This window comes from Hypanus sabinus, unplaced genomic scaffold (genome assembly GCF_030144855.1).
Source record: "Hypanus sabinus isolate sHypSab1 unplaced genomic scaffold, sHypSab1.hap1 scaffold_724, whole genome shotgun sequence".
NCBI lineage: Eukaryota > Metazoa > Chordata > Chondrichthyes > Myliobatiformes > Dasyatidae > Hypanus > Hypanus sabinus.
The window spans coordinates 93,175-163,665 of record NW_026781575.1 but is presented as its reverse complement, the minus strand read 5'-3'; the positions used below and the strand labels follow the sequence as shown (position 1 = coordinate 163,665).

Here is a 70,491-nt window from a genome sequence, read left to right as displayed (position 1 = left end):
GGACCCTGTCAGGGGTGTGTGGGGTCTCACAGTGTGTCAGGACCCTGTCAGGGGTGTGTGGGGTCTCACAGTGTGTCAGGATCCTGTCCGGGGTGTGTGGGGTCTCACAGTGTGTCAGGTTCCTGTCAGGGGTGTGTGGGGTCTCACAGTGTTGTCAGGACCCTGTCAGGGGTGTGTGGGGTCTCACAGTGTGTCAGGATCCTGTCAGGGGTGTGTGGGGTCTCACAGTTTGTCAGGACACTGTCAGGATTGTGTGGGGTCTTACAGTGTGTCAGGATCCTGTCAGGGGTGTGTGGGGTCTCAGAGAGTGTCAGGAACCTGCTAGGGGTGTGTGGAGTCTCACAGTGTGTCAGGACCCTGTCAGGGATGAGTGGGATCTCACAGTGCGTCAGGACAATGTCAGGGATATGTGGTGTCTCACAGTGTGTCAGGAACATGTCACAGGTGTGTGGGGTCTCACAGTGTGTCAGGATCCTGTCAGGGGTGTGTGGGGTTTCACAGTGTGTCAGGATCCTGTCAGGGGTGTGTGGGGTCTCACAGTGTGTCAGGATCCTGTCAGGGGTGTGTGGGGTCTCACAGTGTGTCAGGACCCTATCAGGGGTGTGTGGGGTCTCACAGTGTGTCAGGACCCTGTCAGGGGTGTGTGGGGTCTCACAGTGTGTCAGGATCCTGTCCGGGGTGTGTGGGGTCTCACAGTGTGTCAGGTTCCTGTCAGGGGTGTGTGGGGTCTCACAGTGTTGTCAGGACCCTGTCAGGGGTGTGTGGGGTCTCACAGTGTGTCAGGATCCTGTCAGGGGTGTGTGGGGTCTCACAGTGTGTCAGGACCTTGTCAGGGGTGTGTGGAGTCTCACAGTGTGTCAGGATCCTGTCAGGTTTGTGTGGGGTCTCACAGTGTGTCAGGACCCTGTCAGGGGTGTGTGGGGTCTCACAGTGTGTCAGGATCCTGTCAGGTGTGTGTGGGGTCTCACAGTGTGTCAGGACCCTGTCAGGGGTGTGTGGGGTCTCACAGTGTGTCTGGACCTTGTGAGGGACGTGTGGGATCTCACAGTGTGTCAGGACCCTGTCAGGGGTATGTGGGGTCTCAGAGAGTGTCAGGAACCTGCTGGGGGTGTGTGGGGCCTCCCAGCGTGTCAGGACCCTGTCAGGGGTGTGTGGGGTCTCACAGTGTGTCCGGACCCTGTCAGGGGTATGTGGCATCTCAGAGAGTGTCAGGACCCTGCTAGGGGTGTGTGTGGTCTCACAGTGTGTCCGGACCCTTGCAGATGTGTGTGGCGTCTCACAGTGTGTCAGGAACCTAAAATGAGTTTGTGGGGCATCACAGTGTGTCAGGACCCTGTTAGGGGTGTGTGGGGTCTCACAGTCGGTCGGGACACTGTCAGGGGTGGGTGGGGTCTCACAGTCGGTCTGGACCCTGTCAGGAATGTGTGGGGTCTCACAGTGTGTAAGGACCATGGCAGGGGTGTGTGGGGTCTCACAGTGTGTCAGGACCCTGTCAGGGGTGTGTGGGAACTCACAGTGTGTCAGGACCCTGTCAGGGGTGTGTGGTGTCTCACAGTGTGTCAGGACCCTGTCAGGGGTGTGTGGGGTCTCACAGTGTGTCAGGACCCTGTCAGGGGTGTGTGGGGTCTCACAGTGTGTCAGGACCCTGTCAGGTGTGTGTGGTGTCTCACAGTGTGTCAGGACCCTGTCAGGTGTGTGTGGGGTCTCACAGTGTGTCAGGACCCTGTCAGGGGTGTGTGGGGTCTCACAGTGTGTCAGGACCCTGTCAGGAGTGTGTGGGGTCTCACAGTGTGTCAGGATCCTGTCAGGGGTGTGTGGGGTCTCACAGTGTGTCAGGACACTGTCAGGGGTGTGTGGGGTCTCACAGTGTGTCACAACCCTGGCTGATGTGTGTGGCTTCTCACTGTGTGTCAGGAACATAAAATGAGTTTGTGGGGCATCACAGTGTGTCAGGACCCTGTTAGGGGTGTGTGAGGGCTCACAGTGTGTCAGGACCCTGCTAGGGGTGTGTGGGGTCTCACAGTGTGTCCGGACCCTGGCAAATGTGTGTGGCGTCTCACATTGTGTCAGGAATGTAAAATGAGTTTGTGGGGCATCACAGTGTGTCAGAAACCTGTTAGGGGTGTGCGGGGTCTCACAGTCGGTCGGGACCCTGTCAGGGGTGGGTGGGGTCTCACAGTCGGTCGGGACCCTGTCAGGAATGTGTGGGGTCTCACAGTGTGTCAGGACCATGGCAGGCGTGTGTGGGGTTTCACAGTGGGTCCTGACACGTTCAGGGGTGTGTGAGGTCTCACAGTGTGTCAGGACCCTGTCCGAGGAGTGTGGGGTCTCACAGTTGGTCGGGACCCTGTCAGCAATGTGTGGGGTCTCACAGTGTGTCAGGACCCTGTCAGAGATGTGTGGGATCTCACAGTGTGTCAGGACCATGGCAGGCGTGTGTGGCTTCTCACTGTGTGTCAGGACCCTGTCAGAGACGTGTGGGGCCTCACAGTGTGTCAGGATCCTGTCAGGGGTGTGTGGGGTCTCACAGTGTGTCAGGATCCTGTCAGTGGTGTGTGGGAACTCACAGTGTGTCAGGATCCTGTCAGGGTGTGTGTGGGGTCTCACAGTGTGTCACAACCCTGGCAGATGTGTGTGGCTTCTCACAGTGTGTCAGGATACTGTCAGTGGTGTGTGGGAACTCACAGTCGGTCGGGACCCTGTCAGCAATGTGTGGTGTCTTACAGTGTGTCAGGACCCTGTCAGAGACGTGTGGGATCTCACAGAGTGTCAGGACCCTGTCAGGGGTGTGTGGTGTCTCACAGTGTGACAGAGCCCTGTCAGTGGTGTGTGGTGTCTCACAGTGTGTCAGGACCATGCCAGGGAATGCGGGGGTCTCACAGTGGGTCACGTCCCTGTCAGGGGTGTGTGGGATTTCACAGTGTGTCCAGACCCTGGCAGATGTGTGTGGCGTCTCACAGTGTGTCAGGAACCTAAAATGAGTTTGTGGGGCATCACAGTGTGTCAGCACCCTGACAGAGATGTGTGGGATCTGACTGTGTCAGGACCCTGTCAGGGGTGTGTGGTGTCTCACAGTGTGTCAGGACCCTGTCAGGTGTGTGTGGTGTCTCACAGTGAGTCAGGACCCTGTCAGGTGTGTGTGGGGTCTCACAGTGTGTCAGGACCCTGTCAGGGGTGTGTGGGGTCTCACAGTGTGTCAGGACCCTGTCAGGGGTGTGTGGGGTCTCACAGTGTGTCAGGACACTGTCAGGTGTGTGTGGGGTCTCACAGTGTGTCAGGACCCTGTCAGGGGTGTGTGGGGTCTCACAGTGTGTCTGGACCTTGTGAGGGACGTGTGGGATCTCACAGTGTGTCAGGACCCTGTCAGGGGTATGTGGGGTCTCAGAGAGTGTCAGGAACCTGCTGGGGGTGTGTGGGGCCTCCCAGCGTGTCAGGACCCTGTCAGGGGTGTGTGGGGTCTCACAGTGTGTCCGGACCCTGTCAGGGGTATGTGGCGTCTCAGAGAGTGTCAGGACCCTGCTAGGGGTGTGTGTGGTCTCACAGTGTGTCCGGACCCTTGCAGATGTGTGTGGCGTCTCACAGTGTGTCAGGAACCTAAAATGAGTTTGTGGGGCATCACAGTGTGTCAGGACCCTGTTAGGGGTGTGTGGGGTCTCACAGTCGGTCGGGACTCTGTCAGGGGTGGGTGGGGTCTCACAGTCGGTCTGGACCCTGTCAGGAATGTGTGGGGTCTCACAGTGTGTAAGGACCATGGCAGGCGTGTGTGGCTTCTCACTGTGTGTCAGGACCCTGTCAGAGACGTGTGGGATCTCACCGTGTGTCAGGCTCCTGACAAGGGTGTGTGGAGTCTCAGAGTGTGTCAGGAGTGTGTGGAGTCTCACATTCCGTCAGGACAATGTTAGGGGTATGTGGGGTCTCACAGTGTGTCAGGAACATGTCAGGGGTGTGTGGGGTCTCACAGTCGGTCGGGACCCTGTCAGCAATGTGTGGGGTCTCACAGTGTGTCAGGACCCTGTCAGAGACGTGTGGGATCTCACAGTGTGTCAGGCCCCTGTGAGGGGTGTTTGGGGTCTCGCACTAAGTCAGGACGTTGTCAGGTGTGTGGGGTCTCAGAATGTGACTGTATCCTGTCAGGTGTGTCTGGGGTCTCACAGTGTATCAGGACCCTTCAGAGTTATCTGCTGTCTCACAGTTTGTCAGGACACTGTCAGGATTGTGTGGGGTCTTACAGTTTGTCAGGATCCTGTCAGGGGTGTGTGGGGTCTCAGAGAGTGTCAGGAACCTGCTAGGGGTGTGTGGAGTCTCACAGTGTGTCAGGACCCTGTCAGGGATGAGTGGGGTCTCACAGTGCGTCAGGACAATGTCAGGGATATGTGGTGTCTCACAGTGTGTCAGGAACATGTCACAGGTGTGTGGGGTCTCACAGTGTGTCAGGATCCTGTCAGGGGTGTGTGGGGTTTCACAGTGTGTCAGGATCCTGTCAGGGGTGTGTGGGGTCTCACAGTGTGTCAGGGTCCTGTCAGGGGTGTGTGGGGTCTCACAGTGTGTCAGGACCCTGTCAGGGGTGTGTGGGGTCTCACAGTGTGTCAGGACCCTGTCAGGGGTGTGTGGGGTCTCACAGTGTGTCAGGATCCTGTCCGGGGTGTGTGGGGTCTCACAGTGTGTCAGGTTCCTGTCAGGGGTGTGTGGGGTCTCACAGTGTTGTCAGGACCCTGTCAGGGGTGTGTGGGGTCTCACAGTGTGTCAGGATCCTGTCAGGGGTGTGTGGGGTCTCACAGTGTGTCAGGACCTTGTCAGGGGTGTGTGGAGTCTCACAGTGTGTCAGGATCCTGTCAGGTTTGTGTGGGGTCTCACAGTGTGTCAGGACCCTGTCAGGGGTGTGTGGGGTCTCACAGTGTGTCAGGATCCTGTCAGGGGTGTGTGGAGTCTCACAGCGTGTCAGGATCCTGTCAGGGGTGTGTGGGGTCTCACAGTGTGTCAGGACCCTGTCAGGGGTGTTTGGAGCCTCACAGTGTGTCAGGACCCTGTCAGGGGTGGGTGGGGTCTCACAGTGTGTCAGGATCCTGTCAGGGGTGTGTGGGGTCTCACAGTGTGTCAGGATCCTGTCAGGGGTGTGTGGGGTCTCACAGTGTGTCAGGACCCAGTCAGGGGTGTGTGGGGTCTCATAGTGTGTCAGGACCCAGTCAGGGGTGTGTGCGGACTCACAGTGTGTCAAGACACTGTCAGCGGTGTGTGGTGTCTCACAGTGTGTCAGGATCCTGTCAGGTTTGTGTGGGGTCTCACAGTGTGTCAGGACCCTGTCAGGGGTGTTTGGAGCCTCACAGTGTGTCAGGACCCTGTCAGGGGTGTGTGGGGTCTCACAGTGTGTCAGGATCCTGTCCGGGGTGTGTGGAGTCTCACAGTGTGTCAGGATCCTGTCAGGGGTGTGTGGGGTCTCACAGTGTGTCAGGACCCTGTCAGGGGTGTGTGGAGTCTCACAGTGTGTCAGGACCCTGTCAGGGGTGTGTGGGGTCTCACAGTCGGTCGGGACCCTGTCAGGAATGTGTGGGGTCTCGCACAAAGTCAGGACGTTGTCAGGTGTGTGGGGTCTCAGAATGTGACTGTATCCTGTCAGGTGTGTCTGGGGTCTCACAGTGTATCAGGACACTTCAGAATTACCTGCTGTCTCACAGTGTGTCAGGACACTGTCAGGATTGTGTGGGGTCTTACAGTGTGTCCAGACCCTGTCAGGGGTGTGTGGGGTCTCACAGTATGCCCGGACCCTGTCAGGGGTGTGTGAGGGCTCACAGTGTGTCAGGACCCTGCTAGGGGTGTGTGGGGTCTCAGAGAGTGTCATGAACCTGCTAGGGGTGTGTGGGGTCTCACAGTGTGTCCAGACCCTGGCAAATGTGTGTGGCATCTCACATTGTGTCAGGAATGTAAAATGAGTTTGTGGGGCATCACAGTGTGTCAGAAACCTGTTAGGGGTGTGCGGGGTCTCACAGTCGGTCGGGAACCTGTCAGGGGTGGGTGGGGTCTCACAGTCGGTCGGGACCCTGTCAGGAATGTGTGGGGTCTCACAGTGTGTCAGGACCATGGCAGGCGTGTGTGGGGTTTCACAGTGGGTCCTGACACTTTCAGGGGTGTGTGAGGTCTCACAGTGTGTCAGGTCCCTGTCCGAGGAGTGTGGGGTCTCACAGTTGGTCGGGACCCTGTCAGCAATGTGTGGGGTCTCACAGTGTGTCAGGACCCTGTCAGAGACGTGTGGGATCTCACAGAGTGTCAGGACCCTGTCAGGGGTGTGTGGTGTCTCACAGTGTGACAGAGCCCTGTCAGTGGTGTGTGGTGTCTCACAGTGTGTCAGGACCATGCCAGGGAATGCGGGGGTCTCACAGTGGGTCACGTCCCTGTCAGGGGTGTGTGGGATTTCACAGTGTGTCCAGACCCTGGCAGATGTGTGTGGCGTCTCACAGTGTGTCAGGAACCTAAAATGAGTTTGTGGGGCATCACAGTGTGTCAGCACCCTGACAGAGATGTGTGGGATCTGACTGTGTCAGGACCCTGTCAGGGGTGTGTGGTGTCTCACAGTGTGTCAGGACCCTGTCAGGTGTGTGTGGTGTCTCACAGTGAGTCAGGACCCTGTCAGGTGTGTGTGGGGTCTCACAGTGTGTCAGGACCCTGTCAGGGGTGTGTGGGGTCTCACAGTGTGTCAGGACCCTGTCAGGGGTGTGTGGGGTCTCACAGTGTGTCAGGACACTGTCAGGTGTGTGTGGGGTCTCACAGTGTGTCAGGACCCTGTCAGGGGTGTGTGGGGTCTCACAGTGTGTCTGGACCTTGTGAGGGACGTGTGGGATCTCACAGTGTGTCAGGACCCTGTCAGGGGTATGTGGGGTCTCAGAGAGTGTCAGGAACCTGCTGGGGGTGTGTGGGGCCTCCCAGCGTGTCAGGACCCTGTCAGGGGTGTGTGGGGTCTCACAGTGTGTCCGGGCCCTGTCAGGGGTATGTGGCGTCTCAGAGAGTGTCAGGACCCTGCTAGGGGTGTGTGTGGTCTCACAGTGTGTCCGGACCCTTGCAGATGTGTGTGGCGTCTCACAGTGTGTCAGGAACCTAAAATGAGTTTGTGGGGCATCACAGTGTGTCAGGACCCTGTTAGGGGTGTGTGGGGTCTCACAGTCGGTCGGGACTCTGTCAGGGGTGGGTGGGGTCTCACAGTCGGTCTGGACCCTGTCAGGAATGTGTGGGGTCTCACAGTGTGTAAGGACCATGGCAGGCGTGTGTGGCTTCTCACTGTGTGTCAGGACCCTGTCAGAGACGTGTGGGATCTCACCGTGTGTCAGGCTCCTGACAAGGGTGTGTGGAGTCTCAGAGTGTGTCAGGAGTGTGTGGAGTCTCACATTCCGTCAGGACAATGTTAGGGGTATGTGGGGTCTCACAGTGTGTCAGGAACATGTCAGGGGTGTGTGGGGTCTCACAGTCGGTCGGGACCCTGTCAGCAATGTGTGGGGTCTCACAGTGTGTCAGGACCCTGTCAGAGACGTGTGGGATCTCACAGTGTGTCAGGCCCCTGTGAGGGGTGTTTGGGGTCTCGCACTAAGTCAGGACGTTGTCAGGTGTGTGGGGTCTCAGAATGTGACTGTATCCTGTCAGGTGTGTCTGGGGTCTCACAGTGTATCAGGACCCTTCAGAGTTATCTGCTGTCTCACAGTTTGTCAGGACACTGTCAGGATTGTGTGGGGTCTTACAGTTTGTCAGGATCCTGTCAGGGGTGTGTGGGGTCTCAGAGAGTGTCAGGAACCTGCTAGGGGTGTGTGGAGTCTCACAGTGTGTCAGGACCCTGTCAGGGATGAGTGGGGTCTCACAGTGCGTCAGGACAATGTCAGGGATATGTGGTGTCTCACAGTGTGTCAGGAACATGTCACAGGTGTGTGGGGTCTCACAGTGTGTCAGGATCCTGTCAGGGGTGTGTGGGGTTTCACAGTGTGTCAGGATCCTGTCAGGGGTGTGTGGGGTCTCACAGTGTGTCAGGGTCCTGTCAGGGGTGTGTGGGGTCTCACAGTGTGTCAGGACCCTGTCAGGGGTGTGTGGGGTCTCACAGTGTGTCAGGACCCTGTCAGGGGTGTGTGGGGTCTCACAGTGTGTCAGGATCCTGTCCGGGGTGTGTGGGGTCTCACAGTGTGTCAGGTTCCTGTCAGGGGTGTGTGGGGTCTCACAGTGTTGTCAGGACCCTGTCAGGGGTGTGTGGGGTCTCACAGTGTGTCAGGATCCTGTCAGGGGTGTGTGGGGTCTCACAGTGTGTCAGGACCTTGTCAGGGGTGTGTGGAGTCTCACAGTGTGTCAGGATCCTGTCAGGTTTGTGTGGGGTCTCACAGTGTGTCAGGACCCTGTCAGGGGTGTGTGGGGTCTCACAGTGTGTCAGGATCCTGTCAGGGGTGTGTGGAGTCTCACAGCGTGTCAGGATCCTGTCAGGGGTGTGTGGGGTCTCACAGTGTGTCAGGACCCTGTCAGGGGTGTTTGGAGCCTCACAGTGTGTCAGGACCCTGTCAGGGGTGGGTGGGGTCTCACAGTGTGTCAGGATCCTGTCAGGGGTGTGTGGGGTCTCACAGTGTGTCAGGATCCTGTCAGGGGTGTGTGGGGTCTCACAGTGTGTCAGGACCCAGTCAGGGGTGTGTGGGGTCTCATAGTGTGTCAGGACCCAGTCAGGGGTGTGTGCGGACTCACAGTGTGTCAAGACACTGTCAGCGGTGTGTGGTGTCTCACAGTGTGTCAGGATCCTGTCAGGTTTGTGTGGGGTCTCACAGTGTGTCAGGACCCTGTCAGGGGTGTTTGGAGCCTCACAGTGTGTCAGGACCCTGTCAGGGGTGTGTGGGGTCTCACAGTGTGTCAGGATCCTGTCCGGGGTGTGTGGAGTCTCACAGTGTGTCAGGATCCTGTCAGGGGTGTGTGGGGTCTCACAGTGTGTCAGGACCCTGTCAGGGGTGTGTGGAGTCTCACAGTGTGTCAGGACCCTGTCAGGGGTGTGTGGGGTCTCACAGTCGGTCGGGACCCTGTCAGGAATGTGTGGGGTCTCGCACAAAGTCAGGACGTTGTCAGGTGTGTGGGGTCTCAGAATGTGACTGTATCCTGTCAGGTGTGTCTGGGGTCTCACAGTGTATCAGGACACTTCAGAATTACCTGCTGTCTCACAGTGTGTCAGGACACTGTCAGGATTGTGTGGGGTCTTACAGTGTGTCCAGACCCTGTCAGGGGTGTGTGGGGTCTCACAGTATGCCCGGACCCTGTCAGGGGTGTGTGAGGGCTCACAGTGTGTCAGGACCCTGCTAGGGGTGTGTGGGGTCTCAGAGAGTGTCATGAACCTGCTAGGGGTGTGTGGGGTCTCACAGTGTGTCCAGACCCTGGCAAATGTGTGTGGCATCTCACATTGTGTCAGGAATGTAAAATGAGTTTGTGGGGCATCACAGTGTGTCAGAAACCTGTTAGGGGTGTGCGGGGTCTCACAGTCGGTCGGGAACCTGTCAGGGGTGGGTGGGGTCTCACAGTCGGTCGGGACCCTGTCAGGAATGTGTGGGGTCTCACAGTGTGTCAGGACCATGGCAGGCGTGTGTGGGGTTTCACAGTGGGTCCTGACACTTTCAGGGGTGTGTGAGGTCTCACAGTGTGTCAGGTCCCTGACAGAGATGTGTGGGATCTGACTGTGTCAGGACCCTGTCAGGGGTGTGTGGTGTCTCACAGTGTGTCAGGACCCTGTCAGGTGTGTGTGGTGTCTCACAGTGAGTCAGGACCCTGTCAGGTGTGTGTGGGGTCTCACAGTGTGTCAGGACCCTGTCAGGGGTGTGTGGGGTCTCACAGTGTGTCAGGACCCTGTCAGGGGTGTGTGGGGTCTCACAGTGTGTCAGGACACTGTCAGGTGTGTGTGGGGTCTCACAGTGTGTCAGGACCCTGTCAGGGGTGTGTGGGGTCTCACAGTGTGTCTGGACCTTGTGAGGGACGTGTGGGATCTCACAGTGTGTCAGGACCCTGTCAGGGGTATGTGGGGTCTCAGAGAGTGTCAGGAACCTGCTGGGGGTGTGTGGGGCCTCCCAGCGTGTCAGGACCCTGTCAGGGGTGTGTGGGGTCTCACAGTGTGTCCGGGCCCTGTCAGGGGTATGTGGCGTCTCAGAGAGTGTCAGGACCCTGCTAGGGGTGTGTGTGGTCTCACAGTGTGTCCGGACCCTTGCAGATGTGTGTGGCGTCTCACAGTGTGTCAGGAACCTAAAATGAGTTTGTGGGGCATCACAGTGTGTCAGGACCCTGTTAGGGGTGTGTGGGGTCTCACAGTCGGTCGGGACTCTGTCAGGGGTGGGTGGGGTCTCACAGTCGGTCTGGACCCTGTCAGGAATGTGTGGGGTCTCACAGTGTGTAAGGACCATGGCAGGCGTGTGTGGCTTCTCACTGTGTGTCAGGACCCTGTCAGAGACGTGTGGGATCTCACCGTGTGTCAGGCTCCTGACAAGGGTGTGTGGAGTCTCAGAGTGTGTCAGGAGTGTGTGGAGTCTCACATTCCGTCAGGACAATGTTAGGGGTATGTGGGGTCTCACAGTGTGTCAGGAACATGTCAGGGGTGTGTGGGGTCTCACAGTCGGTCGGGACCCTGTCAGCAATGTGTGGGGTCTCACAGTGTGTCAGGACCCTGTCAGAGACGTGTGGGATCTCACAGTGTGTCAGGCCCCTGTGAGGGGTGTTTGGGGTCTCGCACTAAGTCAGGACGTTGTCAGGTGTGTGGGGTCTCAGAATGTGACTGTATCCTGTCAGGTGTGTCTGGGGTCTCACAGTGTATCAGGACCCTTCAGAGTTATCTGCTGTCTCACAGTTTGTCAGGACACTGTCAGGATTGTGTGGGGTCTTACAGTTTGTCAGGATCCTGTCAGGGGTGTGTGGGGTCTCAGAGAGTGTCAGGAACCTGCTAGGGGTGTGTGGAGTCTCACAGTGTGTCAGGACCCTGTCAGGGATGAGTGGGGTCTCACAGTGCGTCAGGACAATGTCAGGGATATGTGGTGTCTCACAGTGTGTCAGGAACATGTCACAGGTGTGTGGGGTCTCACAGTGTGTCAGGATCCTGTCAGGGGTGTGTGGGGTTTCACAGTGTGTCAGGATCCTGTCAGGGGTGTGTGGGGTCTCACAGTGTGTCAGGGTCCTGTCAGGGGTGTGTGGGGTCTCACAGTGTGTCAGGACCCTGTCAGGGGTGTGTGGGGTCTCACAGTGTGTCAGGACCCTGTCAGGGGTGTGTGGGGTCTCACAGTGTGTCAGGATCCTGTCCGGGGTGTGTGGGGTCTCACAGTGTGTCAGGTTCCTGTCAGGGGTGTGTGGGGTCTCACAGTGTTGTCAGGACCCTGTCAGGGGTGTGTGGGGTCTCACAGTGTGTCAGGATCCTGTCAGGGGTGTGTGGGGTCTCACAGTGTGTCAGGACCTTGTCAGGGGTGTGTGGAGTCTCACAGTGTGTCAGGATCCTGTCAGGTTTGTGTGGGGTCTCACAGTGTGTCAGGACCCTGTCAGGGGTGTGTGGGGTCTCACAGTGTGTCAGGATCCTGTCAGGGGTGTGTGGAGTCTCACAGCGTGTCAGGATCCTGTCAGGGGTGTGTGGGGTCTCACAGTGTGTCAGGACCCTGTCAGGGGTGTTTGGAGCCTCACAGTGTGTCAGGACCCTGTCAGGGGTGGGTGGGGTCTCACAGTGTGTCAGGATCCTGTCAGGGGTGTGTGGGGTCTCACAGTGTGTCAGGATCCTGTCAGGGGTGTGTGGGGTCTCACAGTGTGTCAGGACCCAGTCAGGGGTGTGTGGGGTCTCATAGTGTGTCAGGACCCAGTCAGGGGTGTGTGCGGACTCACAGTGTGTCAAGACACTGTCAGCGGTGTGTGGTGTCTCACAGTGTGTCAGGATCCTGTCAGGTTTGTGTGGGGTCTCACAGTGTGTCAGGACCCTGTCAGGGGTGTTTGGAGCCTCACAGTGTGTCAGGACCCTGTCAGGGGTGTGTGGGGTCTCACAGTGTGTCAGGATCCTGTCCGGGGTGTGTGGAGTCTCACAGTGTGTCAGGATCCTGTCAGGGGTGTGTGGGGTCTCACAGTGTGTCAGGACCCTGTCAGGGGTGTGTGGAGTCTCACAGTGTGTCAGGACCCTGTCAGGGGTGTGTGGGGTCTCACAGTCGGTCGGGACCCTGTCAGGAATGTGTGGGGTCTCGCACAAAGTCAGGACGTTGTCAGGTGTGTGGGGTCTCAGAATGTGACTGTATCCTGTCAGGTGTGTCTGGGGTCTCACAGTGTATCAGGACACTTCAGAATTACCTGCTGTCTCACAGTGTGTCAGGACACTGTCAGGATTGTGTGGGGTCTTACAGTGTGTCCAGACCCTGTCAGGGGTGTGTGGGGTCTCACAGTATGCCCGGACCCTGTCAGGGGTGTGTGAGGGCTCACAGTGTGTCAGGACCCTGCTAGGGGTGTGTGGGGTCTCAGAGAGTGTCATGAACCTGCTAGGGGTGTGTGGGGTCTCACAGTGTGTCCAGACCCTGGCAAATGTGTGTGGCATCTCACATTGTGTCAGGAATGTAAAATGAGTTTGTGGGGCATCACAGTGTGTCAGAAACCTGTTAGGGGTGTGCGGGGTCTCACAGTCGGTCGGGAACCTGTCAGGGGTGGGTGGGGTCTCACAGTCGGTCGGGACCCTGTCAGGAATGTGTGGGGTCTCACAGTGTGTCAGGACCATGGCAGGCGTGTGTGGGGTTTCACAGTGGGTCCTGACACTTTCAGGGGTGTGTGAGGTCTCACAGTGTGTCAGGTCCCTGTCCGAGGAGTGTGGGGTCTCACAGTTGGTCGGGACCCTGTCAGCAATGTGTGGGGTCTCACAGTGTGTCAGGACCCTGTCAGAGATGTGTGGGATCTCACAGTGTGTCAGGTCCCTGTGAGGGGTGTGTGGGGTCTCGCACTAAGTCCGGACGTTGTCAGGTGTGTGGGGTCTCAGAATGTGACTGTAACCTGTCAGGTGTGTCTGGTGTCTCACAGTGTATCAGGACACTTCAGAATTACCTGCTGTCTCACAGTGTATCAGGACCCTTCAGAGTTATCTGCTGTCTCACAGTTTGTCAGGACACTGTCAGGATTGTGTGGGGTCTTACAGTGTGTCAGGACCCTGTCAGGGGTGTGTGGGGTCTTACAGTGTGTCAGCACCCTGTCAGGGGTGTGTGGTGTCTCACAGTGTGTCAGGACACTGTCAGGATTGTGTGGCTTCTCACTGTGTGTCAGGACCCTGTCAGGGGTGTGTGGGATCTCACAGAGTGTCAGGACCCTGTGTGGGGTGTGTGGCTTCTCACAGTGTGTCAGGATACTGTCAGTGGTGTGTGGGAACTCACAGTCGGTCGGGACCCTGTCAGCAATGTGTGGGGTCTCACAGTGTGTCAGGACCCTGTCAGAGACGTATGGGATCTCACAGTGTGTCAGGCTCCTGACATGGGTGTGTGGAGTCTCACAGAGCGTCCGGACCCTGGTAGGCGTATGTGGCTTCTCACTGTGTGTCAGGAACCTAAAATGAGTTTGTGAAGCATCACAATGTGTCAGGTCCCTGTCAGAGACGTGTGGGATCTCACAGAGTGTCAGGACACTGTCAGGGGTGTGTGGTGTCTCACAGTGTGACAGAGCCCTGTCAGTGGTGTGTGGAGTCTCACAATGTGTCAGGACCATGCCAGGGAATGCGGGGGTCTCACAGTGGGTCACGTCCCTGTCAGGGGTGTGTGGGATTTCACAGTGTGTCCAGACCCTGGCAGATGTGTGCGGCGTCTCACAGTGTGTCAGGAACCTAAAATGAGTTTGTGGGGCATCACAGTGTGTCAGGACCCTGTCAGAGATGTGTGGGATCTCACAGTGTGTCAGGACACTGTCAGGGGTGTGTGGGGTCTCACAGTGTGTCAGGACCCTGTCAGGGGTGTGTGGGGTCTCACAGTGTGTCAGGACCCTGTCAGGTGTGTGTGGGGTCTCACAGTGTGTCAGGACCCTGTCAGGGTTGTGTGGGGTCTCACAGTGTGTCTGGACCTTGTGAGGGACGTGTGTGATCTCACCGTGTGTCAGGACCCTGTCAGGGGTATGTGGGGTCTCAGAGAGTGTCAGGACCCTGCTGGGGGTGTTTGGGGCCTCCCAGCATGTCAGGACCCTGTCAGGGGTGTGTGGGGTCTCACAGTGTGACAGAGCCCTGTCAGTGGTGTGTGGTGTCTCACAGTGTGTCAGGACCATGCCAGGGAATGCGGGGGTCTCACAGTGGGTCACGTCCCTGTCAGGGGTGTGTGGGATTTCACAGTGTGTCCAGACCCTGGCAGATGTGTGCGGCGTCTCACAGTGTGTCAGGAAACTAAAATGAGTTTGTGGGGCATCACAGTGTGTCAGGACCCTGTCAGAGATGTGTGGGATCTCACAGTGTGTCAGGACCCTGTCAGGGGTGTGTGGTGTCTCACAGTGTGTCAGGACCCTGTCAGGTGTGTGTGGGGTCTCACAGTGTGTCAGGACCCTGTCAGGGGTGTGTGGTGTCTCACAGTGTGTCAGGACCCTGTCAGGTGTGTGTGGGGTCTCACAGTGTGTCAGGACCCTGTCAGGTGTGTGTGGGGTCTCACAGTGTGTCAGGACACTGTCAGGTGTGTGTGGTGTCTCACAGTGTGTCAGGACCCTGTCAGGTGTGTGTGGGGTCTCACAGTGTGTCAGGACCCTGTCAGGGGTGTGTGGGGTCTCACAGTGTGTCTGGACCTTGTGAGGGACGTGTGTGATCTCACCGTGTGTCAGGACCCTGTCAGGGGTATGTGGGGTCTCAGAGAGTGTCAGGACCCTGCTAGGGGTGTTTGGGGCCTCCCAGCGTGTCAGGACCCTGTCAGGGGTGTGTGGGGTCTCAGAGTGTGTCCGGACCCTTGCAGATGTGTGTGGCGTCTCACAGTGTGTCAGGAACCTAAAATGAGTTTGTGGGGCATCACAGTGTGTCAGGACCCTGTTAGGGGTGTGTGGGGTCTCACAGTCGGTCGGGACTCTGTCAGGGGTGGGTGGGGTCTCACAGTCGGTCTGGACCCTGTCAGGAATGTGTGGGGTCTCACAGTGTGTCAGGACCATGGCAGGCGTGTGTGGCTTCTCACTGTGTGTCAGGACCCTGTCAGAGACGTGTGGGATCTCACCGTGTGTCAGGCTCCTGACAAGGGTGTGTGGAGTCTCAGAGTGTGTCAGGAGTGTGTGGAGTCTCACATTGCGTCAGGACAATGTCAGGGGTATGTGGGGTCTCACAGTGTGTCAGGAACATGTCAGGGGTGTGTGGGGTCTCACAGTCGGTCGGGACCCTGTCAGCAATGTGTGGGGTCTCACAGTGTGTCAGGACCCTGTCAGAGACGTGTGGGATCTCACAGTGTGTCAGGCTCCTGACCTGGGTGTGTGGAGTCTCGCACTAAGTCAGGACGTTGTCAGGTGTGTGGGGTCTCAGAATGTGACTGTATCCTGTCAGGGGTGTGTGCGGTCTCACAGTGTGTCAGGACCCAGTCAGTGGTGTGTGGGGTCTCATAGTGTGTCAGGACCCAGTCAGGGGTGTGTGCGGTCTCACAGTGTGTCAAGACACTGTCAGGGGTGTGTGGTGTCTCACAGTGTGTCAGGATCCTGTCAGGTTTGTGTGGGGTCTCACAGTGTGTCAGGACCCTGTCAGGGGTGTGTGGGGTCTCACAGTGTGTCAGGATCCTGTCCGGGGTGTGTGGAGTCTCACAGTGTGTCAGGATCCTGTCAGGGGTGTGTGGGGTCTCACAGTGTGTCAGGACCCTGTCAGGGGTGTGTGGAGTCTCACAGTGTGTCAGGACCCTGTCAGGGGTGTGTGGGGTCTCACAGTCGGTCGGGACCCTGTCAGGAATGTGTGGGGTCTCGCACTAAGTCAGGACGTTGTCAGGTGTGTGGGGTCTCAGAATGTGACTGTCTCCTGTCAGGTGTGTCTCGGGTCTCACAGTGTATCAGGACACTTCAGAATTACCTGCTGTCTCACAGTGTGTCAGGACACTGTCAGGATTGTGTGGGGTCTTACAGTGTGTCCGGACCCTGTCAGGGGTGTGTGGGGTCTCACAGTGTGTCAGGACCCTGTCAGGGGTGTGTGGGGTCTCACAGTATGTCCGGACCCTGCTAGGGGTGTGTGGGGTCTCAGAGAGTGTCAGGACCCTGTCAGGGGTGTGTGAGGGCTCACAGTGTGTCAGGACCCTGCTAGGGGTGTGTGGGGTCTCAGAGAGTGTAATGAACCTGCTAGGGGTGTGTGGGGTCTCACAGTGTGTCCGGACCCTGGCAAATGTGTGTGGCGTCTCACATTGTGTCAGGAATGTAAAATGAGTTTGTGGGGCATCACAGTGTGTCAGAAACCTGTCAGGGGTGGGTGGGGTCTCACAGTCGGTCGGGACCCTGTCAGGAATGTGTGGGGTCTCACAGTGTGTCAGGACCATGGCAGGCGTGTGTGGGGTTTCACAGTGGGTCCTGACCCTTTCAGGGGTGTGTGAGGTCTCACAGTGTGTCAGGACCCTGTCCGAGGAGTGTGGGGTCTCACAGTTGGTCGGGACCCTGTCAGCAATGTGTGGGGTCTCACAGTGTGTCAGGACCCTGTCAGAGATGTGTGGGATCTCACAGTGTGTCAGGCCCCTGTGAGGGGTGTGTGGGGTCTCGCACTAAGTCCGGACGTTGTCAGGTGTGTGGGGTCTCAGAATGTGACTGTATCCTGTCAGGTGTGTCTGGGGTCTCACAGTGTATCAGGACACTTCAGAATTACCTGCTGTCTCACAGTGTATCAGGACCCTTCAGAGTTATCTGCTGTCTCACAGTTTGTCAGGACACTGTCAGGATTGTGTGGGGTCTCACAGTGTGTCAGGACCATGGCAGGCGTGTGTGGGTTCTCACTGTGTGTCAGGACCCTGTCAGAGACGTGTGGAGTCTCACAGAGTGTCAGGACCCTGTCAGTGGTGTGTGGCTTCTCACAGTGTGTCAGGATACTGTCAGTGGTGTGTGGGAACTCACAGTCGGTCGGGACCCTGTCAGCAATGTGTGGGGTCTCACAGTGTGTCAGGACCCTGTCAGAGACGTATGGGATCTCACAGTGTGTCAGGCTCCTGACATGGGTGTGTGGGATCTCACAGTGCGTCCGGACCCTGGTAGGCGTATGTGGCTTCTCACTGTGTGTCAGGAACCTAAAATGAGTTTGTGAAGCATCACAATGTGTCAGGACCCTGTCAGAGACGTGTGGGATCTCACAGAGTGTCAGGACCCTGTCAGGGGTGTGTGGGGTCTCACAGTGTGACAGAGCCCTGTCAGTGGTGTGTGGTGTCTCACAGTGTGTCAGGACCATGCCAGGGAATGCGGGGGTCTCACAGTGGGTCACGTCCCTGTCAGGGGTGTGTGGGATTTCACAGTGTGTCCAGACCCTGGCAGATGTGTGCGGCGTCTCACAGAGTGTCAGGAACCTAAAATGAGTTTGTGGGGCATCACAGTGTGTCAGGACCCTGTCAGAGATGTGTGGGATCTCACAGTGTGTCAGGGCCCTGTCAGGTGTGTGTGGGGTCTCACAGTGTGTCAGGACCCTGGCAGGTGTGTGTGGGGTCTCACAGTGTGTCAGGACCCTGTCAGGGGTGTGTGGGGTCTCACAGTGTGTCAGGACCCTGTCAGGGGTGTGTGGGGTCTCACAGTGTGTCAGGACCCTGGCAGGTGTGTGTGGGGTCTCACAGTGTGTCAGGACCATGTCAGGGGTGTGTGGGGTCTCACAGTGTGTCTGGACCTTGTGAGGGACGTGTGGGATCTCACAGTGCGTCAGGACCCTGTCAGGGATATGTGGGGTCTCAGAGAGTGTCAGGACCCTGCTGGGGGTGTGTGGGGCCTCCCAGCGTGTCAGGGCCCTGTCAGGGGTGTGTGGGGTCTCACAGTGTGTCCGGACCCTGTCAGGGGTATGTGGCGTCTCAGAGAGTGTCAGGACCCTGCTAGGGGTGTGTGGGGCCTCCCGGTGTGTCAGGACCCTGTCAGGGGTGTGTGGGGTCTCACAGTGTGTCCGGACCCATGCAGATGTGTGTGGCGTCTCACAGTGTGTCAGGAACCTAAAATGAGTTTGTGGGGCATCACAGTGTGTCAGGACCCTGTCAGGGGTGGGTGGGGTCTCACAGTCGGTCTGGACCCTGTCAGGAATGTGTGGGGTCTCACAGTGTGTAAGGACCATGGCAGGCGTGTGTGGCTTCTCACTGTGTGTCAGGACCCTGTCAGAGACGTGTGGGATCTCACCGTGTGTCAGGCTCCTGTCAAGGGTGTGTGGAGTCTCAGAGTGTGTCAGGAGTGTGTGGAGTCTCACATTGCGTCAGGACAATGTCAGGGGTATGTGGGGTCTCACAGTGTGTCAGGAACATGTCAGGGGTGTGTGGGGTCTCACAGTCGGTCGGGACCCTGTCAGCAATGTGTGGGGTCTCACAGTGTGTCAGGACCCTGTCAGAGACGTGTGGGATCTCACAGTGTGTCAGGCTCCTGACCTGGGTGTGTGGAGTCTCACAGTGCGTCCGGACCCTGGTAGGCGTATGTGGCTTCTCACTGTGTGTCAGGAACCTAAAATGAGTTTGTGGGGCATCACAGTGTGTCAGGACCCTGTCAGAGACGTGTGGGATCTCACAGTGTGTCAGGCCCCTGTGCGGGGTGTGTGGGGTCTCGCACTAAGTCAGGACGTTGTCAGGTTTATGGGGTCTCAGAATGTGACTGTATCCTGTCAGGTGTGTCTGGGGTCTCACAGTGTATCAGGACCCTTCAGAGTTATCTGCTGTCTCACAGTTTGTCAGGACACTGTCAGGATTGTGTGGGGTCTTACAGTGTGTCAGGACCCTGTCAGGGGTGTGTGGTGTCTCACAGTATGTCCGGACCCTGTCAGGCATGTGTGAAAGCTCACAGTGTGTCAGGGCCCTGCTCGGGGTGTGCGGGGTCTCACAGTGTGTCAGGACCCTGTCAGGGATGTGTGTGGTCTCACAGTGCGTCAGGACAATGTCAGGGATATGTGGTGTCTCACAGTGTGTCAGGATCCTGTCAGGGGTGTGTGGGGTCTCACAGTGTGTCAGGACCCTGTCAGGGGTGTGTGGGGTCTCACAGTGTGTCAGGATCCTGTCAGGGGTGTGTGGGGTCTCACAGTGTGTCAGGATCCTGTCAGGGGTGTGTGGGGTCTCACAGTGTGTCAGGATCCTGTCAGGGGTGTGTGGGGTCTCACAGTGTGTCAGGACCCTGTCAGGGGTGTGTGAGGTCTCACAGTGTGTCCGGAGCCTGTCAGGGGTGTGTGGGGTCTCACAGTGTGTCAGGATCCTGTCAGGCGTGTGTGGGGTCTCACAGTGTGTCAGGATCCTGTCAGGGGTGTGTGGGGTCTCACAGTGTGTCAGGACCCTGTCAGGGGTGTGTGGGGTCTCACAGTGTGTCAGGATCCTGTCAGGGGTGTGTGGGGTCTCACAGTGTGTCAGGACCCTGTCAGGGGTGTGTGGAGTCTCACAGTGTGTCAGGATCCTGTCAGGTTTGTGTGGGGTCTCACAGAGCGTCAGGACCCTGTCAGGGGTGTGTGGGGTCTCACAGTGTGTCAGGATCCTGTCAGGGGTGTGTGGAGTCTCACAGTGTGTCAGGACCCTGTCAGGGGTGTGTGGGGTCTCACAGTGTGTCAGGACCCTGTCAGGGGTGTGTGGAGTCTCACAGTGTGTCAGGATCCTGTCAGGGGTGTGTGGGGTCTCACAGTGTGTCAGGATCCTGTCAGGGGTGTGTGGGGTCTCACAGTGTGTCAGGATCCTGTCAGGGGTGTGTGGGGTCTCACAGTGTGTCAGGACCCAGTCAGGGGTGTGTGGGGTCTCACAGTGTGTCAGGACCCTGTCAGGGGTGTGTGGGGTCTCACAGTGTGTCAGGATCCTGTCAGGGGTGTGTGGGGTCTCACAGTGTGTCAGGACCCTGTCAGGGGTGTGTGGAGTCTCACAGTGTGTCAGGATCCTGTCAGGTTTGTGTGGGGTCTCACAGTGTGTCAGGATCCTGTCAGGGGTGTGTGGGGTCTCACAGTGTGTCAGGACCCAGTCAGGGGTGTGTGGGGTCTCACAGTGTGTCAGGACCCAGTCAGGGGTGTGTGGGATCTCACAGTGTGTCAGGACACTGTCAGGGGTTTGTGGGGTCTCATAGTGTGTCAGGACCCAGTCAGGGGTGTGTGGGGTCTCACAGTGTGTCAAGACACTGTCAGGGGTGTGTGGTGTCTCACAGTGTGTCTGGATCCTGTCAGGGGTGTGTGGGGTCTCACAGTGTGTCAGGACACTGTCAGGATTGTGTGGGGTCTTACAGTGTGTCCGGACCCAGTCAGGGGTGTGTGGGGTCTCACAGTATGTCCGGACCCTGTCAGGGATGTGTGAGGTCTCACAGTGTGTCAGGACCCTGCTCGGGGTGTGTGGGGTCTCACAGTGTGTCAGGATCCTGTCAGGGGTGGTGTGGGGTCTCACAGTGTGGCACAACCCTGGCAGATGTGTGTGGCTTCTCACTGTGTGTCAGGAACATAAAATGAGTTTGTGGGGCATCACAGTGTGTCAGGACCCTGCTAGGGGTGTGTGGGGTCTCAGAGAGTGTCATGAACCTGCTAGGGGTGTGTGGGGTCTCACAGTGTGTCCGGACCCTGGCAGGCGTGTGTGGCTTCTCACTGTGTGTCAGGACCCTGTCAGAGACGTGTGGGGTCTCACAGGGTGTCAGGATACTGTCAGTGGTGTGTGGAGTCTCACAGTGCGTCAGGACAATGTCAGTGGTATGTGGGGTCTCACAGTCGGTCGGGACCCTGTCAGGGGTGTGTGGGGTCTCACAGTCGGTCGGGACACTGTCAGGGGTGTGTGGGGTCTCACAGTCGGTCGGGACACTGTCAGGGGTGTGTGGGGTCTCACTTTCGGTCGGGACCCTGTCAGCAATGTGTGGTGTCTTACAGTGTGTCAGGACCCTGTCAGAGACGTATGGGATCTCACAGTGTGTCAGGTTCCTGACATGTGTGTGTGGGATCTCACAGTGCGTCCGGACCCTGGTTGGCGTATGTGGCTTCTAACTGTGTGTCAGGAACCTAAAATGAGTTTGTGGGGCATCACAATGTGTCAGGTCCCTGTCAGAGACGTGTGGGATCTCACAGTGTGTCAGGACCCTGTCAGGGGTGTGTGGTGTCTCACAGTGTGACAGGGCCCTGTCAGTTGTGTGTGGGGTCTCACAGTGTGTCAGGATACTGTCAGTGGTGTGTGGAGTCTCACAGTGCGTCAGGACAATGTCAGGGGTATGTGGGGTCTCACAGTCGGTCGGGACCCTGTCAGGGGTGTGTGTGGTCTCACAGTCGGTCGGGACACTGTCAGGGGTGTGTGGGGTCTCACTTTCGGTCGGGACCCTGTCAGCAATGTGTGGTGTCTTACAGTGTGTCAGGTCCCTGTCAGAGACGTGTGGGATCTCACAGAGTGTCAGGACCCTGTCAGGGGTGTGTGGTGTCTCACAGTGTGACAGGACCCTGTCAGGGGTTTGTGGTGTCTCACGGTTTGTCAATTGATAATCGACAATAGGTGCAGGTGCAGGCAATTCATGGCTGATCAGCCACAATCATTACCCCGTTCCTGCCTTCTCCCCATATCCCTTGACTCCGCAATCTTTAACAACTCTATCTAACTCTTTCCTGAAACCATCTGGAGAATTGGTCTCCACTGCGTTCGGAAGCAGAGCATTCCCTAAATCCATAACTCTCTTGGTGAAAAGTTTTTCCTGAATTCCGTTCTAAATGAACTACCCCTTATTGTTAGCTGTGGCCTCTTGTTTTGGACTCGGGAACATGTTTCCTGATCTAGCGTGTCCAATCCCTTAAAAATCTTATATATTTCAATCAGATCCGGTCGCATCCTTCTAAATTCTAATGTATTAGGACCCTATCAGGTGGGTGTGGGATCTCGTGGTGTATCCAGAACCGGTCAGGGGTGTGTGGTGTCTCACAGTGTGTCAGGATCCTGTCAGGGGTGTGTGTTGTCTCACAGTGTGTCAGGAACCTGTCAGGGGTGTGTGGGGTCTCACAGTGTGTCAGGACCCTGTCAGGGGTGTGTGGGGTCTCACAGTGTGTCAGGACCCTGTCAGGGGTGTGTGGGGGTCTCACAGTGTGCCAGGACCCTGACAGGGGTGTGTGGTGTCTCACAGTGAGTCAGAAACCTGTCAGGTGTGTTTGGGGTCTCACAGTGTGTCAGGATCCTGTCAGTGGTGAGTGGGGTCTCACAGTGAGTCAGGATCCTGTCAGGGGTGAGTGGGGTCTCACAGTGTGTCAGGACCCTGTCAGTGATGTGTGGGATCTCACAGTGTGTCAGGACCCTGTCAGGGGTGTGTGGGGTCTCACAGTGTGTCAGGACCCTGTCAGGGGTGTGTGGGATCTCACAGTGGGTCAGGACCCTGTCAGGGGTGTGTGGGGTCTCACAGTGTGTCAGGACCCTGTCAGGGGTGTGTGGGGTCTCACAGTGTGTCAGGAACATGTCAGGGGTGTGTGGGGTCTCACACTGAGTCAGGACGCTGTCAGGTGTGTGGGGTCTCAGAATGTGACTGTATCCTGTCAGGTGTGTCTGGGGTCTCACAGTGTATCAGGACACTTCAGAATTACCTGCTGTCTCACAGTGCGTCAGGACACTGTCAGGATTGTGTGGGGTCTTACAGTGTGTCCGGACCCTGTCAGGGGTGTGTGGGGTCTCACAGTATGTCCGGACCCTGTCAGGGATGTGTGAGGGCTCACAGTGTGTCAGGACCCTGCTCGGGGTGTGTGGGGTCTCAGAGAGTGTCAGGACCCTGTCAGGGGTGTGTGGGGTCTCACAGTGTGTCAGGACCCTGTCAGGGGTGTGTGGGGTCTCACAGTGTGCCAGGACCCTGTCAGGGGTGTGTGGGGTCTCACAGTGAGTCAGAAACCTGTCAGGGGTGTTTGGGGTCTCACAGTGTGTCAGGATACTGTCAGTGGTGAGTGGGGTCTCACAGTGAGTCAGGATCCTGTCAGGGGTGAGTGGGGTCTCACAGTGTGTCAGGACCCTGTCAGTGATGTGTGGGATCTCACAGTGTGTCAGGACCCTGTCAGGGGTGTGTGGGGTCTCACAGTGTGTCAGGACCCTGTCAGGGGTGTGTGGAGTCTCACAGTGTGTCAGGACCCTGTCAGGGGTGTGTGGGGTCTCACAGTGTGTCAGGACCCTGTCAGGGGTGTGTGGGGTCTCACAGTGTGTCAGGACCCTGTCAGGGGTGTGTGGTGTCTCACAGTGTGTCAGGATCCTGTCAGGGGTGTGTGGTGTCTCACAGTGTGTCAGGATCCTGTCAGGGGTGTGTGGGGTCTCACAGTGTGTCAGGACCCTGTCAGGGGTGTGTGTGGTCTCACAGTGTGTCAGGACCCTGTCAGGGGTGTGTGGAGTCTCACAGTGTGTCAGGACCCTGTCAGGGGTGTGTGGGGTCTCACAGTGTGTCAGGACGCTTTCAGGGGTGTGTGAGGTCTCACAGTGTGTCAGGATCCTGTCAGGGGTGTGTGAGGTCTCACAGTGTGTCAGACCCTGTCCGGGGTGTGTGTGGTCTCACAGTTGGTCGGGACCTTGTCAGCAATGTGTGGGGTCTCACAGTGTGTCAGGACCCTGTCAGAGATGTGTGGGATCTCACAGTGTGTCAGGCCCCTGTGAGGGGTGTGTGGGATCTCACAGTGTGTCAGGCCCCTGTGAGGGGTGTGTGGGGTCTCGCACTGAGTCAGGAAGCTGTCAGGTGTGTGGGGTCTCAGAATGTGACTGTATCCTGTCAGGTGTGTCTGGGGTCTCAAAGTGTATCAGGACACTTCAGAGTTATCTGCTGTCTCACAGTGTGTCAGGACGCTGTCAGGTGTGTGGGGTCTCAGAATGTGACTGTATCCTGTCAGGTGTGTCTGGGGTCTCAAAGTGTATCAGGACACTTCAGAATTATCTGCTGTCTCACAGTGTATCAGGACCCTTCAGAGTTATCTGCTGTCTCACAGTGTGTCAGGACACTCTCAGGATTCTGTGGGGTCTTACAGTGTGTCAGCACCCTGTCAGGGGTGTGTGGTGTCTCACAGTGTGTCAGGACCCTGTCATGGGTGTGTGGGGTCTCACAGTGTGTCAGGACGTTGTCAGGGGTGTGTGGGGTCTCACAGTCGTTCGGGACCCTGTCCGGGGTGAGTGGGGTCTCACAGTCGGTCGTGACCCTGTCAGGAATGTGTGGGGTCTCCCAGTGTGTAAGGACCATGGCAGGCGTGTGCGGCTTCTCACTGTGTGTCAGGACCCTGTCAGAGACGTGTGGGATCTCACCGTGTGTCAGGCTCCTGACAAGGATGTGTGGAGTCTCAGAGTGTGTCAGGATACTGTCAGGGGTGTGTGGAGTCTCACATTGCGTCAGGACAATGTCAGGGGTATGTGGGGTCTCACAGTGTGTCAGGAACATGTCAGGGGTGTGTGGGGTCTCACACTGAGTCAGGACGCTGTCAGGTGTGTGGGGTCTCAGAATGTGACTGTATCCTGTCAGGTGTGTCTGGGGTCCCACAGTGTATCAGGACACTTCAGAATTACCTGCTGTCTCACAGTGCGTCAGGACACTGTCAGGATTGTGTGGGGTCTTACAGTGTGTCCGGACCCTGTCAGGGGTGTGTGGGGTCTCACAGTATGTCCGGACCCTGTCAGGGATGTGTGAGGGCTCACAGTGTGTCAGGACCCTGCTCGGGGTGTGTGGGGTCTCAGAGAGTGTCAGGACCCTGTCAGGGGTGTGTGGGGTCTCACAGTGTGTCAGGACCCTGTCAGGGGTGTGTGGGGTCTCACAGTGTGCCAGGACCCTGTCAGGGGTGTGTGGGGTCTCACAGTGAGTCAGAAACCTGTCAGGGGTGTTTGGGGTCTCACAGTGTGTCAGGATCCTGTCAGTGGTGAGTGGGGTCTCACAGTGAGTCAGGATCCTGTCAGGGGTGAGTGGGGTCTCACAGTGTGTCAGGACCCTGTCAGTGATGTGTGGGATCTCACAGTGTGTCAGGACCCTGTCAGGGGTGTGTGGGGTCTCACAGTGTGTCAGGACCCTGTCAGGGGTGTGTGGAGTCTCACAGTGTGTCAGGACCCTGTCAGGGGTGTGTGGGGTCTCACAGTGTGTCAGGACCCTGTCAGGGGTGTGTGGGGTCTCACAGTGTGTCAGGACCCTGTCAGGGGTGTGTGGTGTCTCACAGTGTGTCAGGATCCTGTCAGGGGTGTGTGGTGTCTCACAGTGTGTCAGGATCCTGTCAGGGGTGTGTGGGGTCTCACAGTGTGTCAGGACCCTGTCAGGGGTGTGTGGGGTCTCACAGTGTGTCAGGACCCTGTCAGGGGTGTGTGGAGTCTCACAGTGTGTCAGGACCCTGTCAGGGGTGTGTGGGTCTCACAGTGTGTCAGGACCCTTTCAGGGGTGTGTGAGGTCTCACAGTGTGTCAGGATCCTGTCAGGGGTGTGTGAGGTCTCACAGTGTGTCAGACCCTGTCCGGGGTGTGTGTGGTCTCACAGTTGGTCGGGACCCTGTCAGCAATGTGTGGGGTCTCACAGTGTGTCAGGACCCTGTCAGAGATGTGTGGGATCTCACAGTGTGTCAGGCCCCTGTGAGGGGTGTGTGTGGTCTCGCACTGAGTCAGGAAGCTGTCAGGTGTGTGGGGTCTCAGAATGTGACTGTATCCTCTCAGGTGTGTCTGGGGTCTCAAAGTGTATCAGGACACTTCAGAGTTATCTGCTGTCTCACAGTGTGTCAGGACGCTGTCAGGTGTGTGGGGTCTCAGAATGTGACTGTATCCTGTCAGGTGTGTCTGGGGTCTCAAAGTGTATCAGGACACTTCAGAATTATCTGCTGTCTCACAGTGTATCAGGACCCTTCAGAGTTATCTGCTGTCTCACAGTGTGTCAGGACACTCTCAGGATTCTGTGGGGTCTTACAGTGTGTCAGCACCCTGTCAGGGGTGTGTGGTGTCTCACAGTGTGTCAGGACCCTGTCATGGGTGTGTGGGGTCTCACAGTGTGTCAGGACGTTGTCAGGGGTGTGTGGGGTCTCACAGTCGGTCGGGACCCTGTCAGGTGTGAGTGGGGTCTCACAGTCGGTCGTGACCCTGTCAGGAATGTGTGGGGTCTCCCAGTGTGTAAGGACCATGGCAGGCGTGTGCGGCTTCTCACTGTGTGTCAGGACCCTGTCAGAGACGTGTGGGATCTCACCGTGTGTCAGGCTCCTGACAAGGATGTGTGGAGTCTCAGAGTGTGTCAGGATACTGTCAGGGGTGTGTGGAGTCTCACATTGCGTCAGGACAATGTCAGGGGTATGTGGGGTCTCACAGTGTGTCAGGAACATGTCAGGGGTGTGTGGGGTCTCACACTGAGTCAGGACGCTGTCAGGTGTGTGGGGTCTCAGAATGTGACTGTATCCTGTCAGGTGTGTCTGGGGTCTCATAGTGTATCAGGACACTTCAGAATTACCTGCTGTCTCACAGTGCGTCAGGACACTGTCAGGATTGTGTGGGGTCTTACAGTGTGTCCGGACCCTGTCAGGGGTGTGTGGGGTCTCACAGTATGTCCGGACCCTGTCAGGGATGTGTGAGGGCTCACAGAGTGTCAGGACCCTGCTCGGGGTGTGTGGGGTCTCAGAGAGTGTAAGGACCCTGTCAGGGGTGTGTGGGGTCTCACAGTGTGTCAGGATCCTGTCAGGGGTGTGTGGGGTCTCACAGTGTGGCACAACCTTGGCAGATGTGTGTGGCTTCTCACTGTGTGTCAGGAACATAAAATGAGTTTGTGGGGCATCACAGTGTGTCAGGACCCTGCTAGGGGTGTGTGGGGTCTCAGAGAGTGTCATGAACCTGCTAGGGGTGTGTGGCTTCTCACTGTGTGTCAGGACCCTGTCAGAGACGTGTGGGGTCTCACAGTGTGTCAGGATCCTGTCAGGGGTGTGTGGAGTCTCACAGTGTGTCAGGATACTGTCAGTGGTGTGTGGAGTCTCACAGTGTGTCAGGATCCTGTCAGGGGTGTGTGGGGTCTCACAGTGTGTCAGGACCCTGTCAGGGGTGTGTGGGGTCTCACAGTGTGTCAGGATCCTGTCAGGGGTGTGTGGAGTCTCACAGTGTGTCAGGATACTGTCAGTGGTGTGTGGAGTCTCACAGTGTGTCAGGATACTGTCAGCGGTGTGTGGAGTCTCACAGTCGGTCGGGACCCTGTCGGTGGTGTGTGGGGTCTCACAGTCGGTCGGGACCCTGTCAGGGGTGTGTGGGGTCTCACAGTCGGTCGGGACACTGTCAGGGGTGTGTGGGGTCTCACTTTCGGTCGGGACCCTGTCAGCAATGTGTGGTGTCTTACAGTGTGTCAGGACCCTGTCAGAGATGTATGGGATCTCACAGTGTGTCAGGTTCCTGACATGTGTGTGTGGGATCTCACAGTGCGTCCGGACCCTGGTTGGCGTATGTGGCTTCTAACTGTGTGTCAGGAACCTAAAATGAGTTTGTGGGGCATCACAATGTGTCAGGTCCCTGTCAGAGACGTGTGGGATCTCACAGTGTGTCAGGACCCTGTCAGGGGTGTGTGGTGTCTCACAGTGTGTCAGTACCCTGTCAGGGGTGTGTGGTGTCTCACAGTGTGTCAGGATCCTGTCAGGTTTATGTGGGGTCTCACAGTGTGTCAGGACCCTGTCAGGGGTGTGTGGGGTCTCACAGTGTGTCAGGATCCTGTCAGGGGTGTGTGGAGTCTCACAGTGTGTCAGGATCCTGTCAGGAATGTGTGGGGTCTCCCAGTGTGTAAGGACCATGGCAGGCGTGTGCGGCTTCTCACTGTGTGTCAGGACCCTGTCAGAGACGTGTGGGATCTCACCGTGTGTCAGGCTCCTGACAAGGATGTGTGGAGTCTCAGAGTGTGTCAGGATACTGTCAGGGGTGTGTGGAGTCTCACATTGCGTCAGGACAATGTCAGGGGTATGTGGGGTCTCACAGTGTGTCAGGAACATGTCAGGGGTGTGTGGGGTCTCAGTCGGTCGGGACCCTCTCAGCAATGTGTGGTGTCTTACAGTGTGTCATGACCCTGTCAGAGACGTGTGGGGTCTCACAGTGTGTCAGGACCCTGTCAGGGGTGTGTGGGATCTCACAGTGTGTCAGGACCCTGTCAGAGACGTATGGGATCTCACAGTGTGTCAGGCTCCTGACCTGGGTGTGTGGAGTCTCAGAGAGTGTCAGGAACCTGCTAGGGGTGTGTGGAGTCTCACAGTGTGTCAGGACCCTGTCAGGGATGTGTGGGGTCTCACAGTGCGTCAGGACAATGTCAGGGATATGTGGTGTCTCACAGTGTGTCAGGACCCTGGAGTGGTGTGTGGGATCTCACAGTGCGTCCGGACCCTGGTAGGCGTATGTGGCTTCTCACTGTGTGTCAGGAACCTAAAATGAGTTTGTGGGGCATCGCAGTGCGTCAGGACCCTGTCAGAGATGTGTGGGATCTCACAGTGTGTCAGGACCCTGTCAGGGGTGTGTAGGGTCTCACAGTATGTCCGGACCCTGTCAGGGATGTGTGAGGGCTCACAGTGTGTCAGGACCCTGCTCGGGGTGTGTGGGGTCTCAGAGAGTGTCAGGAACCTGCTAGGGGTGTGTGGAGTCTCACAGTGTGTCAGGACCCTGTCAGGGATGTGTGGGGTCTCACAGTGCGTCAGGACAATGTCAGGGATATGTGGTGTCTCACAGTGTGTCAGGAACATGTCACAGGTGTGTGGGGTCTCACAGTGTGTCAGGATCCTGTCAGGGGTGTGTGGGGTCTCACAGTGTGTCAGGATCCTGTCAGGGGTGTGTGGGGTCTCACAGTGTGTCCAGACCCTGGCAGATGTGTGCGGCGTCTCACAGTGTGTCAGGAAACTAAAATGAGTTTGTGGGGCATCACAGTGTGTCAGGACCCTGTCAGAGATGTGTGGGATCTCACAGTGTGTCAGGACCCTGTCAGGGGTGTGTGGTGTCTCACAGTGTGTCAGGACCCTGTCAGGTGTGTGTGGTGTCTCACAGTGTGTCAGGACCCTGTCAGGGGTGTGTGGGGTCTCACAGTGTGTCAGGATCCTGTCAGGGGTGTGTGGGGACTCACAGTGTGTCAGGATCCTGTCAGGGGTGTGTGGGGTCTCACAGTGTGTCAGGATCCTGTCAGTGGTGTGTGGGATCTCACAGTGTGTCAGAACCCTGTCAGGGGTGTGTGGTGTCTCACAGTGTGTCAGGACCCAGTCAGGGGTGTGTGGGGTCTCACAGTGTGTCAGGATCCTGTCAGGGGTGTGTGGGGACTCACAGTGTGTCAGGATCCTGTCAGTGGTGTGTGGGATCTCACAGTGTGTCAGAACCCTGTCAGGGGTGTGTGGTGTCTCACAGTGTGTCAGGACCCTGTCAGGGGTGTGTGGGATCTCACAGTGTGTCAGGATCCTGTCAGGGGTGTGTGGAGTCTCACAGTGTGTCCGGATCCTGTCAGGGGTGTGTGGGGTCTCACAGTGTGTCAGGACCCTGTCAGGGGTGTGTGGGGTCTCACAGTGTGTCAGGATCCTGTCAGGGGTGTGTGGAGTCTCACAGTGTGTCAGGACCCTGTCAGGTGTGTGTGGGGTCTCACAGTGTGTCAGGACCCTGTCAGGGGTGTGTGGAGTCTCACAGTGTGTCAGGACCCTGTCAGGGGTGTGTGGAGTCTCACAGTGTGTCAGGATCCTGTCAGGAGTGTGTGAGGTCTCACAGTGTGTCAGGACCCTGTCAGGGGTGTGTGGGGTCTCACAGTGTGTCAGGATCCTGTCAGGGGTGTGTGGAGTCTCACAGTGTGTCAGGACCCTGTCAGGGGTGTGTGGAGTCTCACAGTGTGTCAGGACCCTGTCAGGGGTGTGTGGGGTCTCACAGTGTGTCAGGATCCTGTCAGGGGTGTGTTCGGTCTCACAGTGTGTCAGGATCCTGTCAGGGGTGTGTGGGGTCTCACAGTGTGTCAGGACCCAGTCAGGGGTGTGTGGGGTCTCACAGTGTGTCAGGACCCAGTCAGGGGTGTGTGGGATCTCACAGTGTGTCAGGACACTGTCAGGGGTTTGTGGGGTCTCATAGTGTGTCAGGACCCTGTCAGGGGTGTGTGGAGTCTCACAGTGTGTCAAGACACTGTCAGGGGTGTGTGGTGTCTCACAGTGTGTCAGGATCCTGTCAGGTTTGTGTGGGGTCTCACAGTGTGTCAGGACCCTGTCAGGTTTGTGTGGGGTCTCACAGTGTGTCAGGACCCTGTCAGGGGTGTGTGGGGTCTCACAGTGTGTCAGGACCCTGTCAGGGGTGTGTGGAGTCTCACAGTGTGTCAGGATCCTGTCAGGGGTGTGTGGGGTCTCACAGTGTGTCAGGACCCTGTCAGGGGTGTGTGGAGTCTCACAGTGTGTCAGGACCCTGTCAGGGGTGTGTGGGGTCTCACAGTGTGTCAGGATCCTGTCAGGGGTGTGTGGGGTCTCACAGTGTGTCAGGATCCTGTCAGGGGTGTGTGGGGTCTCACAGTGTGTCAGGACCCCGTCAGGGGTGTGTGGGGTCTCACAGTGTGTCAGGACCCCGTCAGGGGTGTGTCGGGTCTCACAGTGTGTCAGGATCCTGTCAGGGGTGTGTGGGGTCTCACAGTGTGTCAGGACCCAGTCAGGGGTGTGTGGGGTCTCATAGTGTGTCAGGACCCACTCAGGGGTGTGTGCGGTCTCACAGTGTGTCAAGACACTGTCAGGGGTGTGTGGTGTCTCACAGTGTGTCAGGATCCTGTCAGGGGTGTGTGGGGTCTCACAGTGTGTCACAACCCTGGCAGATGTGTGTGGCTTCTCACTGTGTGTCAGGAACATAAAATGAGTTTGTGGGGCATCACAGTGTGTCAGGACCCTGTTAGGGGTGTGTGGGGTCTCAGAGAGTGTCAGGACCCTGCCAGGGGTTTGTGGGGTCTCAGAGAGTGTCATAAACCTGCTAGGGGTGTGTGGGGTCTCACACTGTGTCCGGACCCTGGCAGATGTGCGTGGCGTCTCACATTGTGTCAGGAACATAAAATGAGTTTGTGGGGCATCACAGTGTGTCAGGACGTTGTCAGGGGTGTGTGGGGTCTCACAGTCGTTCGGGACCCTGTCCGGGGTGAGTGGGGTCTCACAGTCGGTCGTGACCCTGTCAGGAATGTGTGGGGTCTCCCAGTGTGTAAGGACCATGGCAGGCGTGTGCGGCTTCTCACTGTGTGTCAGGACCCTGTCAGAGACGTGTGGGATCTCACCGTGTGTCAGGCTCCTGACAAGGATGTGTGGAGTCTCAGAGTGTGTCAGGATACTGTCAGGGGTGTGTGGAGTCTCACATTGCGTCAGGACAATGTCAGGGGTATGTGGGGTCTCACAGTGTGTCAGGAACATGTCAGGGGTGTGTGGGGTCTCACACTGAGTCAGGACGCTGTCAGGTGTGTGGGGTCTCAGAATGTGACTGTATCCTGTCAGGTGTGTCTGGGGTCTCACAGTGTATCAGGACACTTCAGAATTACCTGCTGTCTCACAGTGCGTCAGGACACTGTCAGGATTGTGTGGGGTCTTACAGTGTGTCCGGACCCTGTCAGGGGTGTGTGGGGTCTCACAGTATGTCCGGACCCTGTCAGGGATGTGTGAGGGCTCACAGTGTGTCAGGACCCTGCTCGGGGTGTGTGGGGTCTCAGAGAGTGTCAGGACCCTGTCAGGGGTGTGTGGGGTCTCACAGTGTGTCAGGACCCTGTCAGGGGTGTGTGGGGTCTCACAGTGTGCCAGGACCCTGTCAGGGGTGTGTGGGGTCTCACAGTGAGTCAGAAACCTGTCAGGGGTGTTTGGGGTCTCACAGTGTGTCAGGATCCTGTCAGTGGTGAGTGGGGTCTCACAGTGAGTCAGGATCCTGTCAGGGGTGAGTGGGGTCTCACAGTGTGTCAGGACCCTGTCAGTGATGTGTGGGATCTCACAGTGTGTCAGGACCCTGTCAGGGGTGTGTGGGGTCTCACAGTGTGTCAGGACCCTGTCAGGGGTGTGTGGAGTCTCACAGTGTGTCAGGACCCTGTCAGGGGTGTGTGGGGTCTCACAGTGTGTCAGGACCCTGTCAGGGGTGTGTGGGGTCTCACAGTGTGTCAGGACCCTGTCAGGGGTGTGTGGTGTCTCACAGTGTGTCAGGATCCTGTCAGGGGTGTGTGGTGTCTCACAGTGTGTCAGGATCCTGTCAGGGGTGTGTGGGGTCTCACAGTGTGTCAGGACCCTGTCAGGGGTGTGTGGGGTCTCACAGTGTGTCAGGACCCTGTCAGGGGTGTGTGGAGTCTCACAGTGTGTCAGGACCCTGTCAGGGGTGTGTGGGTCTCACAGTGTGTCAGGACCCTTTCAGGGGTGTGTGAGGTCTCACAGTGTGTCAGGATCCTGTCAGGGGTGTGTGAGGTCTCACAGTGTGTCAGACCCTGTCCGGGGTGTGTGTGGTCTCACAGTTGGTCGGGACCCTGTCAGCAATGTGTGGGGTCTCACAGTGTGTCAGGATCCTGTCAGGAGTGTGTGAGGTCTCACAGTGTGTCAGGACCCTGTCAGGGGTGTGTGGGGTCTCACAGTGTGTCAGGATCCTGTCAGGGGTGTGTGGAGTCTCACAGTGTGTCAGGACCCTGTCAGGGGTGTGTGGAGTCTCACAGTGTGTCAGGACCCTGTCAGGGGTGTGTGGGGTCTCACAGTGTGTCAGGATCCTGTCAGGGGTGTGTTCGGTCTCACAGTGTGTCAGGATCCTGTCAGGGGTGTGTGGGGTCTCACAGTGTGTCAGGACCCAGTCAGGGGTGTGTGGGGTCTCACAGTGTGTCAGGACCCAGTCAGGGGTGTGTGGGATCTCACAGTGTGTCAGGACACTGTCAGGGGTTTGTGGGGTCTCATAGTGTGTCAGGACCCTGTCAGGGGTGTGTGGAGTCTCACAGTGTGTCAAGACACTGTCAGGGGTGTGTGGTGTCTCACAGTGTGTCAGGATCCTGTCAGGTTTGTGTGGGGTCTCACAGTGTGTCAGGACCCTGTCAGGTTTGTGTGGGGTCTCACAGTGTGTCAGGACCCTGTCAGGGGTGTGTGGGGTCTCACAGTGTGTCAGGACCCTGTCAGGGGTGTGTGGAGTCTCACAGTGTGTCAGGATCCTGTCAGGGGTGTGTGGGGTCTCACAGTGTGTCAGGACCCTGTCAGGGGTGTGTGGAGTCTCACAGTGTGTCAGGACCCTGTCAGGGGTGTGTGGGGTCTCACAGTGTGTCAGGATCCTGTCAGGGGTGTGTGGGGTCTCACAGTGTGTCAGGATCCTGTCAGGGGTGTGTGGGGTCTCACAGTGTGTCAGGACCCCGTCAGGGGTGTGTGGGGTCTCACAGTGTGTCAGGACCCCGTCAGGGGTGTGTCGGGTCTCACAGTGTGTCAGGATCCTGTCAGGGGTGTGTGGGGTCTCACAGTGTGTCAGGACCCAGTCAGGGGTGTGTGGGGTCTCATAGTGTGTCAGGACCCACTCAGGGGTGTGTGCGGTCTCACAGTGTGTCAAGACACTGTCAGGGGTGTGTGGTGTCTCACAGTGTGTCAGGATCCTGTCAGGGGTGTGTGGGGTCTCACAGTGTGTCACAACCCTGGCAGATGTGTGTGGCTTCTCACTGTGTGTCAGGAACATAAAATGAGTTTGTGGGGCATCACAGTGTGTCAGGACCCTGTTAGGGGTGTGTGGGGTCTCAGAGAGTGTCAGGACCCTGCCAGGGGTTTGTGGGGTCTCAGAGAGTGTCATAAACCTGCTAGGGGTGTGTGGGGTCTCACACTGTGTCCGGACCCTGGCAGATGTGCGTGGCGTCTCACATTGTGTCAGGAACATAAAATGAGTTTGTGGGGCATCACAGTGTGTCAGGACCCTGTTAGGGGTGTGTGGGGTCTCACAGTCGGTCGGGACCCTGTCAGGAATGTGTGGGGTCTCGCACTAAGTCAGGACGCTGTCAGGTGTGTGGGGTCTCAGAATGTGACTGTCTCCTGTCAGGTGTGTCTGGGGTCTCACAGTGTATCAGGACACTTCAGAATTACCTGCTGTCTCACAGTGCGTCAGGACACTGTCAGGATTGTGTGGGGTCTTACAGTGTGTCCGGACCCTGTCAGGGGTGTGTGGGGTCTCACAGTATGTCCGGACCCTGTCAGGGGTGTGTGGGGTCTCACAGTGTGTCAGGATCCTGTCAGGGGTGTGTGGGGTCTCACAGTGTGGCACAACCCTGGCAGATGTGTGTGGCTTCTCACTGTGTGTCAGGAACATAAAATGAGTTTGTGGGGCATCACAGTGTGTCAGGACCCTGTTAGGGGTGTGTGAGGGCTCACAGTGTGTCAGGACCCTGCTAGGGGTGTGTGGGGTCTCACAGTGTGTCCGGACCCTGGCAGGCGTGTGTGGCTTCTCACTGTGTGTCAGGACCCTGTCAGAGACGTGTGGGGTCTCACAGTGTGTCAGGATACTGTCAGTGGTGTGTGGAGTCTCACAGTGCGTCAGGACAATGTCAGGGGTATGTGGGGTCTCACAGTCGGTCGGGACCCTGTCAGGGGTGTGTGGGGTCTCACAGTCGGTCGGGACACTGTCAGGAGTGTGTGGGGTCTCACAGTCGGTCGGGACCCTGTCAGCAATGTGTGGTGTCTTACAGTGTGTCAGGACCCTGTCAGAGACGTATGGGATCTCACAATGTGTCAGGTTCCTGACATGGGTGTGTGGGATCTCACAGTGCGTCCGGACCCTGGTTGGCGTATGTGGCTTCTAACTGTGTGTCAGGAACCTAAAATGAGTTTGTGGGGCATCACAATGTGTCAGGTCCCTGTCAGAGACGTGTGGGATCTCACAGAGTGTCAGGACCCTGTCAGGGGTGTGTGGTGTCTCACAGTGTGACAGAGCCCTGTCAGTGGAGTGTGGTGTCTCACAGAGTGTCAGGACCATGCCAGGGAATGCGGGGGTCTCACAGTGGGTCACGTCCCTGTCAGGGGTGTGTGGGATTTCACAGTGTGTCCAGACCCTGGCAGATGTGTGTGGCGTCTCACAGTGTGGCAGGAACCTAAAATGAGTTTGTGGTGCATCACAGTGTGTCAGGACCCTGTCAGAGATCTGTGGGATCTCACAGTGTGTCAGGACCCTGTCAGGGGTGTGTGGTGTCTCACAGTGTGTCAGGACCCTGTCAGGTGTGTGTGGGGTCTCACAGTGTGTCAGGACCCTGTCAGGGGTGTGTGGGGTCTCACAGTGTGTCAGCTCCCTGTCAGGGGTGTGTGGGGTCTCACAGTGTGTCAGGACCCTGTCAGGTGTGTGTGGTGTCTCACAGTGTGTCTGGATCCTGTCAGGGGTGTGTGGGGTCTCACAGTGTGTCAGGACCCTGTCAGGGGTGTGTGGTGTCTCACAGTGTGTCTGGATCCTGTCAGGGGTGTGTGGGGTCTCACAGTGTGCCAGGATCCTGTCAGGTGTGTGTGGTGTCTCACAGTGTGCCAGGATCCTGCCATGGGTGTGTGAGGTCTCACAGTGTGTCAGGATCCTGTCAGGGGTGTCTGGGGTCTCACAGTGTGTCAGGACCCTGTCAGGGGCGTGTGGTGTCTCACAGTGTGTCAGGACCCTGTCAGGGGTGTGTGGGGTCTCACTGTGTGTCAGGACCCTGTCAGGGGTGTCTGCGGTCTCACAGTGTGACAGGACCCTGTCGGTGGTGTGTGGGGTCTCACAGTGGTTCAGGACCCTGTCAGGGGTGTGTGGGGTCTCACAGTGTGTCAGGATCCTGTCAGGGGTGTGTGGGGTCTCACAGTGTGTCAGGATCCTGTCAGGGCTGTGTGGTGTCTCACAGTGTGTCAGGATCCTGTCAGGGGTGTGTGGCGTCTCAGTGTGTGTCAGGAACCTAAAACAGGTGTGGCTTCTCACTTGTTTAGAAGTGTGAGGGGTCTTAGTGGGTGTCAGTATCCGGTTTGGAGTATGGGGTCTCACATCCTCTCAGGATCCTGCCAGGAGTCTGTGGTGTCTCACGGTTTGTCAATTGATAATCGACAATAGGTGCAGGTGTAGGCAATTCATGGCTGATCATCCACAATCATTACCCCGTTCCTGCCTTCTCCCCATATCCCTTAACTCCGCAATCTTTAACAACTCTATCTAACTCTTTCCTGAAACCATCTGGAGAATTGGTCTCCACTGCGTTCGGAAGCAGAGCATTCCATAGATCCATAACTCTCTGGGTGAAAAGTTTTTCCTGAATTCCGTTCTAAATGAACTACCCCTTATTGTTAGCTGTGGCCTCTTGTTTTGGACTCGGGAACATGTTTCCTGATCTAGCGTGTCCAATCCCTTAAAAATCTTATATATTTCAATCAGATCCGGTCGCATCCTTCTAAATTCTAATGTATTAGGACCCTATCAGGTGGGTGTGGGATCTCGTGGTGTATCCAGAACCGGTCAGGGGTGTGTGTTGTCTCACAGTGTGTCAGGACCCTGACAGCGGTGTTTGGGGTCTCACAGTGAGTCAGGATCCTGTCAGGGGTGTTTGGGGTCTCACAGTGTGTCAGGACCCTGTCAGGGGTGTGTGGGGTCTCACAGTGTGTCAGGACCCTGTTAGGGGTGTGTGGGGTCTCACAGTGTGTCAGGACCCTGTCAGGGGAGTGGTGTCTCACAGTGTGTCAGGACCCTGTCAGGGGTGTGTGGTGTCTCACAGTGTGTCAGGACCCTGTCAGGGGTGTGTGGTGTCTCACAGTGTGTCAGGACCCTTTCAGGGGTGTGTAAGGTCTCACAGTGTGTCAGGATCCTGTCAGGGGTGTGTGAGGTCTCACAGTGTGTCAGGACCCTGTCAGGGGTGTGTGAGGTCTCACAGTGTGTCAGACCCTGTCCGGGGTGTGAGTGGTCTCACAGTTGGTCGGGACCCTGTCAGCAATGTGTGGGGTCTCACAGTGTGTCAGGACCCTGTCAGAGATGTGTGGGATCTCACAGTGTGTAAGGCCCCTGTGAGGGGTGTGTGGGGTCTCGCACTGAGTCAGGACGCTGTCAGGTGTGTGGGGTCTCAGAATGTGACTGTATCCTGTCAGGTGTGTCTGGGGTCTCAAAGTGCATCAGGACACTTCAGAATTATCTGCTGTCTCACAGTGTATCAGGACCCTTCAGAGTTATCTGCTGTCTCACAGTGTGTCAGGACACTGTCAGGATTGTGTGGGGTCTTACAGTGTGTCAGCACCCTGTCAGGGGTGTGTGGTGTCTCACAGTGTGTCAGGACCCTGTCATGGGTGTGTGGGGTCTCACAGTGTGTCAGGACGTTGTCAGGGGTGTGTGGGGTCTCACAGTCGGTCGGGACCCTGTCAGGGGTGAGTGGGGTCTCACAGTCGGTCGTGACCCTGTCAGGAATGTGTGGGGTCTCACAGTGTGTAAGGACCATGGCAGGCGTGTGTGGCTTCTCACTGTGTGTCAGGACCCTGTCAGAGACGTGTGGGATCTCACCGTGTGTCAGGCTCCTGACAAGGATGTGTGGAGTCTCAGAGTGTGTCAGGATACTGTCAGGGGTGTGTGGAGTCTCACATTGCGTCAGGACAATGTCAGGGGTATGTGGGGTCTCACAGTGTGTCAGGAACATGTCAGGGGTGTGTGGGGTCTCACAGTCGGTCGGTACCCTCTCAGCAATGTGTGGTGTCTTACAGTGTGTCATGACCCTGTCAGAGACGTGTGGGGTCTCACAGTGTGTCAGGACCCTGTCAGGGGTGTGTAGGATCTCACAGTGTGTCAGGACCCTGTCAGAGACGTATGGGATCTCACAGTGTCTCAGGCTCCTGACCTGGGTGTGTGGAGTCTCACAGTGCGTCCGGACCCTGGTAGGCGTATGTGGCTTCTCACTGTGTGTCAGGAACCTAAAATGAGTTTGTGGGGCATCACAGTGCGTCAGGACCCTGTCAGAGATGTGTGGGATCTCACAGTGTGTCAGGACCCTGTCAGGGATGTGTGGGGTCTCACAGTGTGTCAGGACCATGCCAGGGAATGCGGGGGTCTCACAGTGTGTCAGGACCCTGTCAGGGTCTGTCAGTGGTGTGTGAGGTCTCACAGTGTGTCAGACCCTGTCCGGGGTGTGTGTGGTCTCACAGTTGTTCGGGACCCTGTCAGCAATGTGTGGGGTCTCACAGTGTGTCAGGACCCTGTCAGAGATGTGTGGGATCTCACAGTGTGTCAGGCCCCTGTGTGGGGTGTGTGGGGTCTCGCACTGAGTCAGGACGCTGTCAGCTGTGTGGGGTCTCAGAATGTGACTGTATCCTGTCAGGTGTGTCTGGGGTCTCACAGTGTATCAGGACACTTCAGAATTACCTGCTGTCTCACAGTGTATCAGGACCCTTCAGAGTTATCTGCTGTCTCACAGTGTGTCAGGACACTGTCAGGATTGTGTGGGGTCTTACAGTGTGTCAGGACCCTGTCATGGGTGTGTGGGGTCTCACAGTGTGTCAGCACCCTGTCAGGGGTGTGTGGTGTCTCACAGTGTGTCAGGACCCTGTCAGGGGTGTGTGGTGTCTCACAGTGTGTCAGGACCCTGTCAGGGGTGTGTGGTGTCTCACAGTGTGTCAGGACCCTTTCAGGGGTGTGTAAGGTCTCACAGTGTGTCAGGATCCTGTCAGGGGTGTGTGAGGTGTCACAGTGTGTCAGACCCTGTCCGGGGTGTGAGTGGTCTCACAGTTGGTCGGGACCCTGTCAGCAATGTGTGGGGTCTCACAGTGTGTCAGGACCCTGTCAGAGATGTGTGGGATCTCACAGTGTGTAAGGCCCCTGTGAGGGGTGTGTGGGGTCTCGCACTGAGTCAGGACGCTGTCAGGTGTGTGGGGTCTCAGAATGTGACTGTATCCTGTCAGGTGTGTCTGGGGTCTCAAAGTGCATCAGGACACTTCAGAATTATCTGCTGTCTCACAGTGTATCAGGACCCTTCAGAGTTATCTGCTGTCTCACAGTGTGTCAGGACACTGTCAGGATTGTGAGGGGTCTTACAGTGTGTCAGCACCCTGTCAGGGGTGTGTGGGGTCTCACACTATATCAGGACACTGTCAGGGGTGTGTGGGGTCTCACAGTGTGTCAGGACCCTGTCACGGGTGTGTGGGATCTCACAGTGCGTCCGGACCCTGGTAGGCGTATATGGCTTCTAACTGTGTGTCAGGAACCTAAAATGAGTTTGTGGGGCAGCGCAATGTGTCAGGACCCTGTCAGAGACGTGTGGGATCTCACAGTGTGTCAGGACCCTGTCAGGGGTGTGTGGGGTCTCGCAGTGTGTCAGGACCCTGTCAGAGGTGTGTGGGGTCTCACAGTATATCAGGACACTGTCAGGGGTGTGTGGGGTCTCACAGTGTGTCAGGACCCTGTCACTGGTGTGTGGGGTCTCACAGTGCGTCCGGACCCTGGTAGGCGTATGTGGCTTCTAACTGTGTGTCAGGAACCTAAAATGAGTTTGTGGGGCAGCGCAATGTGTCAGGACCCTGTCAGAGACGTGTGGGATCTCACAGTGTGTCAGGACCCTGTCAGGGGTGTGTGGGGTCTCGCAGTGTGTCAGGACCCTGTCAGATGTGTGTGAGGTCTCACAGTGTGTCAGGACCCTGTCAGGGGTGTGTGGGGCTCACAGTATGTCAGGACCCTGTCAGGGATGTGTGGGGTCTCACAGTGTGTCAGGACCCTGTCAGGGATGTGTGGGGTTTCACAGTGTGTCAGGACCATGCCAGGGAATGCGGGGGTCTCACAGTGAGACAGGACCCTGTCAGGGGTGTGTGGGGTTTCACAGTGGGTCTTGACCCTTTCAGGGGTGTGTGAGGTCTCACAGTGTGTCAGGACCCCTTCAGGGGTGTGTGTGGTCTCACAGTTGGTCGGGACCCTGTCAGCAATGTGTGGGGTCTCACAGTGTGTCAGGACCCTGTCAGAGATGTGTGGGATCTCACAGTGTGTCAGGACTCTGTCAGGGGTGTGTGGGGTCTCGCACTGAGTCAGGACGCTGTCAGGTGTGTGGGTTCTCAGAATGTGACTGTATCCTGTCAGGTGTGTCTGGGGTCTCACAGTGTATCAGGACACTTCAGAATTACCTGCTGTCTCACAGTGTATCAGGACCCTTCAGAGTTATCTGCTGTCTCACAGTGTGTCAGGACCTGGACAGGGGTGTGTGGGGTCTTACAGTGTGTCAGGACCCTGTCAGGGGTGTGTGGGGTCTCAAAGTGTGTCAGGACCCTGTCAGGGGTGTGGGATCTCACAATGTAACTGTATCCTTGGAGGTGTGTGTTGGGTCTCACAGTGTATCCGGACCCTTCAGAGTTATGTGCTGTCTCACAGTGTGTCGGGACCTGGACAGGGGTGTGTGGGGTCTCACAGTGTGTCAGGACCCTGTTAGGGGACTGTGGCGTCTTACAGTGTATCGTAAACCTGCCACAGGTGTTTGGCATCTCTAAGTGTGTCAGGACCCTGTCAGGGTTGTGTGGGGTCTCACAGTGCGTTAGGACCCAGTCAGAGGTGTGTGGTGTCTCACTGTTTGTCAGGACCCTGTCAGGTGTGTGTGGGTCTCACAGTGTGTCGGGACCTGGACAGGGATGTGTGGGGTCTCACAGTGTGTCAGGACCCTGTCAGGGGTGTGTGGCGTCTCACTGTGTGTCAGGACCCTGTTAGGGGACTGTGGCGTCTTACAGTGTATCGTAAACCTGCCACGGGTGTGTGGCATTTCTAAGTGTGTCAGGACCCAGTCAGGGGTGTGTGGAGTCTCACAGTGTGTCAGGACCCTGTCAGGGTTGTGTGGGGTCTCACAGTGTGTCAGGACCCTGTCAGGAGTGTGTGGTGTCTCACAGTGTGTCAGGACCCTGTCAGTAGTGTGGGGGGTGAGTATTCAAAGTGTTGGGCTGTGATAGGGAGTGTAGGAAAACACTGATCCTGGATATATTCACTTTACAGAATGTGACAGTGGCAGAAATGATGTTCTTCAACAATCAGGGAGTGTATCAGTTTCATATTCAGAAATGGGTTTGGGAATTTCTCTGTCTTGTCTGTTCCCTCTGCAAACAGGATGAAGACAATGATGATCAAGCTTGTCGCGATTTACTAAACCCGTGTTCAGGGGCACTGAGGGGTTTCATTGACCGGGTGTGGACTGGAGCAATATTTACAGAGGTCCCAGAAACGTGAGTAGTTTGTAAACTTCCTGATTCGTCTGTCTCTGCTCCCATATTTAAATTATCATCTTTGGGATTTGTTATTGTAAATGAGAGAGACTGAACCAGGGTTCTGGCGAAGATTCCTTGTATTTCTGGTAAGAGCTGCTCTGTGGTTGAACAGACCAGTTGGGATGTTCCCTGCTTTTCTGATTAAAGTGATGCTATTATTACTATTCTGTGACTGGAACTTCAGTGACGCCCAACTCTGAGAAAAGATAATCTGCGGGAACTGGGGGAGTTTAGAAAATGGTTCAGGATGAGGCTGTTCAGGAAGGGGCAGTGCCTGGCAAGGGAAGGTTTTCACTATTTGCTGTGAAGAAATATAAGTTTTTTTTCATTCTCCAGATTGCCCCTTCTCCACTCAGACTCCGGTGGGGATCTGTAGTTGCCGGACCCAGAGCGGTGTGACCACCTTCCTCAAACTCGCCAGCTCTCTGCCTCTTTCCTCAAAATGTCCTTTGAAAACTCTCCCTCTAGCAAACACGTTTCCCTGTGTCTCACTGTGTTCTCTGTCACAGTGTCAACATTTACCAGGTCAGATCCTGTTGGCTCATCAACTGAACCGCCCAACGCAAATTACAACCGTTGGTGGAAACAGAGGTCAAGTTTCAACTTGATGAAATTTGCTTCAGCCTCATCTGGGCCGATCGCCCCACTACCGGAGGGATGTTGAGGCTTTAGAGACGGAGCAGAAGAGATTTACCGGGATCCTGCCTGGTTTAGAAGGCATGTGCTATCATGAGAGGCTGGATGAAATTAGGTTGTTTGCTCTGGTTCATCGGAGGCTGAGAGGAGCTCTGACACAGGTTCACAAGATTACGAGAGACATGGATAGAGTGGACAGAGAGAATCAGTTTCCGCGGTTGAAATGTCTATTACCAGAGGGAATATATTGAAGGTGAGAGGGTGTAGAATGAAGGGGGATGTGAAGGACAGCTTATTTTTTAAATTAGACAATCGTGGCTGCCTGGAATGCACTGCCTGGTAAGGTGGTCGAGGCAAATTATTAGAAGCTTTTAAAGGACTTTTGGACAGTCACATGGGTGTAAGGAAGATGGAAGCATGTGGACATGGTGAAGGAAGGAGAGATTAGTCTTCAGGTTTGTTTGATTTATTTCTTGGCTGTTTCAGCACAATATTATTTCCCTAATGGCCTCTTCCTGTGTTATACTCTTTAATGTTCAATGCATGTTCACTTACCTTTTAGCTCACTGAGAACCTTTAGTAAAAGTTGAGTGGAAATTGGTCGATGGGAAGGATCACAACCTGTTTAAATATCAACAAATTGAGGGAAATCATTTTTGTAACATTTTAAAGTGTGCTGTATTCAATCCAAATTTAAATTAGTCTCTGATATTATCTCACCATATATCTGTAATTCCTTCAGTATTCTGTCCAGCTTTGGGACACCAATCCGCATTTTGACAAAGGTTTCCCACATCATCCTCCGGGCGCGGGAGCCTTTCTCCATCACCAGGCTCAGGAGGAGTTTAGAACTGTCCGCCCGCTCTCCCTTATCAGCGAGATCAGAGATTTTCTGTGAAGAAGTAACGGTGAACATATTGGGGACTGACAGATTCACACAGAGAATGAGAAGTAAATGATGTGCTCAGTAACGGGATCACACTGAGCAGTCACCCGGACGGGTGCTGATCCTGTCTGGACATGGACTGTACATTCTGAGTGCAGAGCACACGGAGGGATATTCACCGTGAACCTGGTCCACCAGTCAATGAGATCCTGGCTGGTCTGTACCCGCTTCATTGACGTGGCTCCAAATCCATAAATATTTCCTCACCGGATTTGACCGTGTAAAACAAAATCAGAAAATAACGATCACAGATGAAGAAAGAAGTCAGGAGGGTTTTTGTATCAGCGTGAACAGTCTCTGGGAAGTTGCAGAAAAGATGATGTGATTCATCTCCTCAGTCCGCCAGTGTCCAACATGACAGCGGATTACCGGCTGACACCTGATGCCTTTCCTTTGCCTTTTCCAGTGGAGGTTTATTCAGTGATTACACATTACAACATGGCAGTATTCCCCGATTCACACTGTTTGCAGTTACAGATTGTAACAGAATGATCTCCAGCGAGAACAGAACACACTCGAGCTCCTGTGGCATCCAGTCGTAATGCCCCGGTTCTCACTGAATCCTGCCGTCACTCTGTACACTCTTCCCGAAATAAAGATTCCTGCCGTATTTCCATTTAAGCTCGTTAACTGCAACATCATAGAACTGTTGCCTACTCGCCTCGCTCTGAACATTGAGCCACCAGCAAGGGTATTTACAACTTTTTCAATCATCGCTTGAGATTCACATTTTTAGGAATTATATATATTTATTTCTGATTTGTTTTTATGCTCTATTATCCGATGAGTCAGAGTTCCGGCACCCATCAGTCCTGTGATGTGTGAAAATTCAAACCCGTTCTCCCTCCCACTCACCCGATGTTCCTCTCCGCTGAACTGATTCTCGGCCGTTAACGCCAGGCTCACTCCGTGCACCCCTCCTTCCATCGCCTGCTCCAGCCTGTCCCGGTAGAAGTCCATCAATCGCAGCAGCTGGGAATCGTCCCAGCTTGCCAGGAGCTTGGTGATCACTCTCAGATCTGTGAAGGAAAATGGGGAAAATTAAAGACATTATCAAACACCTAATGGACCACAAATTTATCTCTGGAGCCTAAAGACGGGGATTCTGTGCAGCACATCGCCAAACAGAATCAGAAATAGACACACAGAAGTGTTACAATTTGGAAGGACAGATCAGAGAAGGAATTTCACAGTGAAAGACAGGGCAGTGAGTAGTGAACTGAGGAACATGGATATGACCCCATGGATTTTAAGTGATTGAAAGTGGTGTCACGTGGAGTTAGGGGTGTAAATAAATATTTGATACATTGGATGTTATAAATCCAAACGTGAGTAGAGACATACACAAGCTGCTGTAAGAATTCAACAGTTCACTCAGCAACCATGGAAATGTGTGTACAGTCGATGTTACGGGCCGAGATCCTTCGCAAAACGTCGACTCTTTACTCTTTCCCATAGCTGATGTCTGGTCGCTGAGTTCCTCAAGCATTTTGTGTCTGATGGTTAGAATTTCCGATACTACAGATTTTCTCATCTCACAATGTGTCAGAAACCTGTCAGTGGTGTGTGGGGTCTCACAGTGTGTCAGGACCCTGTCAGGGGTGTGTGAGGTCTCACAGTGTGTCAGGACCCTGTCAGGGGTGTGTGAGGTCTCACAGTGTGTCAGGATCCTGTCAGGGGTGTGTGAGGTCTCACAGTGTGTCAGGACCCTGTCAGGGGTGTGTGAGGTCTCACAGTGTGTCAGGACCCTGTCAGGGGTGTGTGAGGTCTCACAGTGTGTCAGGACCCAGTCAGGGGTGTGTGAGGTCTCACAGTGTGTCAGGACCCTGTCAGGGGTGTGTGGGGTCTCACAGTGTGTCAGGACCCTGTCAGGGGTGTGTGAGGTCTCACAGTGTGTCAGGACTCTGTCAGGTGTGTGTGGGGTCTCACAGTGTGTCAGGATCCTGTCAGGGGAGTGTGAGGTCTCACAGTGTGTCAGGACCCTGTCAGGGGTGTGTGAGGTCTCACAGTGTGTCAGGACCCTGTCAGGGGTGTGTGAGGTCTCACAGTGTGTCAGGACCCAGTCAGGGGTGTGTGAGGTCTCACAGTGTGTCAGGACCCAGTCAGGGGTGTGTGAGGTCTCACAGTGTGTCAGGACCCTGTCAGGGGTGTGTGGGGTCTCACAGTGTGTCAGGACCCTGTCAGGTGTGTGTGGGGTCTCACAGTGTGTCGGGACACTGTCGGGGGTGTGTGGGGTCTCACAGTGTGTCAGGACCCTGTCAGGAGTGTGTGGGGTCTCACAGTGTGTCAGGACCCTGTCAGGGGTGTGTGGGGTCTCACAGTGTGTCAGGACCCTGTCAGGTGAGTGTGGGGTCTCAAAGTGAGTCAGGATCCTGTCAGGTGTGTGTGGGGTTACACAGTCTGTCAGGGGTGTGTGGGGTCTCACAGTGTGTCAGGACCCTGTCAGGGATGTGTGGGTCTCACAGTGTGTCAGGGCCCTGTCAGGGGTGTGTGGGCTCTCACAGTATGTCAGGACCCTGTCAGGGGTGTGCGGGGTCTCACAGTGTGTCAGGACACTGTCAGGTGTGTGCGGGGTCTCACAGTGTGTCAGGACCCTGTCAAGGGTGTGTGGAGTCTCACAGAGTGTCAGGACCCTGTCAGGTGTGTGTGGGGTCTCACAGAGTGTCAGGACCCTGTCAGGGGTGTGTGGGGTCTCACTGTGTGTCAGGACCCTGTCAGGTGAGTGTGGGGTCTCCATTCAATGTACTCGGTTGTGATAGGGAGCGTAGGAAAACATTGATTGTGGACATATTTACTTTAGAGAATGTGATAGTGGTAGAAATGATTTTCTTCAATAATCGGGGAGTGTTTCTGCTTCATATTCAGAAAAGGGTGTGAGAATTTCACTGCTGTGTCTTTTCCCTTGGCAAACAACATGAGGAATAGTGACGAACAAGTTTTTAGTGATTTACCAAATCCATGTTGCTGGGAAAGTGTGGGGTTTCATTGAGCAGATGTGGACTGGAACAGCATTGACAGAAGTGTCAGAGGCATGAGTAGTCTGTAAATTTCCTGATTGGATTACCAAGGGCAAATCATGCTTGACTAATCTGTTGGAGTTTATTGAGGGTGTAACAAGGATGTTAGACGAGGGTAAGCCAGTGGATGTTGTGTACCTAGATTTTCAGAAGGCATTCGATAAGGTGCCACATAGCAGATTGGTGAGTAAAATCAGAGCTCATGGCATTGGGGGCAGGGTTTCAAAATGGATAGAAAACTGGTTGGCAGATAGAAAGCAAAGGGTAGCAGTGAATGGGTATTTCTCGGACTGGCTGGAGGTGACTAGTGGGGTACCACAGGGCGATTTCTGTCAACGATTTAGATGAGGGCATAGAAAACTATATCAGCAAGTTTGCTGACGACACTAAACTGGGTGGCAGTGTGACATGTGAAGAGGACGTTAGGAGAATACAGGGAGACTTGGATAGGCTGAGTGAGTGGGCAGATACTTGGCAGATGTCATTCAATGTGAATAAATGTGAAGTTATCCACGTTGGAAGCAGGAACAAGAGGGCAGAGTATTGTGTGAACGGTGTAGAGTTAGGTAAGGGAGAAATGCAAAGAGACCTAGGAGTCCTAGTTCACCAGTCAATGAAGGTGAATGAGCAAGTGCAACAGGCAGTGAAGAGGGCAAATGGAATGTTGGCCTTTGTTACAAGGGGAATTGAGTACAAGAGCAAGGATGAACTTTTGCATTTGTACAGGGCCCTGGTGAGACCACACCTGGAATATTGTGTACAGTTTTGGTCTCCAGGTTTAAGGAAGGACATTCTGGCAATTGAGGAAGTGCAGCGTAGATTCACTAGGTTGATTCCTGGGATGGCAGGGCTGTCTTACGCAGAGAGATTGGAGAGATTGGGCTTGTACACGCTGGAATTGAGGAGATTGAGAGGGGATCTGATTGAAACGTTTAAGATAATTAAAGGATTTGATAGGATTGAGGCAGGAAATATGTTCCAGATGTTGGGAGAGTCCAGTACCAGAGGGCATGGATTGAGAATAACAGGTCAGTTATTTAAAACAGAGTTGAGGAAGAGCTTCTTCTCCCAGAGAGTTGTGGAGGTGTGGAATGCACTGCCTCGGAAGACGGTGGAGACCAATTCTCTGGATGCTTTCAAGAAGCAGCTAGATAGATATCTGATGGATAGGGGAATCAAGGGATATGGGGACAAGGCAGGGACTGGGTATTGATAGTGAATGATCAGCCATGATCACAGAATGGCGGTGCAGACTCGAGGGGCCGAATGGTCTACTTCTGCACCTATTGTCTATTGTCTATTGTCTATTATCTCTGGTCCCGAGTTTAAATTATCATCTTTGGGATTTGTTCCTGTAAATGAGAGACCCTAAACCAAGGTTCTGGCCAAGATTCCTTATATTTCTGTTGAGAGCTTCGAATAATCAGATAAGACATGGTCTGATGCAATATTAATAAGTTTTGTGATTGTTTGTCTTTCCTACGCTCTCTCCTCTGTTAAATATGCAGTTGAGTAATCCAACTCAGTCTGCGATGACGATGTTTTACAATCTCGAGCCCTTGCACTGCCCCGGGCTCCATTTTCACAGACATGATAGGCTTATGGATGTAGTGAGCTTCCCATCCAGACGGTCACAATTTAACTAATTGCAATATTATCTATAGATATTTCCAGTCCTTTGCACCTTCCTTGCCGCGATCCCACAACCCTCGGTTTCCCTGTCCTAATTCCCATCTCTCATCCTTCGACAGTGTCCATCACACAACACCGGCAGACAGGAATCTCAGCTTCTGTGGACTGAGCTGTGGAATCTGTCCCCCAGTCTCACCCTCTCTAACACTGTAGCAGTGTTTGCACTCGGGAGTGCAGATGTGATCACGGGGGTTCATCTGCTGCTCTGTGGTTGAACAGACCAGTTGGGATGTTACCTGCTTGTCTAACTAAAGTGATGCTATTATTACTATTCTGTGACTGAAACTTCAGTGGACGCCCAAATCTAAGAAAAGATAATCTGCGGGAACTGGGGGAGTTTAGAAAATGGTTCAGGATGAGGCTGTTCAGGAGGGGGCAGTGCCTGGCAAGAAAAGATTTTGACTTATTGGTGTGAAGAAATATAAGTTTTTTTTCACCCCATCTCCAGATCGCCCCTTCTCCACTCAGACTCCGGTGGGGATCTGTAGTTGCAGGCCCCAGAGCGGTGTGACCACCTTCCTCAAACTCGCCAGCTCTCTGCCTCTTCCCTCAAAATGTCCTTTGAAAACTCTCCCTCTAGCAAACACGTTTCCCTGTATCTCACTGTGTTCTCTGTCACAGTGCCAACATTTACCTGGTCAGATCCTGTTGGCTCAACAACTGAACCGCCCAACGCAAATTACAACTGTTGGTGGAAACAGAGGTCAAGTTTCAACTTGATGAAATTTGCTTCAGCCTCATCTGGGTCATTGCGTACCGTTCCGATCACTCCACTACCGGAGGGATGTTGAGGCTTTAGAGAGGGGGCAGAAGAGGTTTACCGGGATGCTGCTGGTTCAGAGGGCATGTGCTATCATGAGAGGCTGGATAAATTTGGAATGTTTTCTCTGGATCATCAGACATCGAGGGAGCTCTGACAACTATCCAAAATTATGAGACTTAGATAGAGAGGGCAGAGAGAATCAGTCTTCTGGGTTTGAAATATCTGTTACTAGAGGGCATGCAGTGAAGGTGAGCGGGGGTTGGATTAAGGGGGATGTGAGGGGTAGTTTTTTTTTTAAATCAGAGAGTCATGGATGCCTGGAACACACTGCCTGGAAAGGTGGTAGAGACAAATTGTTAGAGACTTCTAAGAGACATTTGGACAGGCACATGGATGTAAGGAAGATGGAGGCAGATGGACATGATGAAGGAAGGAGAGATTAGAGTTTGGGTGTGTTTGATTTATTTCTTGGCTGTTTTGGCACAATATCATTTGCCTAATGGCCTGTTCCTGTGTTATACTCTTCAATGTTCAATGTACGTTCACTTACCTTTCAGCTCACCGAGAAGCTTTAGTAAATGTTGAGCGGAAATTGGTCGATGGGAAGAATCACAACCTGTTTGAATTTAAACAAATTGAGGAAATCATTTTTGTCAAATTGTAACATGTACCATATTCAATCCAAATTTGAATTAATCGCTGATATTATCTCACCATGTTCCTGTATTTCCTTCAGTATTTTGTCCAACTCTGGAACACCAATCCTCATTTTTACAAAAGTTTCCCACATCACCCTCGGGGCGCGGGAGCCTTTCTCCATCACCAGGCTCAGGAGGAGTTTAGAACTGTCCGCCCGCTCTCCCTTATCAGCGAGATCAGAGATTTTCTGTGAAGAGTAACAGTGAACATATTGGGGACTGACAGATTCACACAGAGAATGAGAAGTAAATGATGTGCTCTGTAACGGGACCACACTGAACAGTCACCCGGACGGGTGCTGATCCTGTCTGGACATGGACTGTACATTCTGAGTGCAGAGCACACGGAGGGACATTCACCGTGAACCTGGTCCACCAGTCAATGAGATCCTGGCTGGTCTGTGACCGCTTCATTGACATGGCTCCAAATCCAGAAATAATTCCTCATCGGATTTGACGGTGTAAAACAGAAATCAGAAAATAACGATCACAGATGAAGAAAGAAAACAGGAGGGCTTTAATAACAGAGCGAGTTGCAGAGAAGTTTCAGAAAATATGATGTGATTCATCTCCTCAGTCCGCCAGTGTCCAATATGACAGCGGATTACCGGCTGACACCTGATGCCTTTCCTTTGCCTTTTCCAGTGGAGGTTTATTCAGTGATTACACATTACAACATGGCAGTATTCCCCGATCCACACTGTTCGCTGTTACGGATTGAAACACTATCATCTCCACTCAGAACAGAACACATTCAAGCTCTTGTGACACCCACAGATGATGTCCCAGTTCTCACTGTCATCCTGCCATCACGCTGCACGTTCTTCCCAAACCAAAACTTCCTGTAATATTTCAATTTAATACTGTAAGCCCACACAACTCAACTCACTCTGAACATTGAGCAGCCACCCACCATTCCGCGGGGTCTTTTCACCCCTTTCTATCACTGGTTCAGATTCACATGTCTGGGATTGTATGTAGAGCATTTATTTCCCAGTTGTTCCTTTATCTAATATAATATCTGATGAGTCAGAGTTCCGGCACCCATCAGTCCTGTGATTTGCAAAAATTCAAACCCGTTCTCCCTCCCACTCACCCGATGTTCCTGTACACTGAACTGATTCTTGGCCATTAACGCCAGGCTCACTCCGTGCACCCCTCCTTCCATCGCCTGCTCCAGCCTGTCCCGGTAGATATCCGTCAACCGCAGCAGCTGGGAATCGTCACAGTTTGCCAGGAGCTCGGTGATCACTGAGCCCGGACCTGTGAAGAAAAATAATTAGGAGCATTAAAGAAATTTCAACACCATACTGGGTGGTAACTTTCTCTCTGGAACCTGAAGATCACAACAAAACACAGTCCGGGGGAGGCGGGACACGTGATGACGTAGTATCAAGACGCGGGAAACCAGCTCTCCCGTGAAGAATCAGTAAATTAATGTTTACGTGAAGAAAAGTTAGTAAATACGTTCTAAAAGTTGCATAAACTACTCCGGATTGTTTCAAACTGTGTCTCACAAACAGAAGATGAAGAAAACTACTACCGTGAAGACAACGCAAGTTGGGACAGAATCAAGGCCCGCTGCTGCCAGAGAACCGCGGCTCAGGTACATTTCACCTGCGGTGATACAGACCAGGAAACTGCGGCAACATCGACCATTTCAAAGAAAAAGACCAACAAGAACTGCGCAAACGTGAAGGAAGGAGCATGCGCAAACGCGAACAACCTGAACTACAAATCCCAGATACGATTGAAACCGGAAGTGAAAGTGAATCTGCGGCAGATTCAGATTCTCTGGATAAATCAGACGAAGATGGAGGTAAAAGTTTTTCTGGAAATATAGAAAAAACTTTGATGCAAATAATGTGTAAATTAGAAAAAATTAAACGCATTAAAAGAAATCAAAAAAAGATAAATATGGAGATTATGTTTAATAAAATTATAAAAAGACAGGACAAAATGGAAAAGGGAATTATAGTCTTGGAAGCCACAATGGAAGACATGGTTGAAAGAATGAATAAAACGGAAGATAATATCTCTGCCTGGACATTAGAAAGAAAACAATTGTTGGAAAAAGTGGATAAGCTAGAAAATTTTAGCAGACGAAACAATATTAAGATTGTTGGACTTAAAGAAGATATAGAAGGCGAAGATCCAATAATTTTTTTTCAAAAATGGATCCCTGAAAACTTGGAAATGGAACAAGAAACTCTAATTGAAATTGAAAGGGCTCATAGAGCCTTAAGGTCAAGACCTCAAACTGATCAAAGTCCATGATCGATTTTGATAAAATGCTTAAGATACCAAGATAAAGAAAAGATCCTGAAGGCGGCTGCCCAATGTGCCAGAAAGAGTAAAGGGACATTGGTGATAGAAGGGAAAGCAGTTCTTTTCTATCCTGATATAAGTTATAACCTTTTGAAGAGAAAGAAGGAATTTAACCCAGTGAAAAAAGTTTTATGCGAAAAGGGTTATAAATTCATAATGCGTCATCCATCAACACTGAAAATTTTTTTGGAGGATGGAAAAATATTTTTTACCGATTATCGAGAAGCGGAGGAATTCGCATGAAAACTCCTAGTTATTCGCTAACTACACATAGAGATTTCCAAGCGTAATGGATTAAAGATGAAGAGAGAGACAGTGAATGGAATTGATGGACATTTAAGGATGATACAGGGGGCGAAAGCCAAAATTTGAGAAATATGAATTGCGAGTAGTATTTTTTCTTTTTTTTTCTTCTCATAGATATACTTTTTATGTCAGGGGGGAGATGGGGAACGATTGCTACAGGATTCATGTGTGTAATCATGGCGATTGCCATGACCCGTACAACAGATAGGGGTAATGTTGTGTTCTTTTTTATCCACAACATTAGTAGGAGGGTATTTTGTTTTTTTACTTTACAATCTATTTTTCTTCTATTTCTTTTGGCCTGGATGATCAGTGGGGCGCACATAGCAACATGGAGAATTTTTAAAAAGATTCCCCAAGGTACCACGAAAGTTGAAAGATTAGGTATTGTTATAGATTGGAGTAACCCAGTTAAAAATAATGACTAATTTAAAAAATTTTCAAAGTTTTAATGTTAATGGGCATAATGGACCGGTGAAAAGAAAAAGAATCTTAACACACATTAAAAAAATGAAAATAGATATACCTTTATTACAAGAAGCACACTTAATAGAGAAAGAACATCAGAAATTAAAAAGAGATTGGGTTGGAAATGTTATTGCAGCTTCATTTAACTCGTAGGGGAGAAGAGTTGCAATTTTGGTTAATAAAAATTTACCAATTAAAATACAAAATGTATTAATTGATTCGGCGGGGAGATATTTAATTATACATTGTCAATTTTTTTCAAGAACTATGGACTCTTATGAATATTTATGCACCACATGAAAATGATGTAAAATTTATACGAGGTCTGTTTGAATTTGGTTAACGCACATGAGAAAATATTAATAGGTGGAGATTTTAACTTTTGTCTAGGTCCAGTTTTAGATAGATCAGCAAAGGTTGTCACAAAATCAAAAGTAGCAAAATTAACTTTAATATTGATGAAAGATTGATATATGGAGAAGAATTAACACAAAAGTAAGTGATTATTCATTTCATTCAAATAGACATAAAACTTATTCAAGAATAGATTTTTTCCTATTAACGAATATTCAAGACAGAGTGAAAAATATGGAATGTAAAGCAAGAATATTGTCAGATCATTGATAATGACAATGATAATGATAGATAAAGAGGAATCAATTTATAGATGATTTAATTCAATATTAATAAAACATCAAGATTTTTGCGATTTTATGAAAAAGCAGATTGAGTTTTTTTTAGATACAAATTCACATTCAGTTGATTATAAATTTATATTGTGGGAAGCAATGAAGGCATATTTGAGAGGTCAGATAATAAGATACTAATAAAATTAAGAAGGAATTTATGATAGAAATTGATCAATTGGAAAAAGAGTTTACAAAATTAGAATAAGAATCTCAAAGATATATGACAGAAGAAAAACGAAGACAACTTGTTAACAAGAAGTTACAATATAATACACTTTAGGTATATCGAACAGAAAAAGCAATTATGAGAGCAAAACAGAGATATTATGAACTAGGTGAAAGATCACATAAGGTTCTTGCTTGGCAGTTAAAAACAGACCAGTCTTCTAAAACGATAAATGCAATTCGAACAAGAGTAAATAAAATTACTTATAAACCTTTAGAAATTAATGAAACCTTTAAGAATTTTTATTCTGAACTGTATAAATCAGAACCACAAAATGATAATGTCAAGATAGAAAGGTTTTTATCACAAATAACTCTTACAAAATTGAATTCGGAAGAACAGAAGGGATTAGATATGCCTTTTACATTAGAAGAGGTCGAAGAAGCTCAATGATCATTTCAAAGTAATAAAGCCCCAGGAGAAGATGGTTTTCTGCCTGAATTTTATAAAAAGTTTAAAGATTTATTAATTCCTCCTTTTCTGGAGTTAATACACCAAGTGGAAAGAATGCTTAAACTTCCAGAATCTTTTTCAACAGTTATTTTAATAGTATTGCCAAAAAAGATAGAGATCTTTTAAAGCCAACATCATATAGACCTATTTCTTTGTTAAACACTGACTATAAAATAATAGCAAAAATCTTACCTAACAGATTATCTAAATACTTACCAAAATTAATACACATGGATCAAACAGGATTTATTAAAAATAGACAATCGGCAGATAATGTAACTCAGTTATTTAGCATAATTCATTTGGAACAAAAGAGGGAGGAAATGAGTGTGGCAGTTGCTTTAGATGCAGAAAAAGCATTTGAGAGATTGGAATGGGATTTTTTATTTAAGGTATTGGAAAAATATGGATTAGGAGTATCCTTTATAAAATGGATTAAAACATTAAATACTAATCCCAAAGCTAAAGTAGTGACAAATGGTCAAATGTCAACACCATTTCAGTTAACAAGGTCAACTAGGCAAGGTTGTCCATTATCACCTGCTTTATTTGTGTTGGGGATCGAACCATTAGCTGAATTGACTGAATGGACCCACATATTAAGGGTTTCAGAGTTAACCAGGAGGAATACAAGATTAACTTATTTGCTGATGATGTTCTGTTTTATTTAACAAACCCATTGTACTCGTTGCGTAAATTATCCTCTAGATTAGAAGAATATGGGAAAATATCAGGCTACAAATTAAATTGGGATAAAAGTGAAATTTTACCTCTTACTAAAGGAGATTATAGTCAATGTTGATTAATAACTCAATTTAGATGGCCGATAAACAGGATAAAATATTTAGGTATAAGAGTTGATAATGATATAAAGAACATATAAATTAAATTATTTACCATTGTTGAAGAAAATTCAAGAAGATCTTGATAAATGGATGATATTACCAATAAAATTAGTAGGTAGAGTAAATACCATAAAAAATGAATATATTCCCTAGATTACAATACTTATTTCAATCACGACCAATACAACTACCCCTGAAGTTTTTTCAACAGTTAAATAAATATGTGAGGAAGTTCCTTTGGAAAGGTAAGATGTCAAGAATATTGTTGGAAATTTGACATGGAAATTTGATCTAGGAGGTTTACAACTTCCAAATTTTATTATAAAGCAAATCAACTTAGATTTATTGCATCTTTTTTTGAGAAAGATAGACTGGCATGGATTAGAATAGAACTGGATTAATTGGGAGAAAATACACCATAAGATTTTATATATAAATGGGAATCTAAATGGATACGGGAAAAGAAAGAATCTCCTATGTTAAAACATTTGATTGATTTCTGGAATAAGATAAATGTTGATGATGAGATAAAGAACTCTTTATTAGCAAAGAGATCTTTAATTCAAAATAGACATTCCTTTTACAATGGATAATCAAGTTTTATATAATTGGTTTCAGAAAGGAATTAGATATATAGAAGATTGTTTTGAAGGAGGTATATTAATGTCATTTGATCAATTAAAGAATAAATATAAAATATCAAACAACACTCTTTTTTGTTACTTCCAATTAAGGGCTTATTCAAGAGAAAAATTGGGTCAAACAAAGTTATTGCCGAAATCTAATGAAATAGACACTTTAATTCAAAAAGGAAAAACTAAAAAAATTATTTCTTGTATGGATAGTTTGATTCAAAAACAGGCAATTAAACAAGGAATCCATAAGTCAAGACAAAAATGGGAAATTGAATTGAATATTAAAATTGAAGAAACAAATTGGTCAAGACTATGTCTTGATATTTAGACAAATACAATAAATGGCCGGTTAAGATTAGTGCAATATAATTTTTACATTAATTATATATTACACCACAAAAAATAAATAAATTAAACCCAAATTTATCTGAACAGTGTTTCCGATGTAACCAAGAAATTGGTACTTTTTTACATTCTACTTGGTCTTGTTGTAAAATTCAATCTTTTTGAACAAATTTAAGAGTTTTACTGGAACAAATTATTGGAAGACAACTTCCACATAACCCAATATTATTTTTATTCGGTGATATTGAAGGGATAAAACCGAAACCCAAATTGAATAAATATCAGAAAGAATTCATAAAAATTGCACTGTCAGTAGCCAAAAAGGCTATTGCAGTTACTTGGAAATCGGATTCATACTTAAGTATAGATCGTTGGAAGAATGAAATTTCCAGCTGTATACCACTTGAAAAAGTTACTTATAATTTAAGAGATAAATATGAAGCATTTTTGAAAATTTGGCGCCCTTATTTACAAAAGACAGGATTAACTATATAGGTGCTCCGAAGATAAAATAATTGGTTATTTGGGGAAAGAAATAAATATATGTACTAAAGTTACTATGAACTCCGGGGAGCATGTGGGGATGTTCCGATATCCAGGCATTCTTTCTTTCTTTTTTTTCTTTTTCTTTTCTTCTATAGGGATGTTAGGGGGAAGGGGTTAAGGGGAGGGGGGAAGGGTAGATATTTTTTTTCTTTCTGTAATCATTTGAAAACTCAATATTGTTTTAAAAAAAACAAAACACAGTCCGAGATATATATATGGGAGAATGGGTTTGGGCCGGAGGGTAGGTGTCGCCTGGGGTGTAGGAGGTGGTATAGTTCCATCTGTTGAAGTCTGCTCTTTCGTGTCCCCAGGAAAATACCTCCCTGTTTTGAAAGGACTCTGCTTATTGCTGAGAATATAGTAACAATCACCATCACTCTCCTGGTACTGCCCATCAACACCGCTTGGCTCTGGGTTACTGTCTGCCTGCCTGGTCAACCCCTTCCTCAGCAAATCTCTGGGATTTCTCACAAAATGCTGCAGGTACTCAGCAGGTCAGGCAACATCTATGGAGGAGAATAAACAATCAACGTTTCAGGCCAAGGCCCTTCATCGGACTGGAAATGAGGGGACAGAAATTCGAGATATTGTCACATTACTTTCTATGCCTTGTGGTCCTGATTTGAAATGTTGACTGTTTATTCCTGTCCATGGATGCTGCCTGACCTGCTGAATTCTGCCAATATTTTGTGTGTCTTTTTGTTGGCCGAAACTTTCAGCATCTGCAGAATGTCTTGTCTTCAGGAATAACTCGCTATTTGAATGTGCATCACAATCTGTTAGAGGAGCAGGAGCAGACGGTAACTGTATTCCTTCTACGTGTGACTGTGTTTCCCCAGAGATGTTAACTCTCACTGTCATCTCTCTGGTCAGTTTTCACAAATATTTGGAGAATTGCCATTATTGAATTAAACCCAGACGGAGAATCCGCAGAGTATTTATAAATTAAAATGATTCGCCAAAATACCCGTGTCCTTTCCTGATGTTGACGTCATTGGAGCTTCTCCACTGCTCGAACCTTGACCCATTTTGTGGGCAGGAGTTTTCAGTTTTTGCTGCTCTGTAACAAAAAAAAAATAACAGGAGGGTCAAACATTAATTGGGGTTTAAAACAGAACACTGTTTTGTTTTTAACCTGAGGTGAATACTTCCAAACGTCTTGGGCCTGTCCACTGGACACGTGTCATGGCCGGATCCACCTGCACCCATCCACCCACAGTCACACAATGTCCATTTCCGCTCTCCGCGCGTTGTACACTGGGCCAGGATTCTCCAGGGTATCTACTCGCTGTATTGCAGGCAATTCCCTTTTAGGAACCAATCTTGTGTCCTGGACCGGGAGTGATGAGCCTCCGGAATGGCAAGCCAGGTTGAGCAGACAGCACCCACTGCTTTGGTCCTCCTATCGCTGGTGGCGCTGTGGTGAGTAATGGACAACTGTTCCAGCAGTGTGGGCTGAAACATTTCTGCTGACGATGAGACTTCTATTCCTCTCATCACTGGATTATACAGATTTCTCAGTCACAACTGATTCCCACCGTCTCCTTTCAGGTTAACATCGCCTGGCATTGACACCAATGGCAATATATGATTTCTGTCTATACAGAAACACTCTGACAACCTGAACAATGCAATCTCACACATAACACCGTGACATCTTGTCCTGAACCACTATAATTTTTCCGGCAGGACTTTAAAACTATTATTAGCACCAAAACTTGGTTAAGATTTCTTTGAGCTTATCACCTGGCTATTATCAGATAGTTAGTTATATGACACCTTGTTAAACACAATGTCGACACGCCATACATCCGAAACAGTCAGTTCGGAAAAATTGTCAATATAATTAAAACAGAATGATGGAATTATTCAACAAGACGAGAGTATGTTAATATTTCAGGTGGAGGACCCTGTATCAGAGCTGAGCCTGTGTGCAGGAGCCATGTATCTGTTCTCTATCAGCATTGTATTCTGCATCGTGTATTTATGATGCTTTTCTATGGTAACAAGTCGCATCAGTGGGGGTATGATAAATGCAAAGGGAAACAGTTACATAGTTTGCTTTGTTCCATGCAGTACACAGCTGGGGACTGACCGATGTCATATATTTTGTTACTATTAACTCAAATACGATGAATTTATGTTTGGGTACAGATCAGTTTCATCACTTTAAGATTGTATGTTTACTGATTGCTAATAAAGGATGGAATACATATCACCGACTTTTGTAACAATCATTATTGGAGTTGAGGGAGCATCATGCAAGTACAACAAAGCCACGAGGGGTCGCCAGCAATGGCAAATTAGCTTGGTTAAATTTCACCGTTACGTTCTCAACAAATGTTTCTCAACCTGCCGATCATTGAAATATTCGGAGATACTGAGTATTTTGCTTCAGTTTTCACCAGTGAAAAGGACCTTGGCAATTGTGGGGATGACGTACCGCAGACTGAAACACATGAGTGTATGAACTATAAGAAAGAGCATGTGCTGGATCTTTTGCGACGTATTCAGTTAGATAAGTCACCGGGACTGAACGAGATATACTCCATGCTACTGTAGGAATCGAGGGAGGAGATTGCTAAGTCTCTGACGATGATCGTTGCATCAACAATTAGGTGGGGAGAAGTACCGGATGATTGGAAGGTTGCAAATGATGCTCTCTTGTTCAAGAAATGGCGTAGAGATAATTCAGGAAATTACAGACCAGTTAGTCTTACTTCAGTTGTGGGCAAGTTTTGGAGAAGATCCTGAGAGGCAGGGTTTATGAACATTTGGAGAGACATGGTCTGATTAGGGATAGTCAGCATGGCTTTGCAAGGGCAGGTCACGCTTATGAACCTGATTGAATTCTTTGAGGATGTAACAAAACACATTGATGAAGGTAGAGCAGTGTAAGTACAGTATATGGATTTCAGTAAGAAGTTAGCTACGGTTCCCCAGGGAAAGCTCATTCAGAAAATAATGAGGTACGGGATCCAAGGAGACATTGCTTTGTGAATCCAGAATTGGCTTGCCCACAGAAGGTGAAGGTAGGTTGTAGATGGTTCGTATTCTCCACGGATGATTGTGACTAACAGTGCTCCACTGGGATCTGTTCTAAGAACTTGATCAGACTCTGCTTGGGAGCACCGTGTTCAATTCTGGTCACCTCACTACAGGAAACAATATGGATGCTATCGAGACAGTGCAAAGGAGATTGACAAGGATGTTGCCTGGATTGGGGAGCAATCCTGATGAGGATAAGTTGAGGAAACTTGGCCTTTTCTCCTTGAAGCCATGGAGGATGACAGGTGACATGACAGAGGTGTTTAAGATGAGAGGTTTTGCTTGTGTCGATAGCCAGAGACTTTTTCCTCCAGGGTTGAAATGGCTAACAAGAGGGAGCATAATATTAAGCTGCTTGGAAGTAGGTACAAGGGGGATGTCAGGGGTAAGTTTTTCACACAGAGAGGGATGGGTGTGTGGAATGCACTGGCAGTGACGGTGGTCGTGGTGGATAAAATTCGGTCTTATAAAAGACTCTTAGACAGGTACACGGTGCTTATAAAAATAAAGGTCTATGCTGCAAGGAAATTGTAGTCAATCTCTAGAGTAGGTTACACGATTGACACAGTATTGCGGGATGAATGGCCTGTAACGTGCTTTAGATTTCTATGTTATATCTTCTTTACATTTTACCGACCGAGCTGCCAAGATGATCATCACTAATCAAATCTCACTGAGATTTCTCAGGTCCTGTTGAATTTATTGCCAAGTGCACAAGTACGGGAAGGTACAGCTACAGAGAAACACATCACAGGCAAGTACATTCAGATAACACACAGAACAGCAATTATACAATTCTGTGTCACTAACAATATGAGCATACAGTCGCCCACTGTTTGCCCACCGAAGAGGTGAATATCTCTGCTCGCCACCACTGTGGGCTCAGACTTTTCCATAGACGAGCCCCTCATTTCTTTTTCCCACTGTCAATGGGCTCCGTCCCGCATCCAGCTCCTTGATCCCCCAACGGGGAAAACAACCTCTCAGACTCCATCCTACTCAACTCCTCACACCATATTTATCCTCTCAGTTAATTCACCCTCCCTCCTCTTCCTGCTGGGTACCCTCCCTCCCCAGGGAGATGGCAGCAATCCAGTGGGCCGAGTGGTCTCCTCATACTTCTCAACGATAATCAGACACTGACCGAAGCTTCTTAAAAAACCCCAGCTTCCCTCGGAGGGATATTGAAATAATTCAAAAATGGGGCATTTACTTTGGGATTTGTTCCGCTTTGACAAATTTGTTCGTGGCGGGAGTATGAGATGCCCTCAACGAGGGTAATGCCTTCTTGGATGGTCCATCTCTGTTATTGGATGTAACTAGTGACTGACATCGCATTGCACCAATGGGAAGAGTGTAACTCCTCTGTAGACTGTGGGGTGGGGTGGGTGATTCAGGGAATTGTTACCTTAGTCGGTAAAGCTCAACCGTCTGTTGAAGGCTGCTCTTTCTAGTCCCCGGGAATATACCTCTCTGCTTGCAAATGACTCTGCCAATTCCTGGGAATATAGTAACCATCAACAACACTCTCCTGGTACTGCCCATCACCTGCGCTTTGCTCTGCGCTACTGTCTGCCTGCCTGGTAATCCCCTTCCGATGCAAATCTCTGGAATATCTCACAAGATGCTGGAGGTACTCAGCAGGTCAGGCAGCAACGATGGAGGAGAATAAACAATCAACGTTTCAGGCCAAGGTCCTTCATCGGACTGGAAATGAGGTAACAGAAATTCTAGATATTGTTACATTACTTTCTGTTCTCCGTGGTCCTGATCCAAAATATCATACGTTTATTCTTCTCCATGGATGCTGCCTGACCTGCTGAGTTCAGCCAATATTTTGTGTCTTTGTGTTGCCCAAAACTGTCATCTTTCGGAGAATGTCTTGTCTTCTGGAGTAACTCGCCATTTTAGTGTGCATCACCAAGCTGTCCGAGGAGCAGGAGCAGACGGTAAATGTACTCCTTCCACGTGTGATTGTGTTTCCCCAGAGATGTTAACGCTCTCTCTCATCTCTCTGCTCAGTTCTCACAAATATTTTGTGAATTGCCAATGTTGAATTAAACCCAGACATAGAATCAGCAGTGTGTTTATAAATTTAAAATAATTCGCCAACATACCCGTGTCCTTTCCCGATGTTGACGTCACTGGAGCTCTTCCACTGCTCGAACCTTGACCCATTTTGGTGAGAGGTGTGATCAGTTTTTACTGTTCTATAACAAAAAAAAACAACAGGAGGGACAGACATTAATTAAAGGAGAACACTGTTTTGTTTCTAAACGGAGACAAACACTTCCAAACATCTTGGGCCGATCCACTGAAGCTTTGTCATGGCCGGATCCACCTGCACCCATCCACCCACAGTCACACAAGATCCATTTCCGTTCTCTCCATGCATTGTACACTGGGCCAGGATTCTCCAGGGTATCTACTCTCTGCATTGCCGGCAATTCCCTTTTAGGAACCAATCTTGTGTCCTGGACCGGGAGTGATGAGTCTCCGGAATGGCAAGCCAGGTTGAGCAGACAGCTCCCACTGCTTTGGTCCTCCTACCACTGGTGGCGCTGTGGTGAGTAATGGACAAGTGTTCCAGCAGTGTGGGCTGAAACATTTCTGCTGACGATGAGACTTATATTTCTTTCGTCACTGGATTATACAGATTTCTCAGTCACAACTGATTCTCACCCTTTCTTTCATTTTGATATCCCCTTGCATGGACATCTATGGCAATATATGATTTGAGTCTATATAGAATCACTCTGACATCCTGAAGAATGCAATGTCACACATAACATTGTGACATCTTGTCCAGAAACACTACATTTTCTCCGGAAGTATTTTAAGATCATTATTATCTCCTAAACTCTGGTCAACATGTTATTGAGTATTTAAAGACAAATACACTGCAGATGCTGTGGTCAAATCAACACGTATGAACAGGCTGGATGTACTCAGCAGGTCATGCAGCATCCGTTGAAATGAGCAGTCAACGTTTCGGGCCGAGACCCTTCGTCAGGTCTGAGGAGGGAGGGGGCAGGGGTCCTATAATGAAGCTGGGGGGGTGTTTGAAGGTGCAAGTGAAAAAACAATCAGAGGAAAGATCAAGGGCTGGGGGAGGGGATAGGCAGGACGTGAAGAAGGAATGTAAAGGGTGTGGGTACCCTTTACTACTACTATAGGTAGTAGAAGGAGGCAGAATCATGAGAGAGGTGAATCCGATGTTCATACCAAGGGGCTGAGGTGTTGCTCCTCCAACCCGAGTTTGGCCTCATCATGGCAGTAGAAGAGGCCATGTATGGACATATCCGAATGGGAATGTGAAGAAGAGTTGAAGTGGGTGGCAACCGGGAGATCCTGTCTGTTGTGGCGGACCGAGCTGAGGTGCTTGACGAAGCGGTCCCCCAATCTGCGTTGGGTCTCCCTGATGTACAGGAGGCCGCAATAGATTACCCCAACAGGCTCACAAGTGCAGTGTTGCCTCACCTGGAAGAACTGCTTGGGACCCAGAATGGTGGTAAGAGAGGAGGTGTAGGAACAGGTGCAGCACTTATGCTTGCAGGGATTAGTACCCGGTGAGAGATCGGTGGGGAGGGACGTGTGGACAAGGCAGTCACGGAGGGAATGATCCCTGCGAAAAGCAGAGAAGGGTAGAAAGGGAAAAATGTCCTTAGTGGTGGGGTGATTCCCTCACACGCATGTCCTCCATTTCCCGCACTTCGGCCCTCACCCCATCTTCTCGTCGCCACAACAGGGACCGTGTTTCCCTTGTCCTCACCTACCACCCCGTCAGCCTCCGGATCCAGCATATTATCCTCGGCAACTTCCGCCAGCTTCAACAGGATCCCATACACCTCATATACCTCTCTCATGATCCTGCCTTTTACTACCCATAGTGCTTTCCCCTTACATTCCTTCTTCACCTTTCCTGCCTATCCCCTCCCTGCTTCCCCTCCCCCACCCCTTGATCTTTCCTCTGATTAGTTTTTCACCTGGCACCTATCAGCCTTCTCCTTCTCACCCTCCCCCCACCTTCTTTATGGGGCCCCTGTCCCTGTCCTGACGAGGGCTCTCGGCCCAAAACGTTGACTGTTCCTTTCCACGGACGCTGCCCGACCCGCTGAGTTCATCCGGCCTGTTTGTACGTGTACTTGAGTGTTTACCCGGCTATTAGCAGCTTGTAACATCGCCCCTTTGTTAAACACAATACAGACACGCCATACATACAAAACAGCAAGTTGACAAAACATCTTTAACATAATAAAACAAAAATGCTGGAATTATTCAACAAGACAGAGAGTATGTTAATATTTCAGGTGGAGGACCCTGTATCAGAGCTGAGTTCTGTGTAGGAGTCAGGTATTGTTCTCTATCTGCACTGTAGTCTGTGTTGCATATTAATGATTTTTTTTTGTTACTGAATCTGTTCCACAAAACTCCGTGCCCTCCCATTCACTATACCAGCCCCACCCTGGACTGACTGTCCAAATGCTCCAACCCTCTCTTGTTCGAGTTGAAAACCATTCGCCATTTCTCAGACCATCTCCATAACTAACCAAGTTCATAGACAATAGACAATAGACAATAGGTTCAGAAGTAGACCATTCGGCCCCTCGTCTGCACCGCCATTCTGAGATCATGGCTGACCAGTCACTATCAATACCCAGTCCCTGCCTTGTCCCCATATCCCTTGATTCCCCTATCCATCAGATATCTATCTAGCTCCTTCTTGAAAGCATCCAGAGTATTGGCCTCCACCGTCTTCCGAGGCAGTGCATTCCACACCTCCACAACTCTCTGGGAGAAGAAGCTCTTCCTCAACTCTGTTTTAAATAACTGACCTCTTATTCTCAATCTTTGAAATTTATTGTAACCTGTTGCAATATCAACCAGACTCCCAAATTTAGTATCAAACTTGATACCGTGCCATGTATATTCATATACAAATCAATGGCACGAATAACACATTAACGAGGTCTCGACACTGACACGCACGTCCCACTTGTCACAGGCCTCCATTCGCTAAATTCATCTTCAGTCATCTCCCTCTGCTTCTTGTCAACGAGCTCGGTGTGAATCCACCTCGCCAGCTCCCCGTGACTCCCACGTGACCGAACCTTCCCGATCAGCTGACATGCGGGATCTTGTTACAGACTTTACCAAAGTTCAGATGCAACATTACTGACCAACTTCACCCAACTCCCTAGTTAACTCTTAAATAATCTCCAAAATACTTGCCAGATATGATCTCCTATTGGGTAGTGTAGATGGTGACTTCCTCATAACCAACGTCCAACCGCCCGGGATTTCAGCTTCACTACAGACTCAGAAAATTCCGATCCCAGCTGCAGAATTACCAACCTGGACTGAAGCCCGTATACTGCCAGTTCCATATCCTTAGAGTCACCAGCCCAATATCATCACCCATACAAAGACGCTTTGGTGCCGGCGATTTGCCGTGGTGTTCCTGCCATTTCCGATTGACAAAGTACGATGAAATTGGACCCTAATGACCCTCTGCCGGGGCCGGTGCTCAGGCTGGTTCCTCGGTCTGTATAGAGGATGCGGATACACTTCAGCCGGAACCCAGCAGATAAACCGAGCACATTTGATCTCTGTGTCATCGCTGTGTGGGATCTTGTAGCAGGAACAAAATGTAAAGTTATAAAGTAGAAAATGCTGGGAACTCAGTACATCAGACTACATCTCTGAAAGGAGAAATGGTGGAAGACCCAGTTCCAGAACTGAGAATGTCCAAGATGCTGCCGATCTGCTGAGCGTTTCCAGTATTTTCTGCGCTTCACTTTAAATTTCCTGCAACTGGGGTATTTTCTCCCTCTTCATTTTAATGCACAGATAGTAAACTGATTGCCACCCTAAACTGTAAATACCATCCCACCCCAACTAATATGTTAGTTCTGAATTCATTCCTACCCTGGTGTAGTACATCCCACACAGCCAATACTCACAGCATCCCTTCCTCCCACTATCATTCTGTTACATTTGCTCCCGAGGCCACTGACTCTACGCTGAGAGGCGGTGCCACAGCGCGATGAAAAATGTGCAACTCTTCTTGCAGCTATAGTGGGCCGTTACCCTGGAAACAGAGGAAGTGGCTCACCAAAAATAACCGAAAAGGGAAATAACAAACTCAACATCAGATGCTGTGAGTTCAATTATGACAAAGATTAACACTGCAGCCATTTTGTAACGGTGAAACTAAAATTGAAATGGCTGCTTTTACCCTGCCACATGTTGTGTTCAATTAAACCTCTGGTAGTCCTAGCTAGCGAAAAACCAATTCTGGAAAAGATGAAAAACAATACTTCACAATGAAGACAAAGTTTGAAAGATATTGTTGAAATATATCATTGCAGCAATGGGATACAGGCTGGGCTGAGGTTGTACAAGATGGTTGATATATATCATTGAGGTGATGGGAGACAGAGGTTGAACAAGGTGGTTGATATCTATCATTGAGGTGGTGGGATACAGGCTGGACAGAGGTTGAACAAGATGGTTGATATATATCACTGAGGTGATGGGATACAGACTGGACAGATGTTGAACAAGATGGTTGATATATATCACTGAGTTGGTGGGACAGAGGCTGGACAGAGGTTGAACCAGATCGGCAGGGGATGAGCAGAAGGAGCCTGATGGGAGAAGGGGATCAAGGGCGGTCTCTGATGGTCCCTCGCAATGCACAGATCCTGAAATAATAGTACGCACTGGTAGATAATAGATTCCAATATAACAAAACCAGAACAAACAATAACAACTTTGGTATATGCCCTTTTCTACTCTACACACTTTATCAATGCACCGCAGGAAGTATCCCATCCCGATTCTTCACATCTTCATACGGATACTGCTCTTCCTTTAACTGAATGAAATAGCGGAGAACTGTGGACACAGCTGAGTACATCATAGAAGCCAACCTCCCCTACATGGACTCTGTCTACACTTCCCACTGCCTCAGTAAAGCAGCCAACATATTGAAAGATCCCCACAACCCTGAACATTCTCACTTCTCATGCTCCATCGGGGCGAAGATAAAATAACACAGAAATATGCCACAGGGCTCAAGGATGGTGTCCATTCTGCTGTCAGAAGCGATCAGAGTGATGAGTGGACTCCTGACCTCACAGTCTAAATCGATGTGACCTTGCACCACATATCTACCTGCACTGCACTTACTCTGTAACCAGAATGATTTGTTTTACCTCAGTGTACTGCTGCAATGTATTGATCTGTGTGGAGAATACCGGAGACACGATTTTCACTCTACCTCTGTACAAAATAAAGATTCCCTATTTCAATCGTGTGGAAATATCAGACAGCCTGGGTTTCTCCTTTGGAAATTCTGGAGGGAGTGTACACATTTCCGGGAAACCCAGATAAATGGACAAGACTTAATTCTCGCATTAATGGGGCCAGATATCGGGAAACACGGTCAGCATTTCGGCAAGTCGGAGCAATGGAAAGAAGATGGAAATAAACTTCCCAATACCCCGAGAGGACGTGAGAGATCTGGATCTCACTGTCCTGTCTGAACGGGGAAAGATGGAACTACTCATACACGTGGAGGAGTCTCCCGAGAGTTCGATTACTCTGTTTAACCCTCGAGTCTGCAAGAATACAATGGGCCGAACGGCCGCTTTCAGTTTGCAGGAAATATTTAAAACAATTATCGATCCCAGTCGTCGATCCAGGTGAAGTTTGGATCCGATAGCGGGCCAGGTGATGGAGGTAAAGTTCACCAGGTACATCTTAATGGATGGGTTCAGTCTCGGCATCACCATCTCATCCCGCTCCCGGGACCAGAACACCAGGGGCTGAGCGGCGGCTCATCTCAGGCGGTTCGGTGTGAAGGTCCCATAACCCGGACCGACCACGACACGTTCTGTCCAGGAAGCGGGACGGGGCCGCCAGTTCGGGGAAGTTAACGGGACTCTCTGCCCAACGTGAGGTTCCCCGCCCCCGGGAGCGGCTTCAGTACTCACCGATGGGAAATTGTCGGTTGCGTTCAACCCCAGTGACCGGCCTCAATACTGACCGATGAGAACATCATCAATTTGTCCGGAGAGCAGCGAGATCCGTCCACCGGCTCCACGCCGACGATCAGCTTCAACAGAGAACGGAAAGAAAACCCCCGCCCATCCGGAGACTGTGAGAGCGGGGGCGGGGCCTCGGAAGCGAAAACCTGAGATGCTGCAGATCTGCGTTTGAAATGAGAGCGAGGCACCGGTGACTCTGCTCCTCGCCCCTCACACACTGTCCGACCTACCTGCCGCATCCCCCACATTATTCCATATTTACACCAGCTACATTTTTATTTTCCCTAAGAATCTTCCCCGTCCCCATGGCTCCATCTCCCGGTTCTCAGAGGTAAGGGTTCGATTCCCATCCCGGTTTGACGTACAATTCCCACCTGAAAAGGAATTGTGCAGGCTATTTGAAATCAGTTCTATGTTTATAAACACTTTTTTCTATTCACATTCTTCCGGAGCGTCACTGGACAGGAACACTGAAACACCAAGTGAAAAACAGCAGGAGGAGGCCATTCAGCCCCTCAAACCATCAACAGGATGGCGGCTGCTCTCCCATCTCAGCCACATGTTTCTGTCCGATCCACATTGCCTCGATCCCTTCCGTCTCCACACATCTGCCGGCCTTTGTGTTTGTTTTATGTGAAGACGATCACTAAGGTGTGGCTCCTCCACCCTCAGGGCGGTTTCATCTTGACACAAGAGGAGGCCGTTGATCGAAACGTCGGAATGGGAATCAGAATTGAAATGTCCGGCCACTGCAAAGTCCCCCTTGTGGCAGATGATACACAGATGCTCGACGAAACGGTCTCCCAATTGATGGTGGGTCTCACCAATGTAAAGGACGCCGCATCGGGAGCACGGGACACAATAAATGTCCCCAGCAATAGATTCGAGATGAAGTGTTGCCTCACCTGGAAGGACTGCTTTGTGTCTCTGAATGGAGGTGAGGGAGGAGGGGTACGGCAGTTGTAGCACTTAGGCTTATGCAGGGATAAGTATCTGGAAGAAGATTAGTGAGGGGAGATGAATGAACAAGGGAATTGTGGAGAGAGTGATCCCTGTTGAACCCTGTTTGTGACATCCTAAACAGATTTGCATGAATGCAATCCCTACATTCATTAGTTATCCATTTACTGCAACAGAAACGTTATATATTCCATACAGTGAATGCTCAAGGCATCCGGGCACCCACACCGGTTCCTGAGGTCACTGAGGGGCGGTGACCAGAGAGCGATAAATATGTTCAACACTCCATAGCTTTGGTGGGCTGTCACCCTGGTGATGGAGGAACTGGCTCAGCAGAACTAACTGAAAATAGGAAATAAGGAATTCAACTTCACATGCTCTTTTTCATGAATTTATGAACATTTGGAGAGGCAAGGATTTATGACGAATAGACAGCTTGGCTTTGACAAAGGCAGGTTGTGCCTTACCGGCCTGATTGAATTTTCTGAGGATGTGACTAAACACATTTACAGAGGTAGAGCAGTAGATGTAGTGTATACGGATTTCAGCAAGGCACTTGATGAGGAACCCATGCAAGGCTTATTGAAAAATTAAGGAGGCATGGGATCCAAGCGGACATTGCTTTGTGGATTCAGAAATGTCTTGCTCACAGAACGCAAAATTGTTTGTAGATGGACGTCGCTGACTAGGGCTGTTCCTCAGGGATACGTTCTGGCACTACTTCTCTTCGTAAGTTTTATAAAGGACCTGGATGAGGAAGTGGAGGGATAGTTTAGTACATTTACTGATGACACAAAGGTTAGGGGTATTATGGATCGTTTGGAGGGCTGTCGAGGTTATAGCGGGACCCCGATTGGAAGCGAAACTGGGCTGAGAAGTGGAAGATGGGAGTTCGACCCAGATAAGTGTGAGGTGGTTCACTTTAGAAGGTAAATATGATGGCAGAATATAGTATGAATGATAAGACTCTTAGCAGTGAGGAGAATCAGAGGGATCTTGGGGTCTGAGTCCATAGGACACTCAAAAATGCTGCGCAGCCTGACTGTGTGGTTCAGAAGGCATACGGTGCATTGGCCTTCATCAACCTTGTGATTGAGTTCAAGTGCCAAGAGGTAATCTTACTGTTATATAGGACTCTGGTCAGACCCCACTTGGAGTTCTGTGCTTGGAGTGCAGTTCTGGTCGCCTCACTACGGGAAGGATGTGGAAGCCATAGAAAGGGTGCAGAGGATATTTACAAGGATTTCTCTGGATTGTGGAGCATGCCTTATGGGAATAGGGTGAGTGAACTCGGCCTTTTCTTCTTGGAGACCTAATAGAATGATGACTGGCATAGATCGTGTGGATAGTCAGAGGCTTTTTCTCAGGGCTGAAATGGTTTACATGAGAGGGCACAGTTTTAAGATGCTTGGGAGAAGGTACAGAGGCAATGTCAGGGGTAAGTTTTTAACTCAGAGTGGTGAGTGCGTGGAATGGGCTGCCGGTGACGGTGGTGGAGGCGGATACAACAGGGCCTTTTAAGAGACTTTTGGATACGTACATGGAGATAAAAAGAAGAGGGCTGATGGGTAACCCTAGGAAATTTCTAAAGTAGGTTCATGTTTGGGAGAGCACTGTTGGGCGAAGGGCCAGTGTATTATGCTGTGGGTTCTCTATGTTTCTCTGCTTCTGTGTTCTCAGTTCATCCCATACAGTCAATGCTCACAGTATCCTTTCCTCCCACTATCATACTGTTGCATTTGCTCCTGAGGCCACTGTCTCTGCACTGAGAGGCGGTGACCACAGAGCGATAAAAAAATGTGCCACTCTTCTTGCAGCTCTAGTGGGCCGTTACCCTGGAAACAGAGGAAGTGGCTCACCAAAAATAACCGAAAAGGGAAATAACAAACTCAGCATCGTGAGTTTAATTATGATAAAGTTTAACACTGCAGCCATTTTGAATCGAAGAATCTAAAATTGTAAAGTCGGCTTTTAACGTGCTGTTTACAATAATACTCTGATAGTTCTGGCTAACAAAACATGACAATAGTTAGCGATAAATAATATATTAACCTCTGCCGTGAATATACCCAGTGACAGCCCCATTCACCATCTGTTGCAACAAACTCCACAGATCGATTACTCTTTGGCTGAAGAAGTTTCTCTCAGTTTTGAAGGGAAGCTTGTTTATTCCGAGGCTGTCCTCTCAGACCCCAGACTCTCCGTCTGATGGAAACATCCTCCACCTGTCCACTGTCTCCAGGCTGTTCAGCATTCTGTGGGTTTAAATAAGACTCCGTCCCCCTCTATACTTCTGAACTCAATAGAGTACAGGCCAAGAGTCATCAAATGCTTGCCATATGAGCGGTGATTGATACGTTCGTGACCCAAGGTAGATGGAGTCAATTTTTGAAAACCCAGCACATTTATTTTTCAACATAGTCCCCTCCTACATTTACACGCTTAGTCCAGCGGTCGTGGAGCAAACGCATCCCTTCTTTGCAGAATTCGACATCTTGGACCTCCAGAGTTGGCCGACAGTAAGAGTGATTGATAGGTTCATGGCCAAAGGTAGGAGACGAGTTATTCAGCTCTCGTTACATGCACGTTCAGATCAACTCTTTGATCTAACTCATCTCCCACCTCAGGCCACAGACTTGTCAATCACTCCCCCCCGCCCGTACAGAAACCCTCTCGTTCCTGCGATTACTCTTGTGAACCACGAGAGCCACAGTTGTA

At 51.4% G+C, this 70,491-nt stretch overlaps 1 protein-coding gene across 1 annotated transcript; it reads right to left on the bottom strand.

Moving 5' to 3' along the window:
* Window positions 1-42,436: 42,436 nt before the first annotated feature.
* On the bottom strand, window positions 42,437-67,085 carry LOC132389968 (uncharacterized). Its single transcript, XM_059962545.1, has 8 exons — window positions 66,813-67,085; window positions 60,877-60,969; window positions 56,679-56,771; window positions 49,967-50,133; window positions 48,887-49,058; window positions 48,723-48,788; window positions 43,556-43,719; window positions 42,437-42,646 (listed from the first exon to the last, which is right to left on the bottom strand). The coding sequence occupies exons 2-8, from the start codon at window positions 60,935-60,937 to the stop codon at window positions 42,437-42,439; spliced, it is 933 nt and encodes a 310-aa protein (XP_059818528.1). The 5' UTR covers window positions 60,938-60,969; window positions 66,813-67,085.
* Between the last annotated feature and the right edge of the window lie 3,406 nt (window positions 67,086-70,491).

What these genes read in the sequence shown, in the direction of transcription:
- LOC132389968 (XM_059962545.1), bottom strand. Translation starts at nt 60,937, where the DNA reads ATGGGTCAAGGTTCGAGCAGTGGAAGAGCTCCAGTGACGTCAACATCG. An exon ending in TCAGTGTACAGGAACATCGG is followed by an intron (nt 49,059 to 49,966) that starts GTGAGTGGGAGG and finishes TACTCTTCACAG; the next exon opens with AAAATCTCTGATCTCGCTGA. An exon ending in GAAGGAAATACAGGAACATG is followed by an intron (nt 48,789 to 48,886) that starts GTGAGATAATAT and finishes AAATTCAAACAG; the next exon opens with GTTGTGATTCTTCCCATCGA.